The following is a 72,089-nucleotide window of genomic DNA, read 5'->3' on the forward strand; positions in this document are numbered from 1 at the left end:
TTGCTGGAAAAAGTTCTAGCTGGTGCCGCTGTTCCCGCCGTCTTTCACTAGATGGCAGTAGCCTGCTCACTTCCTCCGGGTTTCACCCTCATTGTTTTCCAGGCCCTGGTTGACCTCCAGGCTACAGCTCCCGGCTCCCGCGCAAGATCCAGCTAGGCAGGGCGACGGCGGGGGGCGTGCTCGAGGGCGGGGCCGGGCCTACCCAATGGGCTCCTCCGGGTGGGGGGCGGGGCCCCACTTCAGTTCCTCGGGCCGCAGGCGCTCTTCGCATCCCTGACTAAGTATGTGGCGCGTTCCTGGTCTGCTCTGCGTGCGCGTTGCAAGGAAGAGCAAGTTCTCCGGATCTTGGAACAGGCCTGCCGCCTTCATGTCCACTCTGCTCATCAATCAACCCCAGTATGCTTGGCTGAAGGAGCTGGGGCTCCGCGAGGAAAACGACGGCGTATATAATGGAAGCTGGGGAGGCCGGGGAGAGGTATGCATATCTTGGGCAAATCTCTGCGGCCTCTCTTCGCCCTGGGAGGCGGGACAGGCACTGCCCAGCCCTAATCCCCGCGGATGCTGTCGGCTTATACTGGGTGGGAAGTTTTGAAGTCCATAGTAAACGTTTTCTCAAGTAGAACCATTAAAAGTGCTACTAGATATTAGGTCCTGCGTGTTACCGAGAATCGAGTTCATTTTGGAGCAGAAAGGGGTTGAACTTCCCAAGCGTACTTAAAACCGCACGGCAGAGTTCTGCACTCTGTAGTGCGAAATGCCACACACTTGGCGGTGGCAATCATCTGACTTTTCTACTTGACTGTGGCTCCTCACATGTGACGTGCGCCACAGGTAATGTTCTACAATTTTATATTATCTTTTGAAATCCTCTGGAATGCAAGCTCGAAGTTGCCGAAATCCTGTTTTTCAGTCATTGGGCTCAGAGCTTCCTTGAGGGCCAGATTTTCAGCATTTCTCTATTTCCAGACCCTAACAGCTTGACTCTGTTAATGTTCAATAAAATGTTTTATAGACTAGGATGGAAAGATAAGGTTGTTATTACTTGGATTTTTTTTTGAGGGCTGCATACGAAAGAAAACTTGTAAGAAAACGTTATATAACATCCCAACAGTTTGTTGAATGAACCGCTTTGTTAGAGGAAAGGCATCTTTTAGTTATCTGTGGGTGTAGGAAGTGCAGGTGGTTTTAATTGTTCCCAATCCCCCATTGATGGTTTTATCCTGTTTTTCCTGTGGTATCCAATCATTAGGTTCATGGATAAAATACCTTTCCTGAAAGCCTTTTTAAAACTATACCTGGGTTGTTTTTTTCCCTAATGTATCCCTCCAGTTCATGTGGACACACGCCTTTCCCATGGTTGTCTGCTGCTGCTGCTAAGTCGCTTCAGTTGTGTCCGACCCCAGAGACGGCAGCCCACCAGGCTCCCCCGTCCCTGGGATTCTCCAGGCAAGAACACTGGAGTGGGTTGCCGTTTCCTTCTCCAATGCATGAATGGTTGTCTAGCCTTGGCCTTTCACCTCTGACCAGAGGCTGGGCAGAGTTATGGAGAGAGGGAATAAGCTAGACTTGTAACTGCGAGTGTGTTTGCTCAGTTGTGTCCGACTCTTTTGCGACCCTACGGACTGTAGCTCGCCAGGGTACAGATACAGATACAATAACCAAACTCAGAACCTTTACATTGGTGGTGGTGGTGGTGGTTTAGTCGCCAAGTCCTGTCCGACTCTTGCGACCCCATGGACTGTAGCCCGCCAGGATGCTCTGTCCATGACATTCTCCACGTAAGAATTCTGGAGCCGATTGCCATTCCCTTCTCCAGGGGATCTTCCTGACCCACGTCTCCTGCATTGCAGGCAGATTCTTTACCATTTCAGCTATAGGGAAGTCCCTAAAACTTGTAACTTTGGTCTGTTAATGGAAGAAGAGGCAAAATAACGTGTTACTTTTAGGCTTTTGTTTAGATGCCTAATATTTGGATAGCGAGGGTGGGTTTTGACGAAAAGGTTGTTCTGAGTGTTCAGGTCAAAAGTGAAAACTCTAGTCTCCTGTTTGTAACAAGTTAATGGAGAAGGAAATGGCAACCCACTTCAGTATTCTCACCTGGAGAATCCTATGGACAGAGCATCCTGGCGGGCTACAGTCCATGGGGTCACAAGAGTCGGACAGGACTTGGCGACTAAACCACCACCACCACCACCAATGTAAAGGTTCTGAGTTTGGTTATTGTATCTTAGTTCCGCCCCCGCCCACCTGCCTTTTTACCTTCCTCCATTTGGTCTGCTCCCCCATTTTCTATTTATGTACAACATCTTTTTGTTTTAGGTTATCACCACCTACTGTCCTGCTAACAATGAGCCCATTGCAAGAGTCAGACAGGTAAGTGCTTTTTTTTTTCTTTAAATGCAAGGTGCCCTTAGGGAGTTTGTGCCAGTGATCTCTGAGTAACACAGATTTACAAAGTCAAAGAATGTTTCCTTTTAACATTTAGGAATGTCTGGGTGAGGGACTTTCCTGCAGGTTCAGTGGTTAAGATATTGGGCTTCAGTTGCTGGGAACATGTGTTTGATCCTGGTCGGGGATCTTAGATCCTGCATGCTACACTGCCTGGCTCGAAAAAAAAAACATTCTCGGGGAGACCCTGTAACTCTGTGAGAGTGTATGTGCCCTGGAAAAGGAGACCCCTAGAGAGGACTACCCAAGAGGGGTTCCACTGAGGTCTGTGTTTCTGGATCACCAGGGGACTTGGGTTAAGATGAATGTTCTGACCTCTTGAATCTACGCTGTAGCCTCAGGTTCTGAATTTCTAATATACTTCAGGTATTGCTCACAGATGGGACTCCTGGACCTTGTTTTGAAAGGCAAGGTTTTAAAAAGTACAGATTCTAACTTAGCAAATTCCAGCAAGTTTTGGGAAGTATAACCCGTGATAATCATTTTAAACCACAAATCTTAGGGTCACTGGGGATTTTACAGTTCTTTTCCAAAAGTCTGTGTTCTTAGGAGAAGATCATCACTGCCCTTTCCTTTTCCCTTTGTCTCCCTTCAAATATTTATTTAGGCCAGCATGGCTGACTATGAAGAAACTGTAGAGAAAGCAAGAGAAGCATGGAGCATCTGGGCAGATGTAAGTACAGAGTCCGGGACACAGACACCTACTGTCATGACAGACCGGAGGCAGCCATTGCCCCCTTGCTGAAACTGGAGCTTCTTGGGGGCTTTGACTATCTCTAAGCTGTAGTCCTAAACTAGTACTCTTTTCCATATTTTGGCTTCAATAGCAGGATAATTTTAAAGGGAAAAGAACTCTGTACTGTTGTAGCGTAAACAATCTATGAACACTTTGGTCTCCAACTGATCTATGAACAGCCAAGTCTCCAAAAATTAAGCAAAGAGAAAGGAATATCTATGCTAAAAATAAACCATATGCTCCTCCCCCACCTCCAAGTTTTTTTAGGGGCAGGGAGGGGATGTTACCAGTAGGTTGGCATTCTTGGTTCAGAGGGAGTGGTGTCAGCCACAGCTCTCATAGGGCCTAGGCTCCAGTTCCTCGGCAGTCTGATGAGGCTTTGAGGCTAATTCTGCCTCCCCCATCTCTGTCTCAACTAGTTCTGTGAGCAGGTGTAGGACCTGACTGGAGCTGGGCTGGACCACCCTGAGCTGTCGATAGATGAGGGCCAGGCTCGGGAGGAGGGGAGAGTAAAGAACTGGCTTAGTCTGGATCTTCTGGTTTACCCTGAACATCCCTTTTGGTCTTCCGCCTGAGATACTTGGCCTGAAGCTATAGGAATATCCTGAAAGGTTAACCCAGCTCTGCCAGGTAGTTACATCGCCTTAGTGCGCTTTGTCTTTCGTAGAAAGAGGAGGCCAGGTGTGCTTGCCTCTTGGGTTATCATAAGGGTTAAATGAGTTAGTCATTTAGCATGCCTACACACAGGGCTAAACCTTAGTACCTGTTTGATTTTTAGAACCATGTGCTGCTGAATTTGGAACTGCTGAGCCTCAGTGGGGGTTTTTTTGTTGTTTTTTCTCCGGAATCAGTGGTTGCTCTGGGGACTTGGGGAAGGGCAGACTCTCCAGGAGAGCCCTGAATTGGTTGCAGGGTTACTGTTAGCCAAGAGACTGCCTCTGTGCAAAGCAGGAAGAACGTTTCCTTTAACTAATTTTGGCTATAAGTTAGGCTCAGGGTTTATTATATACAATCAAAAACTGAACTGAAAAAATCCTTGAACAAAGAAAATTCTGCTTCCAAAAGTAGTGTGCTAAGTGAAGTTCACCCTAGCAGTGTAGAGAATAGTGACCGATGCCATGTCGACTTCTTTTAAATCAGCTCATTCCCCATCTGCGGGGCTCACATCTGCAGGTATGGAGTGCTGACTGTTCTCCACCACTCTGTTTAAGGTGCTTGAGCATCCATAGGTTTTGGAATCCGTGGGGGTCCTGAATCAATCTCTCATGGATACTGAGGGACAGCTGTATTGCTTTTGTTTTTTCAATTAATAGACTATATTTTAGAAAAGTTTTAGGGTGAAACTGTAGGGGAGGAAAATTTTTTATTCTTCCCTTCTATGTTCTTTGGCTGGTCTAATACTTAACCAATATACAACAGATTAGCAGGAGAAAAACAAATTTTAATTTTTTATGAGGGGGAGGCATAAAGATATGAGACCCAAAGGCATCCAGGCAGTTGAGGCTTATACACCATCCTGAGCTAAGTAAAGGGGTAGGAGCCCAGGGCTTCAAAGAGGAGGACAGGTGCTAGGAATGTGAGCAGAGCAAGTGTTCGGTAAGCAGATGTTTTCCCTCTCATGCAGATAAGTCAGATATAAAAAAGTTTTCACTGGTGATAACTCCTGGTACAGGTCCCTTTCTAATTTCTTTTGGGCTGTTAAGGGGAGTTAGAAATCTTTTCCTGAGTCTCCTGGGCCTTAATTATCTGTAGCTCAAAGTAAAGCCAAAGAACTTGTCAGACTGGCCCATTCTGGGGTGGCTTATTCTGAACTCCTAAGTTTCCTATATTAACACCCTGCCTTAGTGTGGTACCTCTTATAATTGGTGAGCCAGTACAGACACATCAGTTAGTAACTGAAGTCCATAAGTTGCATTAAGATTCACTCTTTGCATGTGCTGTTTTGAATGCTAGCAGAACTTTTGATTAGAAACTTCCAATATATGTGTGTATGTACCCACAGTAAATACAGTCTTGTTTGAAAAAAGATTTGTGTGAATTCAGGGTCTTCTCTTTCCCTGAACTGACTTTTAGGTCAGTCTTGGCTTTGCCCAGGGGGGTGGCAGTTGGCACTGTGATGTCTTGAATATTGTGCTGTACTTTGCTATTGCTGTTTTTGAATTCAAGTTCTGATTTGGAGTCTGCTCTTCCACAGTCGTGCCAGCCTCCTCACCTAATGTTCTTTCTTTCTGCTCTTCAGTTTTATTGCTCTCCGTAGAGTGGGGCTGCTGAGTGGGAACGAGTGGCTTTTCTGGGTGATGGGAATCCCACTTGTTGGAATTTGAGTTAAGCAACTGAGTCCAGAGTTGAGGGAAGAAGCGGAGCATTTCTTCAGTGTGCCTCCAGGACTCCTCAAACATGAACAGAACAAGGCTTGGCCCCCTCCTGGTGTACAAACTTTTCCTCTTGGCTCCTCACTTGCATGGGGCTACTTCTGCTTGGCCCTGACCCTTCTGGGTGCCTTGCCTGTGAGGACACACCACAGTTCCATTTAGTTCATTTGTATTTGGCCTGGAATTTTTCAAAGGGAACTTATTTTTTTTTAAAGGAAAAAGGAGACAGAGTATGACAATATGAAAAGGCAGTTTATAAAAATGTTTCTCTTAACTAAAACTAACCACCAAGAACCTGGTTGGGAATTCTTGCTCTGCTTTCTTTCATGAGCTGATTTAGTCCAAATGCCACCTGTTTCTGCCCGTCTGCATCCCCTGTGGGTATCATCACTTTCCTTCTGGATTCCTGGTGAGGAGGAAAGCCAGAGTCTCTTCTCTTGATGACAGGAACTTGAATGGGCCTTCTCCAGCTGCATAATGGGATTCCAGATACCTGTAGCTCTCTTTTTTTTTTTTTCAGTTAATTTTTAACTGAAAGATAATTGCTTTGTAGAATTTTGTTGTTTTCTGCCAAATATTAACATGACTCAGCCATAGGTATACATATGTCTCTGTAGCCCTTTAACACAGTTGTCTTTGCCATACTTCCCAAAGGGCTCAGCAGATAACGAACTCAGTGCTCTTAGTTCCCTGTTCATGGCTGCCTCTGATGCTCGCTGTAAACCTGACTTCAGAGTGAAGTGTGCAGGGACGAGGACTCTCGGTGGCTGTCTCAGGAGGGTCTAAGGTTATTGATGTGCTGTTGTGCTGGGCTGGTCAAACCCACACGGGCAATGGGACTGTCTTCCTGGGTTCCTGCTCGCCCTCATCCCTCACCTCATACTTAACCCTGACATTCTTTTTGTCTCTTGCTGCTCCTACCCATCATTTTGGAAGCGGGAAGAAAGAAAGAAAAAAATTCAAGTTTGAGTGGTCTGAGAGGGAATGTAGTTTAAACCTTGGGTGGTGGGTTCTAATGTGTACCCAGGGTTGAGACTTGATCAGTTGCCGGGTCTTAACAGTTTGTTTATCTCTGTTGCTGTTTTTGTGGTCCAGACAGCCACCATCTCTTGTCTGGCTTCATAATTTCCTGCCTGAATCTTTCCTCCCTCTGGTAACATTTTCTATACCACATATAGAGTGGTGTTTTAAAAGGCACTGTGAGGGACTTTGTTGGTGGGCCAGTGGTTAAGACTGTGCTTCCACTGCACTGGGCCTGGATTTGGTCCTTGATCGGGGAGCCAAGTCCCTGCCTGCTGCGTGATGCAGCTAAAAAATTAAAATGCACTGATTTTTCTCCCCACTGTACAGAACCCTCTAGTGATTTCCCCACTGCTCTTTGGATCCTTTACCTGGTCCTTTGCAGTGTGGCCCCTACTTTCCACTCCTACTTCTTTGAAGTCTTTATAGTTTCCTGAAATGATCATATTCTCTTGCCTTTTAGCCTTTGCATATGTTGTCTTCTCTGTCCCCCATAATTTCCCTCTACTTTATCTACCTCTTTAGATGGCAAACACCAGTCATGCTTTAAGACCTCAACTCTCTAAAAAGCCCCCTTCCTTCCCACCTCCTTGCCCCCAAGTAACGATGGGTTAATAGTCAAAGGTGGTCCACTTGCGTAGTCTAGCTTCATCATGGCGCTTACCACGTGAGATTATAATCTCCTGTTTTGTGTCTGCCATCCCCATTGGAGTTGATTCTAGCTGCCTTGTTTCCCTTGAATCCTGGGGAATAGCGTACTATCTGGCACATAAAATGTATGCAGTAAGTGGTGGTTCAAAGACTGATAGAATAAATAAGCTCAGAACAGTCATGTGTACTGAATTAGCCATTCTGAGTTGAAATTAACCAATTTGCTAAGGCTATAAATGTGTGGGCTAAATTTGGTTCAACTCATTTCAATGCCTTAGAAAATACAGAGGATCTTTGCTGTTGCATTTAATGTTACAATTTTTGTTTACTGTTTCCAAAAGTGTGCATGTATCATAAAAATAGCAAATGTTGCAGACATACAAAATGCAGAGAATCAAAATGTTATGATTCCATTTCCTGGAAATTGCAACTGTTAACCTCTTGTTGTATATTCCATCAAATCTAAGCAAAAGTTTACTTACCATATGCATTATCTTGCTTTTTTTTGTTGTTGTCTTGTTATGGCTCTTAGAAGTTTTTCCTTATAATAAATCTTCTTTATTCTTTTTAGAAAGTGTCCAGACATTTTATGTGCTATTCTGTGCTTAGTCACTCAGTCCTGTCCAACTCTTTGTGAACCCGTGGACTGTAGCCCACCAGGCTCCTCTGTCCATGGGGATTCTCCAGGCAAGAATACTGGAGTGGGTTCCCATGCTCTCCTCCAGGGGATCTTCACAACCCAGGGATCGAACCCCAGTCTCCTGCATTGCAGACTGATTCTTAACCATCTGTGCTACCAGGGAAGCCCTCCATTTTATGGCTATTCCATAATTAACCAATCATGTGCTGATGGGCATTGGGACGGTTTCTGTTTCTCTATTGGAAACAGCACCGCAGTAAATGCTGTTGTAACCTATACTTTTGCACACTAATGTTCAATTTCCAGAAGTAGAACTGCCTGTTCAAAGTAGTGGGGGCGCAGGATGCATTTTAAATGTTAATAGAAAGCCAGGCTACCCTTAGAAAACTATACAAGGATATTTGGTGTACATTTGGGGAAGAGAGAGAGTGAAGAAGAGCCCTGAGCTCCATGAGTGCCTCAATTATTTTAGCTCCAGTGCCTAGTGTTGCTAATGTCACACAGGAAGTGCTCAGAAAGTATTTTGTGAGTGAGTGTTATGATTTGAATGGATTTTGGACACCAGCCTAAGTAAGCTGAATTTAGGGTTTGGGTTTGCAATCAGTTTGACCCATATGAAAACATCACTGGGAATCATATAGGGTTACAGGTTATGTAAGGTATTTAGAGGAGAAGGAAATGGCAACCCGCTCCAGTATTCTTGCCTGGAGAATCCCAGGGACGGGGGAACCTGGTGGGCTGCTGTCTCTGGGGTCTCACAGAGTCGGACACGACTGAAGCAACGCAGCAGCAGCAGCAGAGTCATCCCACCACTCCAGTATTCTTGCCTGGAGAATCCTATGAACAGAGGAGACTGGCAGGCCACGGCCCATAGGGTCGCAGAGAGTTGGACACGGCTGAAGGAACAAACAACTAAGCATGCAGAGTCATCCCAAAAAGTTGTGTTCAATCTGAATTTCTCTCTGTACTTGGCACAGTCCTTGCTCACCAAGAATGTGTTATCTGTATATTTTCTCCGTCTCTGGAATGGGTTTTAAGTCCTGTCACGTCAGACACTGATGAGATCAAAACATGTTTTTGATGTGGTTGTGCTTTGTTCTTTTACAGCACATTAGTACTGTGATAATAGACATGAGCTTACACTTTTCAGCAGACACTAAAATGCCATTCCTTTCTTAGATTCCTGCTCCAAAGCGAGGAGAAGTAGTGAGACAGATTGGTGATGCCTTGCGGGAGAAGATCCAAGTACTAGGAAGCTTGGTAAAGTATTTTTGTAGTAAATATATGGTACTTTGAGTGAAGAATAAGGCTATTTTTTACTTGGGTGTATAAGATGTGATCTTTTTAAGGTCATAATTTATGTACTTCAAAAATATGTATATAAATTTGTAACATATATTTCAAAAATCTTTTCTTTAGAGGAAGGATTAACAAGATGGACAGGAAAATGTGAAGACAATTCTTGGGCTTTAAAATTCTTCAGAAAAATAAGAACAGACTGGTTTATAACCCTCACAAAGTAGAAACAAAATGTGTTGCTTTCCCCACCTCAAATTTAATGTTTAAAGCAGGAATTCTGTTGGAAAAATGCTGCTTGGTCTTTTGTATTTTTAGGTGTCTTTGGAGATGGGGAAGATCTTGGTGGAAGGTGTGGGAGAAGTTCAGGAGTACGTGGATGTTTGTGATTATGCTGTTGGCTTATCTCGGATGATTGGGGGACCCATCCTGCCTTCTGAAAGTAAGCAGCGAAGTCAGTTCTGCGAAGTATTGTACTCCGAAACAGAACTCCCCAAGATTCTCTGGTTGTGAGCAGTTTCCACAAAATACTTGTATATGAAAATGTCTTTAATCTCTTTACTAAGAAAGTCAAATTAAAACAGGTGAAAATAATCAGGTCAAGATGCTTAAAACTTTTTAAATTTTTAAAGATAAAGCTCAGTGTCGGCAAGTTCATGGGTGAGACTGACACTTTTTTATGGAGACTTTGTGAAGTGAATCACCAATCTTATCTGGAAAACAGTTTGGAAAAATATCTATCCCAAAAATATTTAATGCAAGTTTCCCTTAAATCCCTTAAATATTTAATGAAAGTTTGCAGAATCTTGGTTTAAGTAAATAATCTGAAATGCAACCGAGGTTCAAGTGTTAGGGTGTGCATTGTCCCATTAACAGGAAACAATGGGAATGGCCTAAATGTCCAATCATGACAAAGCCTGAGCAAATAATTTTGGCAGTCTATTAGCAGATATTGTCAAGAGATCATAAAGATTGCCTTCCCCAACCGCAAACTTTATAGGAAAGTTGTACTTAGTTTTACTTCGTCTTCTTTTTTTATATATACTTAACTTATTTTTAGATTATTTTGATTTTTTTTGAAAAGATAGTATTTTTCATTTCACAGAATTAAAGAGGACTAAAAAGGTGAAGGAAGAAATATTTTCCTCCTCCCAGTGGGATACTCCATAGTATTCCCATGAACGTAGCAAATGTTTCTGGTTTCTTGAGTGTATCTTTCTGGACCTTTTTCAGGTGCAGACGAATATGTAGCAAACCATGTGTTCCTTTCCTACTTATTGTATCTTAGAAATTGTTTCATATTGTTCCAATAAGGTGCTTCCTTCATCTTTTTTTTTTTAATGGCTGTTTTGTTGCAAGGATGACCGGTTCCCAAGTAATAGATACTTAGGGTGTTTTCAGTCTTTGGCAGTTAAACTGTGCTGCGGCCTTGTACTCAGTGATGGGGACAAGGGCTTACACAGTTTGTGTGTTTGCCATGTCAGCGGAACAAACCAGGTGAATTCACGTGACTGTATTGAAAGCACAGAGATGGAAATCTCCTGAAGTAGTAATGCTGGTTATCTGGCAAGGCAGAATTATTAATGGTTGGTACTGTCTGTCTTCTATATTTTCCAAAGTTTCCACACTGGGAATTAGGTTACATTTATAATCAGGAAAAGACATTAAAAAATCACGTTTTCCTGTTTCCTCTTGGAATATTGGGCAAATTCCCTGCTGGTAGAAAGAGGGAGTTCTCTTCAAATGTATAGTTATTGTCCATAATTTGCTATGTAACAGTGAGTCCCATTAGCCAAGGTTAGTTTTATATTGAACACTTTGCAGAGGTTTTTCAGAGTTACGGTAAACTGCCAGTTTGGGGAGGTATATATGTGCAAGCAAGTAACTTTGGTTTTTACCTGCTCTAATGTCTGACTCACCAATTAAAATCCTTTTCAATTGCTTATACATTAGAAAAATAGATTATTCATTTATGCAGAAGCTCTTGGGTAACTTTGACTTCATGAATTCAGTTAATGTTTGTTGAGTGTCTGCCAAGTGATCTAATAGGTAATACTTGGTTGAAAAAGTGTAGTTCTTTCCCTCAAGAAATGTATAAAGCTGTAGATTCCTTGCATTTTAATTTTGTTTATTTTTACTTATTTGCCACACGGCGTGCATGATCTTAGTTCCTCAACCAGGTATCATACCTGTGCCCTATGGTAGAAGCATGAAATCTTAACCACTGGACTGCCAGGGTCTTCCCAGGGGTGGTTTTAAACGGGGAAGAAGCCTGTGTGAAAGCTTAAGATGGGAGAACTTGGTTTATTAGGGGAACTGTGTTACTTCAGCCCTGCCGGAGGGCGCAGTGTGAAGGGAGAGATGGGTGGAGGAGGAACCTTGGGAAGGAACTTTTCCTGGAGTTTGGACTTTATCCTGAGGGCAGCTCCAGTAGTGATGGGGTTGCCGGAGTGTGGCAAGCGGGAGGCGCCGTGTCATCAGAGCTATGCTGTCTCCCTGGAGAGAAGGATACGGAGGGGAGGGGCAGAGAGGAGGAGACAGGCTCTGTGAGGAAGAGACTATACCAGCACATCACCTCCAGGGAGAATAGGGTTCCCGGACTAAGGGAGGGCCTGGGAGTGAGGTGGAACAAGTGCTGGGTTCCCTGTTCTTGCTGACAGGCTGAGCATGGCCAGAAAGGTAGATGGCCGGGAGTGCGGCCTTCCTAATGCTTTTAGCCAGGTTTCATGAACCTTCGCACTCCTTGCTCTGGTTCTTCACTGCTTCAGCTGCCTTTGATTAAATAAGGCTCTTGTGGGGTGAGATGGTTGATTGGCATCACCAACTCAATGGACGTGAGTTTGAGCAAACCTGGGAGATGGTAAAGGACAGGGAAGCCTGGGCTGCTGCAGTCCCCAGGGTTGCAAAGAGTCAGGCACAACTGAGTGACTGAACAACAACAACTTGTGGGATTATGGTGACTTAAGTTGGTCTATAAGATACAACTGTTTTAATTTATATTTTCAGTTTTCCTATATGTATGTAAAGATGTGTACAGTTAATTCATTCAACGTTTATGTAGTTAGTAAAACTTTTCCCGCTGTACATGAGTCACCTTGTCCTGAATTTAGAGAGGTGAGCTGAGGGCTTCATCCGACACCGTCAGGAACATGGCCCTGAGAGTCGTGACTCTGTGTTGTGGTCATGCCCTGCCCTTGGCGATCACATCACCGAGGACATGTCTCGTTTATCCTCTGAAGTTTCCTTGTCTCCCAGATGGGACTGGCACTGCCCTGATCCACAGAGTTCCTTTGAGGAGTAGAGGCTTAATGGATATCCTTATGGTTTATAAGATAGTCTGGTAATAACAGCATTTGTTGTATGCTGGTGAGTGTACCAGTGTTCGCCGGCTGTGTAAGGTCATCTGCTCAAAGCATCTGTAGTCCCCACGTGATCTGGTGCATCTTTGTTCTGAAACTGAAAAATTGCAGACTTTGTTCTTGTGACCTCGGCAGGCGTTAAATTAATGTGTTTAAGCATGTTGCATGCCTTCTTCGTCCTTAGGACCTGGCCATGCTCTCATTGAACAGTGGAATCCTGTAGGCCTGGTTGGAATCATCACTGCTTTCAACTTCCCTGTGGCCGTGTATGGCTGGAACAACGCCATTGCCATGATCTGTGGGAATGCTTGTCTTTGGTAAGAACGGTTCATTTTTTTTATGCACTAGTTAGATGGTAAAAGTCTCCGTTTTCAGGTACTACTGAAAGTATTGCAAATGTAGTACTTTGCATATTGAAATGTTTTCTGCTAGTTGAAATGTTTTCTACTAGTCTTTCTGTTAACATAGCAAGTGACACCTGCTAGTTATGAAATGCTGGGTTTTAGTTCTTTACATGTTTTACCATTGGTAAAATTTATATTTTTTGACTTAACTTTTTGACACAGCCTTATACCCTCTTCCTTCTAGTTATTTCTACCCCAAGCAAGTATACTGTAATTCCATTTTGACATTAATTGCTTGGGCTCAGTGTCAGACTCCACCTGTTAAAGGGCTCAATATTCCATGAGACTCCTCCTTCTTAAGATGCTAGCTGCAAATGTTCCCCGTCCTCAGGACATCTGCAGTTCTCACTGGCTGTCTACAGATTTGGAGGTTACCACTGGTTTCAGTAGAGCTTCCCTGGTGGCTCAGATGATGAAGAATCTGCCTCCAATGTGGGAGACCTGGGTTTGATCCCTGGGTTGGGAGGATCCCCTGGAGGAGAGCATGGCATCCCACTCCAGTATTCTTGCCTGGAGAATCCCCATGGACAGAGGGACCTGGCAGGCCACAGTCCACGGGGTCACAAAGAGTCGGACATGACTGAGTGACTTTAAGCACAGCACATACGTTGGTTTCAGTAATTCATTAGAATGGCCCACAGAACTCAAGAAAGCGCAGTATTTAATGGTTGCACTTTTGTTGTAAAGGGTATATTTAGGGCCTGGTTTAGAAGGGTTTCAAACACAGAGCATCCCTGCCCTCTCCCTGTGAGGTCAGGACATATCACTTTCACAACCAGAAGGCATCACTGAGCTTTGGCGTCCAGAATTTTTACGGGGTTTTTATGACATTGGCGTGATTGAGTAAATCACTGTACATGTGACTAAACTCAAGTCTTCCTCCTTCCCTCCCCATGATTGATCTTTCTCATCACCACCTCCCATCCTGAAGCTATCTTGTGGGGAGGGGCTCTAGTTACTTCAGTAGCATAACAAAGGCCCTTCTGTCATTCAGACAGTTCCGAGGTGGTTGATACTGGGTATGCAAGAAACTGGGAGCCAAATCTCTGAGAAGCTCCAGCAGTTGGTGATGGACAGGGAACCCTGGCTTGCTACAGTCGATGGGGTGGCAGAGTTGGATACGACTGAGTGGCCGACTAACTGAACTGAACACCAGATACAGTCTTCATTATGCTGCATTTCACAAGCAGAAAACTGAATAAACAATTAGGAGGGAAAAGAGAACTCGTGATAAGTCACAACCTTCTTTTAGAAACATGATTCTTTTTTTTTTTAATTCAATAAAAATTTAATAGTGAATTCCCAAGTGATTTTGAGGCACTTGGCCCGTATTCTCGTTGCTGCGTTAAATGTTACATCGCTATAAAATATGCAATAGTAAAAGTTAGCTGGGGAAACGTTAGTGTTTATAGGTGACAAAACAGTTGCTTGCTTTTAGCTTTCATGTTCAATGGAGCAACTTACATCAGGAGAACCAGGAGAATTGTCTTTGCCCATTTTGTGTCTGCCCCGCTAGTACGTACTGATGATCTTAGTGTTGTGTTGTACTCAGTTGAAGGTACTCAAAGACTATATAAGCAGGGCATAGTTGGAAGGGTTAGTGATTTGGCATCATGTTACCAAAGGCTAGCAGTATGGTTTTCCGAAGCCCCCTGAGTCTTCCAGTGAAAGCTCATGTTGATTGATCTCTGTTTTACTCAGTTTGCACAATGCTGCTGCTGCTAAGTCGCTTCAGTCGTGTCCGACTCTGTGCGACCCCATAGACGGCAGCCCACCAGGCTCCCCCGTCCCCGGGATTCTCCAGGCAAGAACACTGGAGTGGGTTGCCATTTCCTTCTCCAATGGATGAAAGTGAAAAGTGAAAGTGAAGTCACTCAGTCGTGTCTGACTCTTAGCGACCCCATGGACTGCAGCCTACCAGGCTCCTCCGTCCATGGGATTTTCCAGGCAAGAGTACTGGAGTGTGGTGCCACTGCCTTCTCCGAGTTGGCACAATAGGCAGAGGTTAATGTAAAGTTCCTGTGATCAGTGCAGCAAACAGGTTCATAACTGCTTAGGGCCATTTTTGTACTTATGAAAGTGTTATAGTCCCTTGGACCCCAGAGGCACCAAACCGAAGGACTGATTTCTCTTTCAATTATTAGGCTGTGTTATTTACTTAGAATTTTTTCTTACAAAGACTGTTGCTTCTGCTTAAAAATAAAAGGTATTTATGATTGTCACCAAATTAAGCTGATTTTTTGTTTTTGTTTTTTACTCTTACAAGGAAAGGAGCTCCTACAACTTCCCTCATCAGTGTAGCTGTCACAAAGTAAGTATGTGTGGCTTTCTTTTTCCTGGGTCTGGGAGAATCGTAAAAGGGTGATTGATAGCACTGAATTTTTAATCTGACATGAAAGTGTCATATTTATTTTAGCATAGAATCTGGATAAACTCTGTTCTTTGATTGTGATAACATTTTTATATCATTGTGTAGTTTACAGATCTTTTTCAGGGCCATGTCATTTAAGTCGTGGGAAACATGCCAGATACTGATATAAATGTTGAACTTGAACTCTTAAAACATTTTTTTTTTTTTTTGGTCACTTGCAAAATAAAAACAAATCCAGTGGAGAGGAAATAGTCTTGCAATTTAGGGGCTATATGCTGTAACTATGCAGCATGTTAATGGTCTTAATTTCTACTCAGGCCAATACTTTTATTGCTCTTGTTTAATAGACCTTAGCAAAACAAAGAAAGGGTTATACTGTTCAACTGATTCTTCTGACGCTGTCTAAAATGTATTTCATCTTTTAGTTAAAAATTACTGTTTTATTTATTCCTCTTTGGAAACATGATAACACTAGTTAAGTCATAAAATCCATGTTACTAATTTATCATTCCAGAATTAGAGAACGTATAGAGGAAAATGGCTGCCTGTATGGGTGATGATGGGCCCTTGACGATGCCTTGTTTGCATGGCCTGCATTCTCTGATTTAAGAATTATTGGCAGAGAGCTTGTGATGGAGTCTATTCATAAGAGGGTCCTTAATTTTAGACGATCATTTAGGAACACTGGCTTAGGAAGCAAAAAGTCGGCTAAGAGAGTAGTGTGTGTCAGTATTAAAAGGAATGTGTGATATTGAGGAAACAATATCTTGCAAGGTAAGGGTTCAAATTAAATATGAAAAAGAACCCATATACAAAACACATAAAAATGATGAGATTCCCCTAGGCAGTTTTTTAAAATAATCTTTAAAAAAAAAAGCAAACAGTTAATATGAATATGGTGAACTGACTTGCCAGTTGTTATAAAATAGCAGATTAAATTATTATTTTAATGTTTTCAGTTATTGCTTTGGTATTCTTTTTTTTTTTTTTTGCTTTGGTATTCTAAAGCATAAAGTTATTCTTTGTGCTTTTAAATATTTATTTGGCTAAACCTTTGAAAGGTTTGAGGTGTTCACATAGGAACATGGCCGATTTTTTTTTTTTAGATGATTGAGAATATCATCTGATTTTTGTGATAGAAGACAGTAAGTTAAATAATGATATATTGTGCTGGAGTTAACCACAGGTATCATACCATCCACTGGGAGTTTATTTTTTTTCACTGGAAGTTTTTAAATTCAGCTGCTGTTCAGACTCATAAGATGACTACGTATTGTACCTGTCTGTTCAGAAGGATATAGACAAGAACATAGTTTTCTGGGAGGATAGCATCAGGTACAGGTATTTCTATTCATTTGTTGTTTTTGGAGCAGTTTATTTCGGGAAAAGGAGCTGAGATCTACACTGGACAGGGGTTACCTTGGCCTAGAAGCTCAATGCCCCACAGAAACCAAAAAGTCTTGTAACAATTCTTGTATGCGTGGCTTTCAGCCACTCACGAGGGACATGTAGTTACAGAAGCCACTGCGGTCAGAGAAGAGCAAAAGCATGAGGTTCCAGTCATAGTTCTCGGGTCATTATTCCAGTTTAGATGGGGGTGATAAGTCAGGGGTTGCCTTTACCGTGAGCCGTGTTGTCTAGATAGCATTGTTGACATTGGCGTTTATCAGGTAAGCTGAGGAACAAAACTGAGAGTTAACCCAAGGTCAGATTCTCATGAATTAGGGAAAGAGGGTTTGATTAACTTTTACCCGCAGGTGCAAAGCAAAATGCCTGCCCTTCAGGCGCAGTCAGCTGCTTGTGCAGACAGCAGATACACCCTGAGTCCCTGGAGAGAATCATACAACCTGATCCTTAGTCTCAGACATGACAGCTACAGTGTGTGATCCTTGATGGGTGGAGGAAAGAATACAGCTGTAAAGGACATTTGGGGGGCCAATTGGAGAATTTACTTGGGTATGATAATGGTATCTTTTTTATGGAAGTGGGTATAGGATTTATATCTTTATGAAATATCAGGTAGAAAGTAGCCAATAGCTTGGGGTGATGGATCAAAGGAATTTTTGCTCCACTGAGGCACCTCCCCCTCAGGAAGCTTAAAATCCACGAAAGAACCCTGTTTCAGAGAAATCGTAATTATTGGAGCCATATTTTACAACTTAAAATCAGAGTTAAATTGCACTGAACTGTGTTTCTCATTTTGACTCTAACAGCCTCAGTTGTAAGCATAGACTTAAGAAAGGACTGTGCTTGTCCACCTTACTTTAGTCTGGTGGGTGGGGCACTGTTTCCTGACTGAGAGGTTGGTGGGAGGCCAGTAGACACTAGTCCTGAACTTCTCTGGGGTTCTGCAGGCAGGTCCTGAGCCCTCTTCTGTTTCCTCCACATCCCCTCTTGGTTTGGGGAACCTTTTTCCCATCTCATCCTTTACCCTTTCTCTAGCTGACTCTGGTTGGAAGAGATGCAGCAAAACCTCTCATGGCTAATGGAAACTATCCTTCATTGTCTTCATCTTTCTGGGTTTTATTCCATATATCCCTTTTTATTTCTTTAACATTATTTTAATGGATTTGTGGTGAGAAAGGGCTCCCCCACCTGCCCCCAAAAGCCCTGTAATCAGTTTACCACTTTGAACTGGATGTCTTCATAGTTGGGCAGAAGGTATTTGAGAACAGTGATCACTTGGACTTCTTAACCAATGCTTTAGGTCTTTTATATATTTTGCCTGTCTTCTTATGAAGTTTTTTTTAGGGGAAAAAAAAAGTTCTGCATTTAAGTGTTTGAAAACCTCCTCTAGTATGTGAGGCCTAGATATTTGAGGGATGGGAGAGAAAGTTGAAAAAGGAAAGCCAAATGGTTGGAATTTATTATTTTTCAAAATATGGTAAGAAATTAAATCAGTCCCTTCCTTAGAATCGCCTTTTCTTTTCTAGGATAATAGCCAAAGTCCTGGAGGGCAACAAGCTGCCTGGTGCAATTTGTTCCTTGACTTGCGGTGGAGCAGATATCGGGTGAGTCAGCAGGCCCAGAGTGTTTTTCTGCTGAAGGACCTGGGATGATCACCTAGAATCATCTTTACTAGAATTTCAAAACCCAGTATAGTGGAGGAGGTGAGAGTGGTGTTTTGAAATCTTTACTATTACGGATCTCACTGGGCTTTACTTCATTAATATGTAGATGTTGTTGGAGGGTGAGTGAGAATTGTCTTTTTCATTGCCCAGAGTTACTCTTGTAAGGTGTTCGTGTTACACATTACTGTGCCAGCGTGCAGCCTGTGGTTTCCTGATGCTTGATTTATCAATGTGCTCACTTACAAAGCAGAGCTGTGGAGCTGTGCTCTGCTGTCTCACTCCCCACCGAGGACACATAGCCTATTTTCTGGGTTCCTCCATGACCAGAGAAGGGAACCCTGGAGACCCAACTTCTGATTTGTTGTTTTTCAAAAGTTGCCATGTAATTCACATACCATAAAGTTCTCTCTTTAAAAATATACAGCTCATTGGTTTTTAGAATAGTCACAGTGTTGTACAGCCATCCTCATTACCTTATTCCAGAACATTTTTGTTACCCTCCCCTCAAAAGAGCCAGAGACACAGAGCAGTCACTTTCCCTCCCTCTTCCCCTGGCAGCCCCTCTTCTACTTCCTGTCTCTGTATTTGCCTATCTGGGATATTTCTTATAAATGCAATCATACAACACGTTGCCTTTGCATTTGGCTTCTTTCACTTGGCAGAATGTCACAACCTCCTTTTTTAGCTGGAATGGACTATACTTTCTCTGAACCATGGTAAAAGCTGGTTCTACTGGCCTTTTTATTAGGTGATGTTTCCTAGGAGTCAGGTCTTAGAACCCTTACTGGTATGGTGAAAGTCTTACTCTTGTCTCCATCTATTGTACTTAATGGGCAGTCTAAAAAAGGAGTAGTAAAGACTGTTTTTTTTTTTAGATAAGTGAAAACATTTTAGAAATTTTATTTAGAAAATACAACTCCTATATAAAGAGTGCATATAGTGAAGTATTATCTAAATGTCATTTAAAACATGACATTTAAAACATGTCTATCCTTTGACCCACTCTGTTCTTATACTTAGGATGTGCAGTCCTTCAAGTTGGCCTTGGTATTGCTCAGATGATAACAGTAGTGTGTACAAGAGGGCTTTAAGCAGCAACCCCCTCCAGTGTCAGTGCCCATGTGTGCTGGACTGACCTGGGAAAGCCCACATGTACAGTGTCATCAAGCATTTCCAGCCCTGCATTGGTCTGAATCGGTGTCTGTCTTGCTTGGCACACACCACACCCTTTGAAGCACTGAGCTATAAGCAAGGAGGTTCAGATTGACAGTGATTGGTCTACCTTCCTTAGAAACTGGAAATCCTAGCACAGACTTTCTAAGTCAGCTTCCATGAGGGATGATTAGGATATTTTCCTACAGTCTTTGCACTTTTAATTCTTTTTCAAAAATATTTTTTAATTATTTTATTTTGAAGAGTTTATTTGTTTTTAGTCAAGCCACGCAGCATGCGGGATCTCAGTTTCCTGACCAGGGATTGAACCCGTGCACCCTGCATTGGGAGCATGGAGCCTTAACCACTGGACCACCAGGGAAGTCCCTAAACTTTTAATTCTTGAAAGAATCAGTTTTAAGAGACTTCAAAATAACTGAGATGCTCATCGAGGAAATGCTCCAGTTGAAATGTCCAGTCACCCATCAGTACAAGAAGGAATATCTTCCTTAACAACATCCTTGAGGCGATTTCTGTTTATGGAGAGCTCCCAGAATGGGTTAGGCACTGTCAGATGCCAGCATTGCTGGGTTTCTCTCCTTGGGTGACCGTGTCTGTTCCCCTGCAGCACAGCAATGGCCAAGGATGAGCGAGTGGACCTGTTGTCCTTCACCGGGAGCACTCAAGTGGGAAAACAGGTGGCCCTTATGGTACAGGAGAGGTTTGGTAAGTGTTGGCTTTATAATGAGCATTTTAATACCCTCAACTATGGATGTGCAATCTAAAGATTGGGTTTTTTCCATGGATTATTTGACTGACTGTCCAAGTAAAAGAAAAGATATAGTTAATAGTGGGTTAATATTAACAGCAGATATAATACGATAATTTGGAAAAGGATGTCATTCCCTCCCTAACTGACTGTAGTAGAATCATATCAAATGTATTTATTAATCTGTATCAGACCAGTTTAGCAAGTAAAAAAAGAAAACTCGCGATTTAAACAGGACTATTCAGAGTACGGGACCTAGAGTGAATGTGGTATAGAAGACTTGCGTCTGTTCTTCTCTCATTTATGATGTAGCTGTCAGTGGCTTTGATAATAACAGCCCCATCCCTATGTAATGTAATATCTGCTTGATGCTTAGGCTTCCCTGGTGGCTCAGTGGTAAAGAATCTACGTGCCACTGCAGTGACATGGGTTTGATCCCTGATCCAGGAAGATCCTACTTGCCTTGAAGCAGCTAAGCTGTGCGCAACTACTGAGCTGGTGCTCTTGAGCCCAGAAGCCACAACGACTGAAGCCTACAGGCCCAAGAGCCCCGTGCTCTGCAACAAAGAAGCCACCTCAATGAGAAGCCCACACTAGAGAGCAGCCCCCTCAATCTAACTAGAGAAAAGCCCACGCAGCAAGAAAGACCCAAGAGAGCCAAAAATAAATTAATTTTAAAAAATCCTTTAAAAATAAAAATCCATTTGATGCTTAACTGTTTCAGAGTAGTGGAGGTGAGAACATATTCTCCGGTTGTTACATATGCTGCTAATACCACAAGTAAATAAAAGTTACTTACATGGAAGCTGATTTTGAAGTGCAGTTAAGAAAAAATAAATATATATTTAAAAGGTCAGTAGTAAACACAGCTCTAAGTTGAGGCAAACAGATCTCAAATCTCAGTGCTCAGGAGTGTAAAATGAGAATGGTGTACATAACCTCCTGTATACCTTCCTGGAATGTAAGTTGGCAGCGTGTATCAGGAGCTGTAATAGTCATACCCTTTGCCCCTGACCTAAGTAGATAATCGAGAGGTAGGTAATCAACATCAAATATATGCAACACTAGAGAAGTTGTTAAACAAAAGGTGGCTTGTATCATGGTGATGGAATGCTATATTGTGATGTTTAAAAAATACAGCTCTTAATAATTTAGAGAAAAACTGAACTGATAGGCTTTTATTAAGGAAATAAAGCAAAATTGATTATTATGATCTCAACTGAATTTAGATGTATAGGAGAGAGATTGGAAGGCACTGTATCAAAGTATGAGGAGAGATTTCATGGTAACTTGTGCCATGCCTTTGGCTTATTTGATTCTTTTTCGCCTTTTTTTTTTTTTTCCCCAAATAATTTTCTACAATGAGCACATAATTTTTAAACTCTTTTATTGTGGTAATATATATGTGTGTGTATATATATATACATATATATACAAAACTTAACATTTGGTTTATATATATAACTGTACAATTCAGTTGCATTCAGTACATTTGCACTTACATTGTTGTGAAACTGTCACCATCATCCATTTCCAGAACTTTTTTTGTCTTCCCAACTCTCTACCCATTAAAAACCAGTTCCCTATTTCTTCCATCCCCTAGCCCTTGGGAACAAGCATTCTGTTTTCTGTCTCAGACTTGACTATTCTAAGAGCCTCCTCTTATAAGTAGACTCATACAGTAGGTGCCTTTCTGTGTCTCAGTTATTTCACTTAGCATAGTATCTTCAAGGTTTATCCATGTTGTAGCATGTGTCAGAACTTCCTTTTTAAGACCGAGTAATACTCCATTGTATGGATATACCACTGTTTATCTATCTGTGCATTTGTCTGTAGATACTTGGGTTGATTCTACCTCTTAGCTATTGTGAAAAATGCTGTTGCAAATACTACTTAGGCCCCTGTTTACTTCTTATGGTTAAGTACCCAGAGGTGGAATTGTTAGATCTTATGGTAGTACTGTGTTTAAGTTCTTGGGAAATTGTCATATAATTTTCCTCGGTGACTGTACCATTTTACACTAACTGTTTGGAGTTTAAGGGGATATAATTTCAAGCTTAGAGAAATTGTAAGACTAACACAAAGAATCCCATATACTCTTTAATAAGTTTTACCAGTCACTTGCCCTATTTTTAAAATCACTTTCTCTTCAGCAGCACACACACACATACACACACAAAAACACATACATATTGTTTTTGAACCTTTTGAGAAAGTTGAAGACATTGTATTCCTTTAAATATGTTTGTGTATTTCCTAGGAACAAGGACTTTCTATCATATAACCATCAGACAGTTACTAAAATCAGTCATCTTGACATTAGTGCAATGCTCGTTCACTTTTCTTTTCCTTAAGGTACAACTGATTTATGCTCATGCTATATTTTAAATCTGAAAGTAAAGCAAATGGGATAGGCTGTGGTTTGCAGGTGTGTGCAATAAACTGAAATAGGCATTAATTTGTGTTTATATATTTCTAAAGGGAGAAGTTTATTAGAACTTGGAGGAAACAATGCCATTATAGGTAAGGCTGCCTTTTTTGTTTGTTTGTTTTCTGGTTGACATATCTTCAGTAGTCATCCTGAATGTGTAGAACTCGTGTGAGAACTCATCTGTTCTGTCTGTTGTTTGAGATCTAACTCCTGTGCGTGGGAACTTTTCCTTATGAGACAGAGCACAGTGTGTTCATGTTTGGAAAATGTTCCCTGGGGCTTAGAACCTATGTGTGAGACTTTCTAATGTAGCATGTTTCTTGTTCTCCTATTTTTTTTTTTTAAACGGGCCACATGTTTCTCTAGAATAAATAAGTCACTCTTATATGATCTGTTTCCAGAAATACTAGTTTGTCATCAGTGGAATGTTGAGTGCTTTCACATTGGGAAGGAACACTTCCTTAAGGTATTTTATCATTTAGCTATAGTCTTAGGGATTATTTAATTCTCTTTTTCACTTGTTTGACACAAAAGGAAATAGTCCACCAGCGTAACTTCTGGATAATATAATGAATATCAGTTGGTTGAGACTTCGCAGAATCATGAATTTTATGATTAAAAAACTTCCTAATTGTACATTGCTGTCGTTATTGTGTTTAATGCTTTTGTGTTTGTGGGGGACACCAGGAATAGAAAAAGTGTATGATGAAGGATTTGTTCTGGATGAACTTCTAGTCTTGTAAGAGAGAGCTGATTAAAAAATACAGTTAGCATTTATTGATCACTAGGCAATGGCACTCCACTCCAGTACTCTTGCCTGGAAAATTCCATGGATGGAGGAGCCTGGTAGGCTGCAGTCCATGGGGTCGCTAGGAGTTGGATACGACGGAGCTACTTCACTTTATTTTTTTCACTTTCATGCATTGGAGAAGGAAATGGCAACCCACTCCAGTGTTCCTGCCTGGAGAATCCCATGGATGGGGGAGCCTGGTGGGCTGCCTTCTATGGGGTCGCACAGAGTCGGACACGACTGAAGTGACTTAGCAGCAGCAGCAGTAGCAGCAGCAGGCATTTGACAAGTACTGTGATAAGCTGTTTCATATGCCATATGTCATTTAATCCCCACAATAGTCCCATGAGGCAGATACCTTTATTAATCTCATTAGAAAGTTACACTGAGGCTTAAAATGATATGTGCCTAAAGTGACAGAGTCAGCATTTGTATCCTGGCAATCAGACCCCAGAGCACAGCTCTCTTTCTAAAACTCCTTCCTATCGTCCATTAGTACCCCAGATAATAGTATTCCATTTTATGGGTGAGGAAACTGAGGCTTAAAAAGGTAAAAATAACACAACTAAAAAGGGATGGGGATGGATAAGAACTTTGGTCTGTTTGGTTGTACAAACTACCTTCTTAACTATCACATTAGTCTGAGAATGCTATTAGACTGGGCAGGGGAAAATTGAGGATGTAAAAGGCAATTGGGACTGTAAGTTTATGGAAGGAGTGGAAAGGAAAGAGTTATAAGTAATACAGTGTATCACTGGAAGGGTTAATCTTGTAAAGACGATGCTTGTTTTTTCTTCAGAGGGCAGAAGAGTAGGAGGAAGGAATATAGACAAAAGGGGAGAGGAATCTGGAGGTGATTTTGTGTTGATCTCTTCAGAGTTGCAGAGGAAGCAGGAAAGGGCTTATCCAAGATTTTTCGCGAAGTGCAGGGTAAGGTCATCTGGTGAGGGAGTAAAGGGCATGAGGGATTTAAGAGATTTGAAAAAACTTCTATAGAGGGGGGAACAAGTGGCATTTAAGGGAACGGACTGATGCAGGTGAGGGTGTCGATATTGTTAGAGAGCTTGGTTTGATGTTGGTAATAAATCAGAAGGGTCCCAGTGGGCTCTCTATGGCCCAGGGAAGCTGCCATTGTAATCGGCCGTGGGGTTGAGGGTGGAGGCAAGTAAAACTGACAAAGACAACGGTGTCTTATAGAAGAGATCACGTTTGAGTGCAGACAAGGCTTAGTCAGCACCAGAAACTCCCAAGAGGTGAAAGATAAAACAGGTCAAAGAGGATGAACTCATCGCTCTATTCTCATATCATTTTCCCTGGGAGAGAAGTTGCCTCTGCGGTATGAACCTGCTCATCTTAGAGAAATAGTTCTGCTGTTCTCTTCCAGTGCTTTCTAAAGGCATCATCTTGCACCACTTAGTGTCAAGGACCTTGTCTGCCTACTTCATGACACTAATGGGTGTGTTTTGTTTCCCTAAGCTTTTGAGGACGCAGACCTCAGCTTAGTCGTCCCCTCAGCTCTCTTTGCAGCCGTGGGCACAGCCGGCCAGAGGTGCACCACCGCGAGGCGCCTGGTGAGTGTCTGCGTGGGCATGTGAGGGTGTCCCGCTTTTCCATTGCCATTTTTTAACACACTGTACCATTCAGGCAGTGTGATAGAAGCGCCGCTAGAAACCTGTGGTTTCTGAATGTGGTTGATGCTCAGGCTCTGCTCTGTGCTCGTGGCACATTGTGCTGGTCAGCGGGGGTCCCTGCCTCAGCTCTGCCCCAAGCTAGACGTGGCCCAGCCCTCCCTGAAGTTGGACTTGGGAGATTAGACCTGCTTTCAATCCTGCACCTAACAATGTGGACCGAGTCCCATGCCACTTGGAGAATAAAACAACCTGAACACCCTAGGGGGTCGCAAAGAGTCGGACATGACTTAGAGCCTGAACAACAACAAAACATTTGAAAAATTAGAAACTGTTTGCTAAAAGACAGACAATTTTGGCTTTTTTATAGACATTTTAAGTAGTAAAATATTTTAAAAATTAAAAAAATTTTGGCCTGTAAGTCAAGTCTTGGATTTGACTTGATGTTACATAATTTTCTGGAAAGTAAATGTTATGTGTATTCTGTCTTTAGAAATGTCTAAGTCTGTTCACATAGTGTATAGAGCACATAAATATTAAGTGAATATGATAAGAGTGGTTTCCCTTCAGTGTTTGGGGCTTGGGAAGTTTAATATCCACTCTTAGTTTTGGGCTGGATTTTAAAATGTTTTTTTATGGGATACAGCCTTGATTTTCATGACTCATGCTACTGAAAATTTGTGCCAAACAAGTTTTGATTAGGCAGAAAATTTGGCTACATTTGCCTTTTTAAAAATAATTGTTGTTGAGTTTTCCTCCTGTCATTAAAAAAAAAAATCGAATTATGGAGGAATTCAGTTCAGTTCAGTTCAGTTCAGTCGCTCAGTCATGTCCAGCTCTTTACCACTCCATGAATCGCAGCACGCCAGGACTCCCTGTCCATCACCAACTCCCGGAGTTCACCCAAACTCATGTGCATCGAGTCAGTGATGCCATCCAGCCATCTCATCCTCTGTCGTCCCCTTCTCCTCCTGCCCCCAATCCCTCCCAGCATCAAGGTCTTTTCCAATGAGTCAACTCTTCTGAGGTGGCCATAGCTTTGAGTTTTTCCTCTCACCCACAATGAATGTGAACAAATTCTTTATAAGATTAGCATAATTTAAATTAATTTTAGAATAAGATAATAGGGAAATTAAGTCTTTACTTTTGCCATGACCTCTCATTTTCACTTTTCCTATATTTTATAGTGAATGAATATCAATCTTTTCTTTGTTTTTGCATTATTCAGTTGAAGTTCTCAAAAACATTTAATAAGCTACAATTTTCATTAAGTATTTATAATTTATTAAATTTGTTCACCTTAAGCATTTATTACATTAAAGCTTAGAAGGAAGCAGTCATACTCCAAAATATTGTAGTCTTAATTACATGGCAAACTATGAAATGATGTAAATGTCAAGTATTTTTTTATTTGGTCAACTTTTGTTTTTCTTTTGTGTCCTGGAGCAAATATGCATAGCTATGCTTTCTATTAAGTGTCAAATATTAAAGGATACTATTGTATCCTTTCTATTAAGTGTCAAATATTAAAGGATACTATTTGGGTCAAATATCAAAGGATACTATTGTATCCTTTCTATTAAGTGTCAAATATTAAAGGATACTATTTGGGTCATAACCCAAATCAATTTCTATAGGGACAGTAGTAGTCCTTAGAAAAATCCACTCCAGTACTACATACCTCTCTATGATTTATCATTGGCCCTCTGTATTCAAAATCTTCTGTTTCAACCAACTGTGAACCATGTAGTCCTGAAGCATTTATTCTAGAAAAATATTTTTATACAGGGGGACTTGAGCAGTTCAAACCCATGTTGTTCCAGGGTCACCTGTATAAATCAGTACTATAAAGAAAAGTTGGGAGAACTTCCCTGGTGGTCCAGTGGTTAAGACTATGAGCTTCCAAGGCAGGGGGCCCAGGTTCGATCCCTGGTTGGGGAACTAGATCCCACATGCTGCAACTAAGACCTAGCCCAGCCAAATAAATAGGTAAACCTTTAAAAAAAAAAAAAAAGAAAGAAAAAGAAAAATTGGAAGAATTCCTTGGCAGTCTAGTGGTTAGGGCTCTGAGATTTCACTGCTGAGGGCATGGGTTCAATCCCTGGCCAGGGAACTAAGATCCCACAGCTTCACAATGTGGCCAAAAAAAAAAAAATGCTGCAGGAAAAAAATAAAATTGTACATTGTTAGCAATTTTGTGCATTTATATGTACTATTAATAGTGCATTTTTATTTCTTAATCCCTTGAATGTTTCTTCATTTAGTTCTTACATGAAAGCATCCATGATGAAGTTGTCAATAGACTTAAAAAGGCCTACGCACAGATCCGTGTTGGGAACCCTTGGGACTGTGAGTATCCGGTTGAGTTCAGAGATTTTCTTTTTAACTGCTGATGGTATAAGAGTTTCTGATTTTCTACATATATATTTTCCCTTTCCGAGAGGCCCAAGGGACTCTGAAACAGGTTATTATTGGGCAGTTGGAGTGACAAGTCTGCTCCGAGTTAGGATCTGAGTGTTTCATGTGAGCTGGTGCGTGAGCTTGGGAAATGATCTTGAGGTGGGGAGAGTTTGAGGAGCTGCTCCTTCTCTGTTTCCCTCTTTGGAGTTACCACCATATTCCCTTAGGCAAGGTGGTAAGAGGCACCTACCTGACTTCTCTGCTTCCATTTCTGCCTTCCAGCATAACCAAAGTAGTTTAAAAAATGTAATCAGATAATTCACTCTCTTGCTTAACACATTCATTGCTTTTGGACTAAAACTTCGATGCCTTTGGAGCCCCATTTTAGCAAGTTTATAGTCTTGCGTGGTCTGACCTCATCGCCTCCCCGACCCCCTGTGCACCCTTAACTTGTTCACGACTGCTGGGCCTATGAGGTTCTTAGAGAATAGTCACCCTGTAATGAAGAAGCAGAGCCTATATTTTGACTGCAGCTCTCTGATGAATTGATAGCTCTTTGCCTAGATTTGACCCTCCATGTTTCTCTATAGAAAGCTTATGAGGACTCAGTCACACCTGCTTTTTTGCAAGTCTTCTGTGGCTGCTTTTGCACTGCATTGGTGGAGTTGAGTAGTCATGGCAGAGACCACGTGTCACACCAAGCATTAAATAGTTACTGTCTGGCTCTTTGCAGAGAAAGAATGCTGAAACCTCCTGCTCTAAACCGAAGTGATACATGAAGGGATTGGTGTGCTCATTGGAATAGCTGTTAGAATAATAAAATGACGCCTTTTAGGGTGAAATGAAGAGCATTCTTTTTTTCTCTCCAGCTAATGTTCTGTATGGGCCACTCCACACCAAACAGGCAGTGAGCATGTTTCTTGGAGCAGTGGAAGAAGCAAAGAAAGAAGGTGGCACCGTTGTCTATGGTGGCAAGGTAAGGACCACTTGAGATCAGGACTTTCTTTTCCTTTTGCGCACAAGTAGGCTCTGGGTAAATTGATGAAGTGTCCCTGACTGCTGGCTTTCTTTTCTGCATTCCTTTTGTAATAGGGGAGTAAGTACATATTTGAAAGAATGACAGTGTAACACGCATGGAACATTTCTGAAAAGACACAACTCAGAGCCAAGGTTATCTTTGAATTGTGTGCCTGGCAATTTGTATGGAAGGAAGATGAAGACCTCTTTCTCATGGTACAGGGGAAGACTGTATTCAGTACAGTTTAAATCTGCATTTAATCGTGATTTTTAAGTCATTTAAGTCAGAGAGTCAAAAAAATACACACTACAAGCATTTTAATTTGACACATATTACTGTTGTCAGTGGAAAATTAATTAGTTGGTTTAAGAAAGAAATGGAAAATTTTATTTGAGCCAAGTTGAGGATTATAACCCAGGAACAGCATCTTGGAACGTTTCGAGAACCATTCTGCCTGTTAGAAGTCAAGGCGGTTAGAAAAGTATTTTAGACAGAGGGCTGTATATTAAATGAGAGTTTACACAGTATAGAGAAATGTCATCGTGGCTCCTTACAAGATAATGAAGGAGTGTTACATTTTAGGAACTGTATTATTGGTGCTTGGAGAATGTTTGCTCTTTATGGTTGAGCAGGTGTTTCTGCTTATGGGGAGGTTTGGTTGACGCATAATACAGATACACAATGCACAGTAGAGGGGAGAGAGGAGGCCATAGGGCAAAGAAAGCTTTTGATGGTTAAATTTTTCTTGTCTTGCTGTAAAATATGAATTTCATTTCACACTCTATTTGTTTGATTCTTGAGATGTAGATCCAAGGCATTTTCTTCATGTACGATAGAAATTTGTCTTCATCCTTGAATAAGCTATAAGTATCATTTATTATCTACAATGTATTTTCAGTTCTTTAAAAATCACAGTGAACTGAGTCTCTTGCAAAGCTCTCTGAGAGCAGAATCCTTCTCTTAACATTGACACACCTACATTTCACCTGATAGACATGTGTATCCATATTTGTATTTTTGTTACTTATTTACCTTGAGTTTTTTTTTTTAAGCATATAACTTAATCTTTTTAGAAGTAACTTTTTCCCCCCCCTTGGGTAATATTTGCTTAAGTTACATAATGCAATATAGGATTACAGTAACAAATACAGCTGCTGCATACAGAACTGGGGGTAAATACAGATGACTGTTGGTAAACATACAGCTCAGAACGGTGAGAACAGAATTCTACAGGCACACCGGAGAACTGACCACTGGCCAAGCAGCTTGCTGCCGGCATCAGAGTATTTTATAGAAGTTAACGTGGAGATGAACTAGCGATTTGGTTATGTGGAGCTTAGTTAGGAGCGTGTCTACAGTATGCCCTTTTGGAGCTTCAGGTTTCTGTGTTCCTGTGTGTTAGTTTGCTAGGGCTGCCATAACAAAGCATCACAGAGTGGGTGGCTTAAGCAACACGTTTATTGTCTCACAGTTCTGGAGGCTGAGTCCAAAATCAAGGTGCTGGCAAGTTTGGTTCTTCCTGATGAGGCCTCTGGATTGCAGGTGGCCACCTTCTCTCAGTGTCTTCACATGGTCTGCTGGAGAGAGGAGGTCCTTGGTGTCTCTTCTTATGAGCAATTAGTTCTATCTAAGGGCCTCACCCACATGACCTCATTTAACTTTGCCTCCTTGAAGGTCCTGTCTTCAAATTTAGTCACAGTGGAGAAGGTGAGGTTTAAGGCTTCAACGTAAGAATTAGGGAGGAGGTGGAGGGGGGGTATGTTGTTAACAGGATGGATATAGATTACCTCTTTAAAAATTACGTGGAGTTAAAAATAGCCACCTATAGCTGCGTTTTTTCACTGTAACTTGGTCATGATGCATAGCCTGGCTCTCTGTCCTGGACCCTTTTTTCTTTTCTTTTTCTGACCAACTAAGTTAGAACCAATAGGTGGCAGAGAAATTGTCATTCATGATGGGAAGTTATTTTGGAGAAATAATTCACTTATAAATTATATTTGTTTTTTTCCCCAAAAGTATAGGCATGGAACTTCCCTGGCAAAGACTTCGCATTCTGATGCAGGGAGTGTGGGTTTGATCCCTGGTTGAGGAGCTGATATCCCACATGCCCCGCCAAAAAACCAAAACATAGAACAGAAGCAATAATGTGACAGATTCAATAAAGACTTTAAAAATGGTCCATATGAAAAAAAAAAGACCTTAAAGTATAGGCAAAGATGGTATCTGCTGAACCGAAGAACCAAAAACAAACGTTCTTGGTTTTATTTCCGTTCTCTGCTGCAGGTTATGGATCGCCCTGGAAATTACGTAGAGCCGACAATCGTGACAGGTCTTGACCATGACGCATCCATTGTACACACAGAGACTTTTGCCCCGATTCTTTATGTCTTTAAATTCAAGGTAAAATGTGGATTCCTTCTCGCTTTTCTCTAGTTTAATGTTGAAACAAATGAGAAGACCAGGAGAAAATAAAGGCATATTAAATTTCACTCAGTTAGCCTTTGGGGGAGGTTTTATAAAATGACTCTGATTAGTAGAGATTTGAAAGTTAAGGACAAAATATGATGATCCGAACACTTCAGACAATAAAGCATGTTAAGCTAGATTCCAGGGGAATTGAGCCAAGGGCCAATGTTGAAATTAATGGAGAATGTGGCCCAGATTGTCTGTATCACCTGATTCTGAGCTGTGTATGCTGTGCAATCATCTTGTGCACAAAAGGGATCAAGTAGTTTGATAGTCTGAGTGTTCAATATCAATAGACAAAATGAGAAGATATAAACATACAGTTACAACCTGTATCAGAGGACAGGCTGCCAGAGGTTTCAGCAGACATAGGTATCTAGAGGGTCTCCTTCCTCACATGCAGCAGGTCCTACTCTGCCAGCAGAAGCTTAGAGATTGAATTGAGGGTTGGCTACTATGATTAACAGTTAAAGGGTAACGAGACATGCCTTGTTGCAATTATGTGATTGCATGAATTAAAATCTTGCTTTAAATTGTCTACTGTTGTTCCACATAATGTGACTATAAATTGTAGTTTCATGTTTTGTCATGTGTCTACATGTTTTGAGTTTCTGAGCATATCATTTAGCCCCTCTTGCCTAATCTGTAAATTTTGGATAACATTGATCCTATGTCATTGGCTGAGAATTAAATATATAAATGCATGTTCAATGCCCAGGTCAGTGTGTTTATGCTGCATGTAGTAAGAGCTTAGTAAATCATAGATCTTATATGTCGTGGCATGAACGGAAGAATGTACTTGTGTGTGTGTATGTGTGTTTTATGTTTATTTGGCTGTGCTGGGTCTTCATATGGAAACTCTTAGTTGCAGCATATGGGATCTAGTTCCCTGATGAGGGATGGAACCCAGATTCCCAGTACTGGGAACACTGAATCTTAGCCACTGGACAGCCAAGCAAGTCCCCCTATGTTTTTCTCAAAGTTCATTTGAGGGGAAGATCCCACAAAGCACTGTATTAGGAAGATGTTGACTCCTTAGTTCCCCTACGATTACACTGGTAAATTTTATGGAATGAGTTTACCATTAGCGGTTGGACCTGACACTGTATCATCTAACAGCTTCCAATGTCTTTCCTTTTAGAATGAAGATGAGGTCTTTGCATGGAACAATGAAGTCAAACAGGGACTTTCAAGTAGCATCTTTACCAAGGATATGGGCAGAATCTTTCGCTGGCTTGGGTATAACTTTATCTATTTTGAAAATGTATATAAGTCTGATTTGTGTGGTGAATGGACTTTACAAAAAAGAAAATGACACCATCATAGGTGAAAATCTGTTTTTCAGCACTGAGAATCTTAGAAGTTTTGTTTGGCTTATTTATTTATTCATTTGTGTGTGTGTGTGTGTATTTTTTTAACTTCCCTATATTTTGCTTTCGCTGTGCCTCCCTTTTTATATATGCAGACCAAAAGGATCAGACTGTGGCATTGTAAACGTCAACATTCCGACGAGTGGGGCTGAGATTGGAGGTGCATTTGGTATGTGGAGAATCCTTTTTCTTTTACCGTGTTGGACAACATGTGTGAAACATTGTCTGCCAGGAAAGCATAGAGACTTGGTACCCAAAGCTTTTATTGGGAGTTGGTCGCCCAGGCATGCAAGGCCTAACATGCCCCCAGATTTCAGACTCTCAGAAGGAAAACCTGTATTAAACATAAAACTACATTGTTTGCCCAGTGAGACCATATGGGGAGCTGGTTAGCCTGTAAATTTCCAGATGCTAGCGGCATTGTAAACAGATCTGCTGTGTATTTTCTGCGCAGATTGTAACTTTTCTCAGACTTTGAAGTTATATCTTACTTGTCTTCTGGTTTCCATTACTGTAGCTGAAAAGCCCAATCCACTTTGATTTCTGATCTTTCCCCTCATTTCAAAAGTTTGGGGTCTATTACTTACGTCTGATGTTCTGAAATTCTTCAGTAATATGCCTCAGTGGAGATCTTGGTAAGATTCTTGTTGCACAGTCAGTGGGCTAGTAATTGGCCTTAGTATTGGAACTCACAAGTTTCAGTTGTGGAAAGCTTTTGATAGTTTTATTTTGTTTTGGTGGTGTTTTTTTCCCTTTGATTTTTTTTTTTCTGTTTTAATTTCTAGAACTCCTATTATTTGAATGTTATCTCTTGAAGAATTATCTAATTTTTTTTTCCCTTTATCTATATCATAAGTCTTTTTGAGAGATTTCTTCAAACTTTTCTTCTAATCCTTCTCTCAAGTTTTTTCTCCTCTGCTCTTACCAAAAAACAATATTAAGTGTACTTTGATAGCATACTTTTAAATGTAGCCTTTTCTTGTTTTGTGGAATCATTATCTTTTTATAATATCTTTAAAAATATTAATATAACATTTAAGCATTTTATTATTATAAGATTAGTTTATGTATATTTTAGAAAATTATATAGAGATAAGCATAAATGGGAAAATAAATTATATTTCCCTTGTCGAGAGGTTTCTACTCTTAACACCTTGGTCTAATGGTAAGGTATTTTTTAAGGTTCCTTCTGCTGCTTGATATTTCTATTTTTTGTTAATTCCTTTAACTTTATTTTTCATAGTAGTTCCCTTTTTTGTGTTTGTTTTGGTCTCTTTTATTTATTTGTTTGCAGAGGAGCTACTGTGGCCAAAGGTAAGGTAACTGGTCAGGTAGCTCTGGTCCCCTAGTGTCTTCATTTCCCTGATGCTGAGTAGGAGCCCACACAGGCGCTGCTCATGAGCTGTTTGTGTACTTCTCTAGGAGGAGAGAAGCACACTGGCGGTGGCAGGGAGTCAGGCAGTGATGCCTGGAAGCAGTACATGAGAAGATCTACTTGGTAAGAGAAGGCTTTGGGGAAGCGGTTTGGCCTTACAGCCTCTGGAACATGCTTTACACATTTCTGCTTTCTGCTCTGTGTTCGTGTAATTTCTCTTGATTTTGTGTTTCTAACATTCCACAGCTCTCCCCTCCCAGATCATCCACTTGGTACTGTTATTTTCCTAACTGTCCTCAGCTAGTGCCCAGCGCCTGACTGTGAAACCAGTGGTTTCTGTCTAGGGACAGGTCCATAGCAAGACACTTGAGGTCATCCCGCAGGATAAAGTGGAAGAGGCTGTCCTTTGAGTTTTTTCCCTGGGTGTGGTTAACCTACCCCCGCAATCTACCAGGGTAGAAGGACATGGAGGTGGGCGGGCTGCCTGCAGGCCTGGCTAGTGAGTGGGGGATATCCTGCTCTCTGGGAATAGCGAGCATGAACCTTGAAAGTAGAACAGCACAAGGGTAGCCGGTGAGGGAACCTGTTGCTGGGAGATTTTGATTAGGACTTTTTACTTGTTTTCTATTTTCCCTCCCCTTTAACTAGAAATCGCTCCATCCAAGTGCAATAAGGTGGTATGTGAGGTGAGGCCCGTGTGGTGTTAGGTGTTAAAGGAGCACGGGTGAGGAACCGGGACACTGTTGGTCTCATTTACTGTTTCTCACTGGCTGTAGAACTTCAGAAGGAGCAGGTGGGGGGTTCTCCAGCAACTTCATGTAGGTCAGGAATTTTTTTTCCCCCTCCAGCTTTACTGAGGTATATAATTGAGAAAATCGCAATATATTTAAAATGTATAACATGATGATTTACGTATGCATACATTGTGAAAAGAGTACCACAGTCAGGTTAGCACATTCTTAGCCTCACATCATTGTGTGTGTGTGCACACACATGCATGCATGCTTAAGATCTACTCTTAGCAAATTTTTGAATGTATGTCAGGAGTTTCTGAGGTGCTTTGGCTATGGCTTGTTTAGTCTCAGACATACGCATGCTCTTTGTCTGATTCCCTTTTGTTGAAGACAGTCTTGTTCCTTTTATTTGTCTTGTGTACTTGGGATCTAGGGGACCAAGCATGTATTAATAGCTGCGGCCTTTTTGGAACCCATTTAATGGGGACGCTCTGTGTCAGGAGTAAAGCCAGATGGCTAAAAGGGAACCTTTTATTTTCCAAATTAGTATAGTTCTTATCTCTATCAAATGTGAATCCCTGTGTTTTTCCTGCTAATTCACTGCACGTTATTGAGAGACATAAAGAAGATGAAGTTATAGTCTCCATTTCTTTACACCCTAAAAACCACGACTAACAGATAATGCAGTGTCTTTTCAGACTTTTGTGTTTCTCCTTTTTTTTTTCTTTTATAAAACTGGATCTATACTAACTTTTTTGTATACTAATTTTTTTCACCATCTTATAACTTGAACATTTGGCCTTGTTGACATATTGCAGATCGGCTACATTTTTTTATGACATAAAATTTCCTCTATTACGTGTGTACTATTCTTCATTTAATTTTGTTCATTTTTTACCCCCCGTAGTACCATCAACTACAGTAAGGACCTTCCTCTGGCCCAAGGAATCAAGTTTCAGTAAAAAGTGCTTTAAATTGACATTTCAAGTCTTTCACGCATTGTTACAACTCTTTCTTCTGAGGAAGACAAAGAAAATGAGTATTTGCCTTGAATAAATGTATCATTTTGAATATGACGGTGGCTAATCCCTTATGCGTCTGAGGCCTAAATCAGGAGACTCTCTTTAAAAAATAAAAGTTTTCATGACGTCATCTCAAGTAATAAAAAGTAGAGTAGGTGAATTTTTATGTTACTAGTAGTTACTGATTTTTTAAATTTAGGATTATTTTTATAATTTAGAAAAAATAATAGTACATGTCATGGTGGGAATTTGGAAAAAATCAGAACATAATAGAGAAGAAAATAGAAGTCTTGTCAGTAGATGCAGGAACATCTCCTAAGCAAATAAAGAAATCAGAGGCGAGCTTGATTCAGGTCACCCTCACAGCCTGGAAAGGGTGTGATTGAAGAGAGTGTCCGTTGTTTATGGAGGACCAGAGCACAGTTGCGCTTGTGGATCGACTTGGTGTTAAAGATGACTGAGGGCGTTCATCACCATCACAGCTTCTCTCGCTCAGGATCACCTGTGTCACCACAGAAGAAATTTGCGAGACAGACGGAGATTTGCCCCTGCCCCCCTAGAACCTGCACCTCTGGATGACTGGGCTTCTATGCAAAGCACTTCTGGATTTCTTAGGCAACCTCAGACCCTCCTTTTTAGCTTTTAGGCTTCTGTGATTGCCTTTAGGTTTGTTCTTAGAGAATACCAAGTGTGTAGCAGTGTGTGTTTGCAGTGACCTCGGCGTAGTTCACCTTCTCTTTGCTGAGCATCTGCCTCCTTCTCTTGAGAATCTGCCCAGGAGCCCCGGGAGTGGTTCAGCCAAGGGCCCTGCCAAGCGCACACTGGCTCCTGCAGTTCCATCTTCCTGGCAGCCTTCGCTCCCCTAATGGGTAGCAGCTACCCAGCACCTTGACTCCTGCCAGACTGGACTGGGCAGAAGCCTTGGAAGAAGATGACGTTTGTACAGGACCTGATGTGTCAGGATGTATTGGAGAGATTTAGACAATGGGCAAAGAGTTTGGGGCTGAGTTATGACAGAGAAGCAAGCAAATGAAAAGACCAACCAATTTAAAATTTGTCAGGGAAGGAATGGTATTCATAGCATGTTCTATGGCCCAGCTGTGACTAGTGTTCACCTAAGTAAAGCTGTGGTCAACCTTGAATATTAAGCCAAACATGGTGATAAACCTTTTTAGAGCATGTTGGCAGGAGTTCAGGGTATGAGAGTAGGTTAGAAAGGCAGGCAGTTATGTTCTGTGGTGGAGAATCAATAATGTCTAAAATTACAAAACAGGAAATACCAACATAGGCTTATAAAGATAGGAAATTCTGAAAAAATCTTTGCTTCAGGAGAAGGTAAATTGGTTGAGGGGGAGGGACACGAAGAAGGAGACGTTACTGTTTTCCATAACAGGTCTTACAGAGCTGTTTGTGTCTTTAAATCAAGAGGATGTATAACTTTGATTAAAAATTAAAGCCAATGAAAAAGAAAATGATCTTGGAGAATCAGGTGCTTGAAATCCTCCACTTCTTGATCCCGTTTCCACCACCCCCACTCCCTAGCACACATACCCGCACACTGTTTCCCATTTTTTTCCTGAACCAGGGATTCCTTTTAAACATCTCATGAAATGATTGTGCCGAAAGCCAAGTTTTCTTCCATGTTTTGAAGTTCAGAATAGACTAAATCACCTTGTATTGATATATACATACTTTTTAATACAAGCTGATGCTTGAGAAAATTACTCTCTTTGAGCATTTGTTTTGTTTTTTTTTTTTTTAAAAAAACCTCACCATGGTTTTTCTTTGTAAGTTACAGTGCTAGGTCTTGTAGCCCTGTCTATAGAATATAATCCAAAGAAAATAAAACACTATTTTAAAACATTTTTAGGAACCATGTAGTAACTGGTTGTTTTCATTTTGTGAAATTATATGAGATTAATAGTAATTGAAGTATTTTTTATACCCAGTTTTTTTCCAAGCATTTTATTTTTTAATGAGTATTCTGAAACACAAGCTGTGTTAGTGTTTTAATTAAAAAATTTTTACATTTATAATTTCTCTCTAATCAGGTATTTAAGGAGGTTCTCCATCTTCCTGTGTATCTCCTGAAGCCATGCCATGCTATAGCCAATTTGAAATAATAATCTGCAATACACTGGTGAGAGGGGTACCAACAGCTCTAATCTTAGATTATAAAAGTCAAATTAAACTGACTCCAGAAGTTTTCTCTGAAACTAATTCAGTTTTCTACATCTTTCTAGCAACAAGGACATTTTTTGCTGTGACATTTATTAAAAATTTTTGCCTTTAAATGGCCCTCTTTGTTTTATTACTGGTTTAATAAAAGTTACTTATAATAGCCATAGAAGTTAAAATGTACATCTGTATGCATTATTTCTGGCCATGTGATTTAAGGTGCTGGGAGTCCAGGTCCTAGTCCTGTGCTGCTGGATGCTGGTTACACTGAATCCCCTTGTGACTGACCCTCCCTGAGTGTTGTAACCATACTGTGAGAGTTCCACCTCCACAGTGGACCTGAGCAGCTGTGGTTAGCATTTCTACTCTACAGGACAGTAACAATTATAAAGATTTTTAAAAAATATTACAAAGTAACATGCTGCTGCTGCTAAGTCACTTCAGTCATGTCCGACTCTGTGCGACCCCATAGACAGCAGCCCACCAGGCTCCCCCGTCCCTGGGATTCTCCAGGCAAGAACACTGGAGTGGGTTGCTGTTTCCTTCTCCAATGCATGAAAGTGAAAAGTGAAAGTGAAGTTGCTCAGTCGTGTCTGACTCCTAGTGACCCCATGGACTGCAGCCCACGAGGCCCCTCCTCCGTCCATGGGATTTTCCAGGCAAGAGTACTGGAGTGGGTTGCCATTGGCTTCTCCCACAAAGTAACATAGTGCCTGTCAATGGTAAGAGCTCAGTAAATGTTTATTAGGGTGTGTTCTGTATTTTGCACTTGAAAAAAAATTTTTTTAATGTGTTTTCCTGAAAGAAATTTAGAAGCATTGGGTTTTGAAAAGTGAAATTCTTTGAAATGTTTACTGGAATCACAAATTTATAAGTAGGAAAGAACCATTTATAATACTCATTTTAAAAACCTAGGTATACGGTATCTGTTGAATTCAAATATTTATCATTCATAGCAAAATTTATTCCTATATAATTTACGATTTTAGTTGTCAGTTGGATTTTTCCTCTTTCCTTATGTGTAAATTTTTGCAGAGGCAGTTTTCTTCCCTGGGTAGATTAGGTGTGAAAATAGGAGGACAGATTCAGTAACTCCTCAGCGTTTGCAATTTGTTGGTCTTTTCACTGGCAATTCTAGGGTTTTCTATTAGAGAATTCTGGCCAAGGATCAAGTACTATCAAATAGCCTTCACGGTGTTGCCCTGCAGGTGGCGCTGTTGATCAGAGCAAGCGCCTCAGTGTGGCAGGGGAGTGATTCGTTCCGACTTTTAGGTATCCAGGAAGTCGCCATGGAAAAGGTTTTTCGTTAAACTCAATGTGCTAAACTTAAGGTTGGGCTTTTCTGAGCTGCTTTTCATTCCAGCACCGTTGGTTACTTCCCTACCTCCATCTGATAACTACACAGATCATCTTTGCTGCAGTTGAGTATTGTGCTTAGGTAAAACATAAGGCCCGAAGTGTCAGAGGAAAAACAATGGCTATAATCACAGAATAGTGTCTTTTACATTAAAAAAAAATATTACTTTTCTTCCTTCCCCTGCTCCCCGTAGTGAGCATATATGTGAGTTTACTCCATTTTTAACAACTCCAGGGGACACTGTGTTTTACTTAAACTGTGATCCAGGCACTTTTCAAAGCACTTAAATATAAACCCATTTAATTCTCAACAGTTCCACAAATTAGGTATTATGATCCTCATTTTACTGATGAGGTACAGAGAGGGGGTAAGCAACATTCCCCAGGTCTCACTGCTGATAAATGATGGGACTAAAATTTCCACCCAAGCATTTTGGCCCCAGAGTTAGTGTCTGGTGACAGGAGTTGCAGCCCCTGAAACTGGAGCTCTAGTAATGCCTCCTTCCCTGCCTGTTTCTCAATCGCTAATCTTTTTTCTTTTGTAATGTTCTTATTTTTTATATAATCATGAACTTAAAAATAGAAGTAACTTTTCCCCCTGTAAACCGTGAGAGTGTGTTGTTGACCTGATTCCACATCAGCTCCAAGTACTTCAGCATTTATTTCCCACAAACTACATTTTACTATGTAACCATATACAATTGATACGTTACTAATACTCTGATTCCACTCATCCTTTCCTTTGAGCCAGTTGAGTCTTTTATAGCAAAGGGAGTCATGTCATACATACTTAGTTTCCTTTAGTCTCTTCTTGACTTTTAGGGCCTGGATACTTTGGAAACTGCAGACCACTTCCTTTGTAGGGTGACCTTCAACTTCAGGTTGTGCACTTTAGCAGTTCCAATTGCAGAAATGATGCCATGTTCCCCTAACTGCGTCCCATGAGATGGTGCATGATTGCGTTTTGTCTTATTACTCATATGACCATTGATACCTTGACCAGAGTGGTGTCTACTAGCTTTTTTCATTGTGAACTATTTCTCCTTTGTAAATTAATGTCCTCCATGGGGAGGTACTTTGAAACTACCTGTGTGTTCAGTTCGCCCTCAAACTTTCTTTTATCCACTTAGTTGTCGCATCTATTTTCCTATTTTATACAGTGAGTTATAATCCATTTGTTTTATTACCTCTTTGGATGCTCACAGTGTACCTTGATGTTCCTGATTTGGCCAGCAGAGTTCCCGTCGAGCTGACGTTTGTGGTTTTTGAGTGTGTCCTTGTTCTTTGGGCACTTGCTAGCTTTTTGAAACAAGATGTCCCAGGTTGTTCTTGTAATTAACTTACTCCAGTTCTGGTACCAGCCATTTCTCCCAGGAGCTCTGATTCCTTTTAGTCAAGAACCATATTTAGGGCAATTCCCTTGGTGGTCCAGTGGTTAGGACTCTGTGTTTCTACTGCAGCAGGCATAGGTTTGAACCCTGGTTAAGGAACTAGAATTTTATATGCCATGAAGCAGAGCCAAAAAAAGAGAGTCATTTGGAAGCCAAAATCTGGTGTAGGTATGACTAGTGACATGAAGATATCACTGCTGCTAGATCCTTACAGAGGATAGAGCTGGGAAATACACGTACAACCGACTGTTGAATGAGTTTGAACTGCACTGGTCCACGGAGACATTACTTTGCAGACAAAGGTCTGTCTAGTCTACATAAGCTATGGTTTTTTCAGTAGTCATGTATGGATGTGAGATTTGGACCATAAAGCTGAATGCCGAAGAAATGATGCTTTTGAACTGTGGTATTGAAGACTTGAGAGTCCCTTGGACTGCAAGGAGATCAAACCAGTCAATCCTAAGGGAAATCAACCCTGGATATTTATTGAAAGTGCTGAGGCTGAAGCTGAAACTCCAATGCTTTGGCTACCTGTTGCGAAAAACTGACTCATTAGAAAAGACCCTGATGCTAGGAAAGCCTGAAGGCAGGGGGAGAAGGGGATAACAGGATGAAATGGTTGGATGGCATCACTGACTCAGTGGACATGAGTTTGGGCAAGCTCCAGGAGTTGGTGATGGACAGGGAAGCCTTGTGTGCTGCAGTCCATACAGTCGCAAAAGAGTTGGACACAATTGAGTAATTGAACTGGTCCACTTACGCTCAGATGTTTTTCAACAGAATTACAGTATTACACAGTTGTATGTTGGTTGAATCTGCAGGATCAGGACCTCATATACAGCAGGCCAACTTTAAGTTATATGTATATTTTTGACTGCAGAGGGTTAGTGCTCTAATGCGTTGTTCAAGGGTCAACTGTATACACAAGTACCTCTGTCTTCTGAATCTATCTGCTTACACTGAGAGCTAGGAGTTCACATCAAAACTTCCATATCCAACCCAACATCACAGTTCATTTTAGTTCTTTATCTTTTGGTATTTGCAACTCTGATAGTAAGAAACTGCCTCTCATTACCCCTGATGTATTTTTCACTGGAATAGCCAATCTCCCATCTTTCTGAGGACACTTCCCTCACCTACTTCTGGTTTTGAGGGTGCTGGTCTCATCTCCTGCGTGGATTTCTTTCTCAGCCCACTCAGGCATCCTATACATAGCTGTCCCCAAATGGGGACAGTCTTCCACCTGCCTAGTGGTGTTAGGACTGAACTGCTCTGGAAGAAATAAAGTAGACAAAGAATAGATTTTAGCTCCTGTAACATACTACAAAGAATGAAGGCTCAACAAGGTAGTTTCTGTGACCTTTCCTGAAATGTTGAGTCCTGAGTCAGTTAAAATGATGCTGTCCCTCACCCTGCCTGCTCTTCTGGGAGCTGAGATGCCTGGGGCTTCAGCTAGATGTATAGGTGGCACAGGTCTGGGAGGTGGAGCATCTGTGTCTTCAGCTCAGTTCTGCTTCTAAGAACCTGAATGTTCTTAGAGGAGTAATTTGACCTATCTGTGCCCTAGCTCTCTCATCTATAAAATGAATAGGCTGGGCCATGTGGAGACCGTGGGCCAAAATTGGCTAAGTGCTTGATTTATATTTGGGTGTTAGCCTTCAGAAAAGAATTCAAATTTAAATTTCTTTGGAAGGAGGCTGTGCATGCCAGTTAGCCACAGGTGGGCCACAGCTCAGATGATCTTTCCAAGTTTCACACATTTCCTTCCAGCCGAAAGGTTCTGAGGTTTAGGCCCTGGTGAATCAAGCCTACCCCAGTCTGACCCTTCTCGGCTAAAGGCAGTATTTATACCAAGAAGAATGAAGACAGCTTATAGACTTTCAGTCAAGGCCCATATTCAGGATATGATTTTAGCTTCTCTTTCAGAGACTGCAAAGAATGAAAGCTCAACAAGGTAATATCTCTTTCCTACTTAACAGTCCAGATGTAGGTAGTCCAGGGTGAACTGGTGACCTCCTGGTGTCTGGGCCTGAAGCTTCTGATTGTTCTGCCTGATGAAAGATGACTCATCGCTACCACATACTTGGGTAGGGGAGGGCACTCTTCCACTTCAGGGTGTGACCAGGAAGTTGCAGATGTCAGTTGCAACATGTCACATCACGTGGCAGAACTTAGTCACATAGCATATACAGCCGAATGGGAGGTTGAGAAACAAACCTTAATTTTTGGCAGCTGTGTACTCAGACACAACTTGGGTGTTCTGTTGAGAGAGGACAAAATGATTATTGGGGGAAAATTAGCAACTTCTACCAGAGTGTTTGTTAAAAATACTCCCTTCTGCCCGCTTTGGGGAATGTCTTCTCACATGTCATTTTACTTCCTTGGGCTCTGATGATCAGCCAAATAAGAATTCATTTAGATTCTGCTATGATTACTTAGGGCTATTCGTCATGACCCTTCATAAAAAATAGAAGTCATCAGCTTCCAAAAGCAGCCAGTCAGGGAAATTTTAGAGGTGGTTAGAACAGAATGGGAGGTGGAAGAGATAAGTTTCGACAAATGGGATAGTTGGAGGTAGAGTTGACAAAGTCAGGAAATCCTGTAGAGAGCCAATAGCCAAGTGGAAAGTGGGTACCTGGAGAAGTCAGTGCTGGTTTAAGAGAAGTGGGAAAACAGAGAGAGGCTGAGAACCAGATGCGAGCTTCCTCTGCATTTTCTGGTGTGGCTCAGTGGATTTCTAATCTTTTGTATCAGGGCTGTCAGAAGGGCAGGATTCCATTCTCAACTTAAACCACATCTCTTCTGAGGCCCCTGTCGTCCTCGGTAAAATGGGCATAATCTTCCTCCAATACTTCTTTTCCCAGCACTATTGTAAAATACAAGTGCGATGTCAGATGTTAGAACTTTTTGGATAAAGTGTAATAGATGCATGGTGATGCTGGAAGAAGCGCTGAGCTCCCTGTATTCTGTGTGGAGCTGGTCTGGGCCAGCCCAGGGGCAGTGATTTAGTTAAGAGAAGCTCAGAGATCTGGACTGATGGGGGTCACCTCTGATTCAAAGGTCATTCCTTTGATAAATGGTCTGGGAGAGACCACACAATGTGGAGGTTAACCCCTATTTGACAGGTCCAGACCTAGGCTGTCGCATAGACACATCTGGAAAGGAGTGGGGAGGATGGCATGGTCTCGTGTATGGTCAGAAAGATGCTCCTTAGGCGGGGCTACTCCTGTTGTGGTGGGATTGCCAGTGCTTTCTCTGATGAGCTCAGAGTCCCTTTAAGGAAGTCTTAAAATAAGACTCTTGAGAGGAACCCAAGAACCATGACTGGAACTGGTTTGATCTTGGATTGCAGTGAGCCACATGGCATAGCACTGAATCTCTCCTTTTGAGCTGGTGAACTCATATTCAAATTGTTTGGCTTTCAGCTGTGAAAAAATCTGAGTGAAAAGAGACATTTTCTCCAGTTTAGGGATTGAGTTTGCAATTAAAATGAGGACATTCAGCTGTGAGCCAGGAAATGCTCTTTGCTCATAATCTCAAACAGCCTGTGAGAGGAGTCCTCATGAGAAGACTATGAGAGCGTCTTTTCCTGTGTTCTTTTTAGGAGACGAGATGACACGTGGCCTTGTCTTTTCTGGGGATAACAAGAGGGGACAGTGTCTCAGGGATGCATCTTGTTTTATTTTGAATTGCAACGTGGAGAATGGAATGTCAGTTTTATATTACTTCCCTCAGTTATTCATTTTAAAAAATGTAACAAACTGTGGTAAGAATAACAAAGATGATTCATTGAAGGTTTTTCTTTCTTTTCTTGACTTAGTGATCTGCCCTAACTTAAAAGAATTCTGCATAATCATTGCAGTGTTTCCTGGTGTTTTAAATCCAGACTCTAGCTACCCAAAACAGAGTGATCAAATGATTTTAACCTCTTGAAATTGAAAGAACCTCTGAGGAAAAAGTACCAGGAAACTTTCTACAGCTTAGGGCTGTAGACTGTAGGAATGACTCAGTGAACTTTTTATTCTCGTAGTTTGCCCTGCACAAGGAGTCAGAAAAAGAGAAGATGAATTCTCACCTCTGCCTACGTCTGCAGTCTGCCTTAGCTGCCTAGTAAGTGGCAGATCATTCCAGCATCTCCTATGAACACAGGTAAGCTGAGTCTGCGTTCCCCATTGTATTTTTTGACCTCTGCACATATAACAAGGACTTTCTCAGGACCACACTCCCTCCTTTGTTCCTTGAGGGATTTCATTTTATTCTTGCTCACAAAAGCAGAGAGCTAGCTGCTGCTGGTATCCCCCCGCCTCCCTCCCAAACCTCTCAGAGCTTCCGCACCACCTAGGGCCCCCTCCCTCCCAGGTCGAGATGTCACAGTCTACATGCCACTCTGGCTAAGTGGCTGAAGTCACGACATCCCCCCAGTCTCGGATCTTTATGAAGAACCTAGTCGGTGTGCTGCCCTCGTTCTCCCCCAGCAGGATTCATCTCCATAAAGTGCATCCTCTGAAAAAGGGAAAAGCCCAATTGTTCCCTCTGTGTTGCCCAAATGACTTGAAAGGCTTGGATTTTTCGTAGCTTCCAGAAACAAAGAGGCTTTTTTTAACTAGATGACCGATTTCCTCCAGCAAAGTCTCCCTGGCTGACCTTTGTTTACGGTTAAGCAGCATTGTGCTGGCCGCTCTGTGGCTCCAAGTCAATCACTACAGGAAATTCGCTTTAGGGCTGTTATTGAACTTTCAAGGCCTACTTCTGGTTTATTATTTATTTCTTTTTTTTTTTTTTTGTCTGTTCCTTAACAACAATAAGGAAGGTTACAGAAAGTTTCATATGATCATTCTCACCCCGGTGTTAGATCTCCTTCTTGTTGCATCTGCACGGTTCTGATGCACCGGTAATGTATTTTTTAAATTATTTAGTTTTGGCTGCGCTGTGTCTTCACTGCTCTGAGGGCTCTTCTCTAGTTGTGGAGAGCAGGGGCTACTTTTTTTGTTGCAGTGCACGGGCTTCTCACTGCAGTGGCTTCTCCTGTTAAGAAGCAGTGGCTCTAGGTTTATAGGCTTCAGTAGTGGAGGCTCGCAGGCTTAGTTGCTCCGGGGCATGTGGGATTTTCCCAGATCAGGAACTGAATCTGTGTTTCCTGCATGAGCAGAATTCTTTACCACTGAGCCACCAGGGAAGCCCTGCACCAGTCATTTTTTAATGTCTGCTTCCCTTACTAAAGGAAAGCTCTGTGAGGGCAGGACCTTGCCGAGCTGAACTAAGTTTTCTGTCTCTCCTCCCACATAGTATGGAATCAGTAAATGTTTGTTGAATAAAGAAATAACTGGATGCTCTATGGAGGGTTTGACTTCGATTTGTATGTGTGGGGAAGGAAAAAAAATTCTTCCTCACTCTTATGTTCTTTCACTGAGACCTGTGAATTAAACTGAGAAAAAGATTAGCAGAAGAAAAGAAATACAAATTTTAATAGTATTTTATGTACACAGAGGGGACTTTCCTGGTGGCTCAGAAGGATCTGCCTACAATGCAGGAGACCTGGATTCAATCTCTGGGTTGGAAAGATCCCTTGGAGAAGGAAATGGCAACCCACACCAGTATTCTTGCCTGGAGAATCGCCATGGACAGAGGAGCCTGGCAGGCTATAATCCATACAGTCCATGGAGTCCCAAAGAGTTGGACATGACTGAGCAACTGACATGAGAACTTCTTACAAATGAAGTGAAAACCCAAGAAGTAGTTATTGTTGAGGACTTACATTCCATTTTAACAAAGGGCAATGAATGGTGGAGGATTCAAAAGATGAAGTTAAGGGGATTTGGGTTTCTAGGGGTAGTAAGTTTTGGGATGTTGAGTATACGGGGAAACAGAGAAAGAGTTATCTGTCAATAGTAAGGTTTAGTTTCTGCAGACTCGTCTGGGTGCTGTCTTAAGCTCTGGTGATAAATGTTCTTTCCTTCTGGGTGTGAGAGAGGAGGACATCTTCACAAGGCAAGTTAAGCTTTTAGGCTGATGGGGGATGAGCAGAGAGCTTTTTCTGCTTTTTCTCAATTGCCTTCAGCTCAAGGAGAATTCTTATGCCAAAGTGGCATATTTGGGGGCGGCATATTGTGATCCCTTTTATGTGTTTGGTAGAATTTGGATCTGGTAGAGACAGCTCATTTCCTACTCCAGCATCCATCCTCTCCTTCTTGTGGAGGGTGCATGAGTGCCTGGATAAAGACAGATAGTATCTACTAGTCTCTTACAGCAGGGTGTGGCCATGTATTCAAATAGCCTGGGTTCCTGAAAACTTCTGGGTGCAGACGAATCACCTCTGGAGTGCCAACTCCTAGGCTCTTTTGGGACAGAGAGATGACCATCTGCCTTGTTTATGCTACTGGAGTTACCATGTTTGGTTTACGACTTGCAGCCAAACCTAATTGAAACAGGTGTCTTGGCTTTTCTGAGGAGCGATTTGGATTAGAAATCTGAATCTAGCTGGGATGATCATAGAAAACCATGCCAGTTAGAGATGTTCTGAATCTTAAGCAGCTTCAGCTGAGGGTATTTTCTTTGGTGGTGGTAATTTAGTCGGCAAGTTGTGTCTGACTCTTGAGACTCTATGGACTGTAGTCTGCCAGGCTCCTCTATCCACGGGATTCTCCAGGCAAGAATACTGGAGTGTGTTGCCATGCTCTCCTCCGGGGGATCTTCCCAACCCAGGAATCGAACCAAGGTCTCCTGCATTGCAGGCAGATTCTTTACTGACTGAACTATGAGGGAAGCCTATTTTCTTTGGTAATTTATTTCATAAATATGCTCACCAAAATGGAGCATGTCCCCTCTTACCCTTTGGATTAGAAATGTAAATAACAAATCAGTACATTAAGTATTGATCTATTGGTTTGTCCTGTGAGGCTGAAAATAGCTACATGCCTACAACTGGCAGCAAAGCAAAAAGTCTGGCATGTGCACCTTGGAATTTTTTTGCTCTTAAGTATAAGGAGAGTGCAAGCAATCACTTGCTTGTTTTTTTTTTTAAGATTTTTTCCTCTATTATGTTTATGTCATTGGAAGCAATTTCTGTTTCCTGGTGTCCTTTATAAGATTTTAATTTCTTTATTGCCTAGTCTAATTTAGCTCATATGAGTAAGAACTTCTTGACAATCACATGTTTCCTTCTCTTTTAACCTAGTTCTTTCCTACATACACCTAGTTGTCTAAGCTGCGTTTCACTTACCTTAACCGTAAAGGAACAAGGAAATTCTGTCTCTTTTCAAGCAGTGGTGACTGTGGTGACGTGCAGACAGTGGGGAGGAGGCAGTCTGGGAGCTATGCCTCTAGATAACAGGTTTGTATGAGAAAAGGCTTTCCCTTCAGTGTTCAGTTTATAATATTTTTTTCCCCTCTAGGAATTCCCATTAAGCTTAGACAGTCATGAAGTTGGGAATTTTATCAATCTGATTGGAGTCATGGGATTTTAAAACAAGCACTTTTAGCTCTGCATGCCCCATGCCCTGAAAGCAGATTGGGTCATCAGGTTGGCCTGGTGGAAATTTTTGTTCTTAATCTCTCTTTTGTCCATTCAGTCCATAGGCTCCAGAGCCACAGAAGCTGAGAGGATGGAGGAACAATTTCTGGCACATAGGACAGACTTTCTGGAAGGAGGGGGGTGAGACTGGTGTGACCGGCCCGGAGGGAGGCAGGGGGTGTGTGCTGGCAATGTGGTGCACACTTTCACGAGACTAGGAAGAGAGCTAGAATTCTGACCCACGGGATATTAGTTATAGATGTAGTTTTAAAAGCAAAAATGGAATACGTCTGTGTCCCTCATTGTTTGTAACTTACTCTTAAATTATCAATACCTACGGTTTGGGTCCAGAGTCTTTTTGCTGCGACAGGGTCCTTACCCAGGTAATCCTGCCTGTTTCTTGTTCTGTCACTGCCTCTGTAACCTAGGGAACTAGACTAGCTCTTCCTTCCTACCAATGTAAGGGGAAAACTGCCCCTTACCTGTATATGGAGCTATGAAGGTTGTTTCCCTGGAACTGAGTGAAAATTCACAAGTGGGCCTTTTCCTGAGAGGAAAAGACCCTTTTTTGTTTTTGGCCTGTCTCCTGCCTTCTCTGAAGCCCAAATAGAGGATAAAATTTAATTTGTACACGGTGTTAATACTATTAATTAACATTGTATTGTCTATTGTCTACTTTTATTTTCTTCAGAATATCACATAACTTGATATTTAGCCAGAGTAATACTCTGATTTCTCTGAGAAAGTAATATGCCCCTCTGCCTTTCAGGTGGTAGATCAGTGGGGCATTTGGGGAGATACTGTGCTTGCTTTGCATCACTATCCTCTTTTGGGTCATCATCACTGTTTTCAGTTGATAATCACCAAAAGGGAGACAGGGACTATGGCGTGTGCCCATCTGACATGAGTTACTTTCAGAGTTTCAGTGCTGAGAGTCTCAGTATCCAGTCCTGACTAGTCAAACTTCATAGTGAAAAAGACAGTGTTTTAAGAGGCACGTATGGCAAAAATGATTGGCGTATTCTGGGTGGTACTTGATGGCAGGCTTATGCAAGACAAAAGCAAACAAAAAGCCAAGGACATTTTTTCTTTGCAAATGGGCGATTTCCCAGAGTTTAACAGGGTGTTAGAAAAGGGAGATTCTTTTCACGTTTGTCTGTGCGTTGGAAAGCTTCGCTTGGTGGATGGTGAGAAAAGGACACCACATTCTCACACACCCAGTCTGAGGGAAAAACCACCCACAATCCCCACCCAGCTGAAATGTCCCACTTGATACACTTTTTGGTGAAACCTAAGATCTGAGATGTGCCAGCTGCTTCCAGCTGTAGTCTCAGGGGCCCAGTGCATTCTGGGATCAGTGTGTTTGTGGGGGTGGATGGAGGGTGGCCTCATACATTGCAAATTCAGACCAAACTCAGAGGATTTGGGACCATTATTCTTGGCAGTTATTTTCCTGAATTATCATAAGGAAAACAAATCAAATTAATACAAATAGGTTTTTGCTTTTAGTGGATTTTCTTTATATAAAAGTTAAAGTTCCTGGTTGTCTGTCACATGCAGAGGGAGTAAGACACTTGAAATGTATTTTATTAAGCAATCTGAGGCCCAGAAAGAGGACAAAAGACCTGCCATTTGTATGATTCTGAGTCCAGGGACAGTGATTCCCAAATGAGTGCCCTTGGGTGCAAAATTTGAATGGATAGATGGATGGAAGCCACAGCATGGATGTTCTCCACTGAATGGCTTCCAGGAGGAGACTTTACTTAGTTTGGGATAACTTTTCACTGGCCCTTGAAATCTTGAACAATTTAATAGGTTTACTCCCTGGTGACTTTAAAGAAATGGGATGTTTGGGCCCCTGGAGCTCCTGGGTGTGAGGCGTGAACGAGGAGTGGCTTTGGTTCCTTATGTCTTTGCTCCCAGGGCCCTGGGTGCTGGCTGCAATCCTGGCCACAGAGGGAATTAGACGAGGGTCCCGGGCTGCTGTGGAGGCCAGGGGTGCCTGCACTGACCCTCAGAGCTGGAGCCAGACAGCAAGTGGCAGGTGGACTTGGTTCAGCCTGAGATGTGATGAGAGGCCCTGGGGGAGCCTTGTGCAGCTTTTGTCTCCAGGGCTTTCAGTTCTGTAGTCCCTTTTCCATAAAGAAAATTTTTCTAGAAATGTTTACTTGTAGGAAAGAAACTTAGGATACTGAGACGTGTTTCCAAGTCTACTAAGAAAATCTTCACCCAGTGATACGTGGTTTCTCATTCAGAATTTGGCCTTGCTTGGTCCTAGAGAATGGAAACATACATCAGGTATTCTAAGATTTGAGGGACCTAATGAAATAGAGTTGATTGATGTTGTGCTATTAAAAAGAATAGTGACCAGACATAGAGAATGATTTGTGGTTGTCAAGGGCTGGAGGTGGGATGGAAATAAAACAAGAAATAGTGATCATTTCAATTATTCCACATCATGGGCTCAGGAGTCATTCTGGATGTATGATTTTTATTTTAGTTTTTTAGACTGCTCTGTAGTTATCTAGGCTTAGGAAATGCTGTCCTAATTTTGGTGGTTTATGAATGTAGTAACTGTGCTTTGATGGGCATCTACCGAAACTATTATAGAGTGCCTTTTCTTGAATGCTGTATTCCCAGTGAAGCACATGCAGTTGTCTGTTAAAGACAATGTTGTGAATTTTAAACAGTTTCTGAAGGTGTGAAAAACGTAGGCTTAGGCAGGAGACAGCCTATAGCATAGTGCTCAGCAGCATGGCTTCTGAAACCAGAGCATCAAAGCCTTGGTTCCTCTACTACTAGTTCTGACTTTTCAGAAGTTACTTAACTTCCCTCTGTGACTCAGTTTCACTACTTATCCAGTGGGGTGGGGGACGTGGTGGTCACTCAGATGTGCTTCGCAGACCTCTGGCTGCAGGAAGCATGACTGACCAAGGGCGCCAGCCGCTGTACTCTGACATCCATCACCAAGGTGCACTGAGGCCAGGCCCCCACGGCTGCTCCTAGCCCACTGCGTATGGTAGAACGTGAAGACAGACCCAATCTTGGACCTCTTGGAGCTCCGTTCTTTGCCCCTTTGGCCTAAGGACTTCTTGACGGCTTTGCCTAACCCATCTTTCATGATGTTTTCAGCCACCCTTCTCTCTGTCTCCTCCCTGGGCTTAGACTTACAATTAGGTCTGAGGGCTCTCCTGGCCTGGTCTGGCTCCCAGCCTTCCCCCCCAGGTGACAGTGGGAACTGGTTGTCCTCAGACTGCATTCTGGGGGCAGGGGCACACCCTGCTCTGGTGTTGGCTCACAGGGCTGGTGGAAGCCTGAGTGACCCATTCAGAGAGGCGGATCCTCTCAGATGGGTGCCTCTGCTCTCTTTTTCACTAAGTGGACGCTGCCTGGCTCCTTGACCCATCCTGTTTTCTCCTTATCAACAGCCATTTCCCATTTCCTTTGCTCTTTTTCTCCAATCATCTTTTCTTTCCCCATTGTTTTATGAGCTTTATACAAAAGGCCAGGCCTGGTCATTAGAAAACCAGAATTTTGCCTTCTAACAACCTCCAGAAGTTGTGTGTTCAGTTATTCTTCGGGCTGTTTCTCTTTTTAATTGTTTGGTTAACTTTTGCCTTTTTATTACTGTTTCTTGCTTTCTTTTATTTTGAACTATCAGAGTATGAGATGCTCTGGTTGCTTGAGAGTTCTGGAGGGTTGAAATCTGGATAAATGAGGTGATGTAAATTAAGTCTGTAGGAGTAGAAACTAATAGAGTAAATGAGCAATTACGTTGAAATCTGGGAGGTGTAGAAATGTTTTTAAGCTCAAAAATGCCCTGGATGCTTGGAATAGAATCTGGCTATTTAAATCTTAATGTGTTAGGACTAGATTCATGTGAGATATTTGATACCAGTAATACATGAATTGATTTACATTACTGTCAAGGCTGTATGTCGTCACCCTGCTTGTTTAACTTATATGCAGAGTACTTCATGAGAAACACTGGGCTGGATGAAGCACAAGCTGGAATCAAGATTGCTGGGAGAAATATCAATAACCTCAGATATGCAGATGACACCACCCTTATGGCAAAAAGCGAAGAAGAACTAAAGAACCTCTTGATGAAAGTGAAAGAAGAAAGTGAAAAAGTTGGCTTAAAGCTCAACATTCAGAAAACTAAGATCATGGCAGCTGGTTCCATCACTTCATGGCAGATAGATGGGGAAACAATGGAAACAGTGACAGACTTTATTTTTTTGGGCTCCAAAATCACTGCAGATGGTGACTGCAGCCATGAAATGAAAAGACGCTTGCTGCTTGGAAAAAAAGCTATGACCAACCTAGACAGCATATTAAAAAGCAGAGACATTACTTTGCCAAAAAAGGTCCATCTAGTCAAAGCTAAGGTTTTTCCAGTAGTCACGTATGGATGTGAGAGTTGGACTATAAAGAAAGCTGAGCGCTGAAGAATTGATGCTTTTGAACTGTGGTGTTGGAGAAGACTCTTGAGAGTCCCTTGGACTGTAAGGAGATCCAACCAGTCCATCCTAAAGGAAATCAGTCCTGAATATTCATTGGAAGGAGTGATGCTAAAGCTGAAACTCCAAAACTTTGGCCACCTGATGTGAAGAACTGACTCATTGGAAAAGACTCTGATGCTGGGAAAGATTGAAGGCAGGAGGAGAAGGGGATGACAGAGGATGAGATTGTAGGATGGCACCACTGACTCGATGGATGTGAGTTTGAGTGAACTCCGGGAGTTGGTGATGGACAGGGAGGCCTGATGTGTTGCAGTCCATGGGGTTGCAAAGAGTCAGACATGACTAAGCAACTGAACTGAACTGAAAGTCCAGAGAATAGTAATTTCACATTACTATGTGGACTTCAATTAGTTCTTATCAAAGATACTTTTGTAATGAATTTGTTCCCCCCTTAATAGCAGCCTTGTATGTGCATTAAACTTCTTTATAATGATGTAAGTTACTATGGCAACACCACAGTCACAAATACTGGTCATACAATTGAACTTAAACATCAGGTCTCAGTAAAATCATAGGATCGTTGCACTAAATGGATTTTGAAAGGTTAATGGGCCCAACACTTTGCCCTTAAGCAAAGGAGAGTTGTTCCCACTAGATCAAAATCAAACTTATTTCAGAATTTCTGGGTAAAGTTTGCATAACTTAAGGCAAAATGTAAATTCTTAAGTTACTGTTATATTTAACAAAAAATGCAAACTGAGTTATTTAAAGAATGGCTATATTAATCTTGTCCATATAATAGCTGGTTTGTGACATGTGACATCTCATTATGGTTAATGAAATGTGATATAACATGAAGTCTACAATAATTTTAATTTGAGAGTCTTTTGGGATTAGTTTTTTTTTTTTTTTCCACCCTCCTGGTTAGGAGATTTTTCAAAGGACTACAGTGTGGATTTAGGACAAGCTCATGAGGCAGAGTGTGTGGTAGGAAGAGGCTGGGATTTTTGAACCAGAGCATCTGGGTTCAAGTGTGTTCCCCTGGCATTTAGTCCCTTAGTAAAGTCATTTAGTTTCTCAGAATTTAGCTTCCTCATCTGTAAAATTTTAATATTGATACAGGAATAAATTCATTTTTGGCCAGATTTTTCTGTGGCTTGAAGGCATATTATATATATAAAAAAGAGCTTTGTAACAAGTTCCTGTTACTATTTGTGTGAGAAAGACAGTGTTCATATAATTTGTGACTCATAAGGAGAAACCTCAGATATGTTCATAATTGCATTCTATGATGAGATACTCAGTTCCAACACAAGTGATCCTTAATCAAGTAAAAATGATCATAAAGGGGGGATTTTGCATCCCTGGAAGATGAGGCTCAGATTCGCTTCCCAGATTCTCTTGCCCATTATTTCATTGAATGCTTCCAATAAACATGCAGAATTGTGAGTCACTATCTCCATTTCAGGCAATGTGATGAATGCCAAAAAGACAGGGAACTTTGCCAAACCTCAGTGTTAGTAAGTCACTGGAAAAAAAATTGAATGTAGCGATTTGGGTTCTAGAATCTATGGTCTCGACACTTGCTAACTACTTTTGAGCTCATAAGTCACTAGAATTAGAAATTGGTATATCACTTCTTCCAGAACTCCTGGGAATATCAAGAATATCTATGTCCTTTGTCTGGGCCAGTTCTAATCTAAAAATAAAAAATTCTTCTTACTGTTGTTCTACTGGATGAATGTCACAAATTTCCATGGACTTTACTTGACACTGTAGGGGAGGAAATGCTTTTCCTCCATCCTCTTGTGTTCAGTCTGTGAGACCTGCAAATTAAATTGATAAATGGCAGCTTCACAGGAGAAAATCTATACAGATTTTACTGATATAAATAATGTTACATGTATGAAGGACTTCACAGAAAAGAAGTGAAAACCCCAAAGAAGCAGTTACATAGTTGGAGTCTTATATACCTAGATAAATAGGAGAAAGGGAGGGAGAGAAAAGGCACTTAGGGGAAAACAAATGAAGTTTTGGAAAGGTAAATGGGCTCACTTAGGAGACTAAGTGGAAAAATGCTAGTCGTCCAACAATGTCTGTTGGGTGTGATTAAATTAGAGTTCTTCTCAGGGAGTGGACTTACGACAATTGAGTTCTGTTGGGAGACTCTGCTTTTTGGTAGATAAGAGATTTCATAGACTCAAAAGCCTTCAGCACAAAGTAATTCTATGTCCAAATGGGACACCATATTGTGATCCTTTTTAGTACATTTGACTGAGAATGAAGTTCTTAAGTTACCTAATAAATGTGATATTTAGACTTACTGTCATCTGTTGCAAATGTAAAGGAACTCATGGTTCACAACTAGCATGCGTTTGGACTTAACCATTTTACTCTAAGTGAGAAGACTAGATTCTCAAACCCATCACCAGAAATTTTAATTCAGGAGATCTGACGGGGTTTCAGGATCCTCCCTGGGATGCTGAGGTTGGCACTGACCATGTAGTTTTGGTGCGAGGGCCATGGTTTTAATTCCATTGTGAGTTTATCCCTGAGAAATGCAGAGTTGCTAAATAGAATGGCCCAATAATCAAAGAATTCCTTCTCAGACTGGGCCTGTGGTCACAGAATCAGATTGAGAAGAGAGGCAGATAAGAACACTTCTGTTGCAGCAGGCCTGTGCTTTTCCCAGTGCCAGAGTAAGTTAGGAGAGCTTGAAGGTAGATGAAACCTAAGTACCTGGGAGAATGAGCTGCTTGAGCTGAGTGTTTCAAACTCAGCCAGCGTTTGTGTCCTAGCTGTTCAAACTAGTCTCACCAGGGAATTGCAATGTCTAGTTGTACTGTCTGGTGCCAAGTTTCAGTAAATAAGTAATACTATTAAACATGAAATATAATGTTCATGGGATCCTACATGCTTAATGAAAATCAAATTCATGAAAGAAAAAACTAACTTCTATGCTTGCTTACTTCCTGAAACCAAGGTCTAGATAGTATTGTACAGTAGCTAAGTTGTGTCCAACTCTTTGCGACCTCATGGATGACAGGCTACTCTATCCTTCATTATCTCCCGGAATTTGCTCAAACTCATGTCCACTGAGTTGTTGAAAGAAGCTTTTGCGCAACGAAGGAAACTATAAGCAAGGTGAAAGACAGCCTTCAGATTGGGAGAAAATAATAGATGAAGCAACTGACAAAGAATGAATCTCAAAAATATACAAGCAGCTCCTGCAGCTCACTTCCAGAAAAATAAACGACCCAATTAAAAAAGTGGGTCAAAGAACTAAACAGACATTTCTCCAAAAAAGACGTACAGATGGGTAACAAACAGATGAAGAGATGCTCAACATCACTCATTATCAGAGAAATGCAAATCAAAACCACAATGAGGTACCATCTCATGCCGGTCAGAATGGCTGCTATCCAAAAGTCTACAAGCAATAAATGCTGGAGAGGGTGTGGAGAAAGGGGAACCCTCTTACACAGTTGGTAGGAATGCAAACTAGTACGGCCACTATGAAGAACAGTGTGGAGATTCCTTAAAAAACTGGAACTAGAACTGCCTTATGACCTAGCAATCCCACTGCTGGGCATACACACTGAGGAAACCAGAATTGAAAGAGACACATGTACCCCAGTGTTCAGCACAACACTGTTTATAATAGCCAGGACATGGAAGTAACCTAGATGTCCATCAGCAGATGAATGGATAAGAAAGCTGTGGTACATATACACAATGGAGTATTACTCAGCCATTAAAAGAATGCATTTGAATCAGTTCTGATGAGGTGGATGAAACTGGAGCCTATTATACAGAATGAAGTAAGTCAGAAAGAAAAACACCAATAGAGTATACTAACGCATATGTATGGAATTTAGAGAGATGTTAATGATGACCCTGTATGCAAGACCACAAAAGAGACAGATGTATAGAACAGTCTTTTGGACTCTATGGGAGAAGGCGAGGGTGGGATAATTTGAGAGAATAGCATTGAAACATGTATATTATCGTATGTGAAACAGATCGCCAGTCCAGACTTGATGCATGAGGCAGGGTGCTCAGGGCCGGTGCACTGGGACGACCCTGAGGGGTGGGATGGGGAGGGAGTGGGGAGGGAGGGTCAGGATGGGGAACACATGTACACCCGTGGCAGATTCATGTCAATGTATGGCAAAAACCACTACAATATTGTAAAGTAATTAGCCTCCAATTAAAATTAAAAAAAAAAAAAAGAAATTGATACAGTCTCCTCTTTTTTCAGGAAGACCGCGTTCTTATTTCTATACGTTGGGACTTCCCTGGTGGCTCAGATGGTAAAGAATCCGCCTGCAATGCGGGAGACCTGTATCAAACCAGGATTTGATCCCTGGGTTGAGAAAATCCCTGGAGGAGGGCATGACAACCCACTCCAGTATTCTTGCCTGGAGAATCCTCATGGACAGAGGAGCCTGGTGGGCTACAGTCCATGGATTCACAAAGAGTTGGACCCAACTGGGTGACTAAGCACACAGCACACCTCACTAGCCGACGTGGTCATGGGGAATATTTGCTTGGAGCAGAACCAGACAGAAAGCTGACAACCTTTCACACAGATCTATTCAGGCCATTAAGGTTACTCGCCTCCGAAAAGGCAGCCCTGTACGTGCCATCATCTTATTACAGTTTTTATGTCATTTTATAGCTTCAGAGGCTTTTCAGGTGTCCTTATTTCATATTCATCACCACTTCCCCAGATGACATTTAGCAAACTTTAAAAAAAAAATTGAAGGATAATTGACCTACAACACTATGTTAGTTCCAGGCACACAACATAGTGATTCAGTATTTCTATGCATTACAAAATGATCACTGTGATAAGTCTAGTTACCACCTGTCACCCCACAAAGTTACTACAAAATGACTGTATACCTGTGCTGGGTGTTACATCTCCATGACTCATTTTATAACTGGAATTTATGCCTCACCTATTTCATTTTTCCCTATCTCCCTCCCCTCTGGAAACCACTCGTTTGTTCTTGTATCTATGTCTGTTACTGTTTTGCTGTGCTGTTCATTTATTTTGTTTTTAGGTTCCACATATAAGTGAAAGCATATGGTATTTTGCTTTCTCTGCCTGACTTATTTCACTTAGCATAATACCCTCCATACATGTTGTTGCAAATGGTAAGGTTTCATTCTTTTTTTTTTTAATGACAATATTCCAGTGTGTCTGTGTGTATACCATCTTTTTTATCCATTCATCTATCAATGGGCACTCAGGTTGCTTCCATATCTTGGCTAGTAAATAAAGCTTCAGTGGGGTGTGTTATTTCTTTTTTAGAGTTTTTGTTTTCTCTGGAAAAATACCCAGGAGTGGAATTGCTGGGTTGGGTGGTAGTTCTAATTTTTTCCCAGAAACTCCATATTGTTTTCTATAGTGGCTACCCCAATTTACATTCCCACTAACAGGGTGTGAGTCATTGTGGTGCCGGGCTTAGTTGCCCCAGGGTATGTGGACTCTTCCTGGACCAAGGATCGAACCTGTGTCCTCTGCCCTGGCAGGTGGATTTTTCACAGCTAGACCACCAGGGAAGTCCAGCTTACAATATTCTTAAACTCTATTTGGCTTTTCGTTTTAGTTTCAAACTCTTTGTTAAACTTCTCACTGTATTCATTCATTCTTCTCCTGAGTTTGTTGAGTATCTTTACGATCATTACCTCGATCTCTTCATTATAATTGCTTTCCTTTGTTCTTTTTCTGGAGCTTTTTCTTATTCCTTTGTTTGGAATATTCCTTTGTCATCTCATTTTGCCTTTCTCTGTTTTTATTTTTCTGTGTTAGGTGGATCAGTTATGTTTCCTAACACTAGAGAAGTGGCTTTACATAGAAGATATCCTGTGGGACCCAGCAGCACTCCCTTCTGGTTACCAGATTTATATGCTCTAGTTGCCCCATTCTAAATCCAGCTTGAACATCTGGAAGTTCATGGCTCACATACTATTGAAGCCTGGCTTGCAGAATTTTGAGGATTACTTTGCTAGTGTTTGAGATGAGTGTAATTCTGTGGTAGTTTGAACATTCTTTGGCGTTGCTTGTCTTTGGGATTGGAATGAGAACTGACCTTTTCCAGTCCTGTGGCCATTGCTGAGTTTTCCAAACTTGCTGGCATATTGAGTGCAGCACTTTAACAGTATCATCTTTTAGGATTTGAAATAGCTCAGCTGGAATTCCATCACCTCCACTAGCTTTGTTTGTAGTGATGCTTCCTAAGGCCCACTTGACTTTGCATTCCAGGATGTTTGGCTCTAGGTGAGTGACCACACCATCATGGTGATCTGGGTCATGAAGATCTTTTTTGTATAGTTCTTCTGTGTATTCTTGCCACCTTCTTAATATCTTCTGCTTCTATTAGGTCCATACCATTTCTGTCCTTTATTGTGCCCATCTTTGCCTGAAATGTTCCCTTGGTATCTCTAATTTTCTTGAAGAGCTCTGTAGTATTTTTTCCCATTCTATCATTTTCCTCTATTTCTTTGCATTGTTTACTTAAGAAGGCTTTCTTATCTCTCCTTGTTATTCTCTGAAACTCTGCATTCAGTTGGGTATATTTTTCCCTTTCTTCTTTGCCTTTCACTTCTCTTCTTTTCTCAGCTATTTGTAAGGCCTCCTCAGACAACCAGTTTGCCTTTTTGCATTTCCTTTTCTTGGGGATGGTCTTGATTACTGCCTCCTATAACAATGTCATGAACCTCTGTCCATAGTTCTTCATGTACTCTGTCTATCAGATCTAATCCCTTGAATATATTTGTCACTTCCACTGTATAATCAAGGGGTTTGATTTAGGTCATGCCTGGATGTTCTAGTGGTTTTCCCTTCTTTTATCAATTTAAGTCTGAATTTTGCAATAAGGAGTATTTTGCAAGCTGGATTTAGAAAGGGCAGAGGAACCAAAGATCAAATTGCCAACATCTGTTGGATCATCGAAAAAGCAAGAGAATTCTAGAAAAACATCTACTTCTGCTTTATTGAGTATGCCAAAGCCTTTGACTGCGTGGATCACAACAAACTGTGGAAAATTCTTAAAGAAATGGGAATACCAGACCACCTTACCTGCCTTCTGAGAAATCTGTATGCAGACAAAGTAGGAACAGTTAGAACTGGACATGGAACAACAGACTGGTTCCAAATCGGGAAAGGAGTTCTGTATATTAAGACTGTATATTGTCACCCTGCTTATTTAACTTACATGCAGAGTACATCATGTGAAATGTTGGGCTGGATGAAGCACAAGCTGGAATCAAGATTGCCCGGAGAAATCTCAATAACCTCAGATACGCAGATGACACCACTCTTATGGCAGAAAGAGAAGAACTAAAGAACCTCTTAATGAAAGTGAAAGAGGAGAGTGAAAAAGTTGGCTTAAAACTCAACATTCAGAACACTAAGATCCTGGCTTCCGACCCCAGTACTTCATGGCAAATAAATGGGGACACAATGAAAACAGTGAGAGACTTTAATTTTGGGGGCTCCCAAATCACTGCAGATGGTGACTGCAGCCATGAAATGAAAAGACGCTTGCTTCTTGGAAGAAAAGTTATGACCAACCTAGACAGCATATTAAAAAGCAGAGACATTACTTTCCCAACCAAGGTCTGTTTAGTCAAAGCTATGGTTTTTCCAGTTGTCATGTATGGATGTGAGAGTTGAACTGTTAAGAAGGCTGAGTGCCAAAGAATTGATGCTTTTGAACTATGGTTTTGGAGAAGACTCTTGAGAGTCCCTTGGACCAGTCCATCCTAAAGGAAATCAGTCCTGAATATTCATTGAAAGGACCAATGCTGAAGCTGAAACTCCAAAACTTTGGCCACCTGATGTGAAGAACTGACTCATTTAAAAAGACCCTGAAGCTGGGAAAGATTGAAGGCAGGTAGGAGGAGAAGGGGATGACAGAGGATGAGATGGTTGGATGGCATCGCTGACTCAATGGACATGAGTTTGAGTAAGCTCTGGCAGTTGGTGATAGACAGGGATGCCTGGCGTGCTGCAGTCCATGGGGTCGCAAACCACTGGACATGACTGAGTGACTGAACTGAACTGAGTGCTGCCCCTGCGTGGACTGTATGGGTCCATCTGCTGTGGTGTGGCTGACTACTGTTGGCCCACGGGTAGGTAGGGCTGGGCCCTGGTCTGGTTGGCTGCCAGACCCTGCCTCATACATAAGCTGCTGGCCTGCTGTTGGGTAGGGTAGGGTCATGGCACTGCTGGCTGCACATCCCAGGGAACCCTGGGGCTGGGGCTGGCCTATTGGTAGACAGGGCTGGGTTCAGAGGTAAGGGGGCTATGCAGTCTAGGGTTTCCAGGACTGGTTCTAACCCAGCTGGTGGGCAGGTAAGCCCTGATGCTAACAGGTTGGAGAGAGGACTCCAAAATGGCACTTTGCAGGACCAGTGTCCTTGTGGTAGAACAAGCTTCTCAAATGGCTGCTGTTAGTATTTATGTCCCAAGGGGAATCCCATTTGCCTCCTCCCACTCTGGGAGGCTCAGAAGGGGTCTGATCAGGCTCCTTTCAGATTACTGCCTCTGTGTTAGGTCTCTGAGCATATGAGATATTCATGTGAGCCCTTAAGAATGGAGCTCGTTTCCTACAACCCTCTGACTCTCCCAAAACATCTGGCCTTCAAAGCCAGATGTTCTGGGGACTTGTTTTCCTATTGCAGGACTCTGAGCTGGGGGGCCCAATGTGGGGCTCAAAACCCTCTTTTGAGAAAACCTCTGCAATTGGGATTACCCTCCTGTTTGTGGGTTGCCTGGCTAGGGATGTGGACCTTGATTATACCTCATCTCTACCCCTCCTGCCCATCTCATTGTGGTTCCTTCCTTATGTCTTTGGTTGTAGAGAAGCTTTTCTGCTGGTCTTCAGGTTGTTTTCATCAGTAGTTGCTCTGTAAATAGTTGTAGTTTTGCTGTGCACACGGGAGGAAGTGAACCCAGGGTCTTCCCACTCTGCCATCTTCATCTGAAGCTAGCAAACTTTTAACCTTCATTTAGGCTCCATGCAGAAATGGAAGGGTCTAGTTCTGATTGGAGCCAGGCATGTTCTTTCCTTACCTGACGAAACCCTTCTTCTAGAGACTACAACTTGACATAGGTGGATTCCCACCCAATTTAATTATCTGTCCCTCAAATGGAGAAATGAATCAATTGCTCAGAAAGGTTTACGGTTGCTTCTTAGGCCAAATTCATCTCATTTTTGGATACCTGTTTTCATATTATTTGTTCTTTGAAACTAATATTGAAAGTACAAGGAAAAAGATCAGGAGTCTTAAGGAAGCTCGGTCCCCTCAAAAAGTCCATAGACTGTGTTATTTTTTTATATATATAAAACTTTATTTAAAAATCCATTTGGGCAGTAAGATCATACAGTCACAAGCCTGCAAAACAGACTTGCCTTAAGTTGAATTTCATGTTCGCATTAAAGAAAACAGTGTCGGAGGAAAGCATCAATATCATATACTACTCATTATTCATACAGAAGGATGTAAAAATCCACTTGAAAACCTCTCTTAAGGATTCCTAAGAGTTAAACAACAATGACAACAAAGGATGTGTATGGTGACCCAGAGCTTATTTGCTACTTTTATCAAGATTGCTAGTCAGATTCTGCTCATGGGGAGGAATTCGAGCCCAGATGGAGACTGAGACTGTATTTATTCCCCCTGTTTCTTATCAACAAAATTAGTCACTTTTATTTAAAAGAAACATTACAAATAAGTATGCAAAATTAAATGTCATGATTAAATACACAGAAAGTAACATGAAATCCACATACAAACGTAGTTGGTTACATGACAGTAAAAGAACTGGCAAAACTGAGAACTTCCTGCTGCAGATTTTAAATGTTTGCAACCTAAAATCAAAACCATAGAATTAAGTTTTTTAAGGGAATTTAAGAAAATTAAATATATACCTTAAGTAGTACTAAGAAAATAGAGCTCATGCCTATTTTAGTTACCAAAGGTAACTAAATTTGGGGGGAGATGTAAGTGGAAATCACCCAGTATTTCATTTCTAGTATTTCTTTCTCCTTGTTACTCAGTTTTCTTTACTCCGGGATGGCTTCAGGATTTACACAGCATTGTATTCTGTTAAGCAGCCACTCGGCTTGGATTGTGCAGTCAGTACTCTGACTTCATTTTTCTTCTGTCAGTAAACTCTACCTCTCTGGAATTACTGTATGGCAAACAAATTGGGTCACATATGCTTGTCTGTAAAGCCAGCAGCGTATCACGTCCTCCACGCAACGTTATACAGATCAAGCGTGTCAGAGCCCCAGCATTACCATGTGGCTGTTGTCCTTATTTCTTTGTTGAGCAAGAAATGGTTTAATTTCCCCATGGGCGGCTTTAACCCTTGAATGGAAATTTGCCACAGCCTTGAAAATGAGGAAGTGTGCCATGGAAGAGATGCAGCTGGCTCACTTACCGCTCTTCTCTCCTGGAGTAGCCAGCAGAACCATGCAAAGCCAAGCAATCTGGAAAATTTTTTCACACTTCCCTGACAGCTGACCATCTCGGATTGACTGCCCAATTAGGCATCCACTTAATAAATAGCGTTTTAACAAGTCCAATGCTGGTGGGGAGGCAGACCAGAAACTGTGATTATCTCTGTTTTTTGAAAGGGCGACCCTAAGGGCTAGAGTCCTTGTTTAGAGTCCTGTAAAATAGTGCATTCAGATGTTAATCTTTAAATAGAGAATGAATATTGATTGTCATGAAGTTTTGTTCTAGATTCAACCACACAAAGTTACCTTCACCAGGGGTGTTCCATCTGAGTGCCTAACCTGGCAACAACCTTTGATATAACGTCATTCCTCTGTGATCCAGCCATCAACTTAGTGGCAAGACTTTTTGTTGCTTGGGACTTCTTCCAACATGGAGGGGAAAGATTTCTCTTTGGAATAGATATGTGTTCTTGATATGGATCTGCCTTCCTTGTCCATGTTTCTGCCTTACTCACCATCGTGGTGACTTCACTGCATGCCACATTGCTTCTGATCAAGAACTCATTTCATGATACAGAATTTCAGCAGAGGACTAGTGCCCACAGAATCCACTGGTTTTTTCTTTTCTTTTTTTTTTTTTTGCCACATACTCCATCACTCAGAAGCTGCTGGCTTAATAAGACAGGGCATGGCCTCATAAAAGGCCTGTTAGGCTACCAGTTAGAAGAGACACCCTGAAAGCATAGGGTTCTATCTTACAGGGTGAAGAAAGAAACTAACATACGCGTGCCTCTCCTATAGGCACAGGCCCAAGAGTCAAGGTTGGAGTTAAGTGTATCTCCTTTCAATATTTTTCAAAACTAATTAATTAATTTTTTTTTTTTTTTGGCCGCACTGAGCCTTCATTGCTGTGTGGACATTCTCTAGTTGTAGTGAGCTGTGGCAGCTCTTTGTTGCAGTGCTCAGGCTCCTCACTGCAGTGGCTGCTCTTCTTGAGGAGCACAGGCTCGAGGGCCCGTGGGCTGAGTAGTTGCCTGGCTTAGTCACCATGCAGCATGTGGTTCCCGGACCAGGGACTGAACCCATGTCCCCTGCACTGGCAGGCGGATTCCTAATCACTGGACCCCCAGGGAAGTCTTCCTTTCACTATTACTATTTAATAATAATCTACTTGTGGGATTCTTGCCCCCCAACCCTGCAATTTTGAACTCTGCTGGTTTGGAGCAGACAAATGTTTGTCCGAATGGACAAATGTCTCTATTGAATTGGAAGCTAAGGCTGCCAAATATCTACTTTGGTTTGTTCATGCCATTGAGCCAATACACAACCACCACCACTACCAACAAAAGGTGGTGGGGAGAAGAAGAGAGAGAAAGGCGCTGGGAATTCAGACCCTTCAGGAATAAAGATTTGAGTCACCTTGCCAGGTAAAGAATTCTGATCAGCTGAGGTTCTTTCTGAGGTCAAAGAAAAGATGTAAAGGGTAGTGGAAGATGGAAGGAGATTATAAATTTGTTTTTGTGATTAGTTACAAAAATGAAGGCTATTGCAGCTATGCCTATTTTCTTGTTTCCTGTGTGTATGTGTGTGTATATTTGTATGATTTGTATTAATATTTGTTTATAGTAACAATTTTTTTCTTTTTCCTACCCCTTAATATTCTACACTGTTTTGTTGGAGGCTAACTTTACAATTTAGTCACTAGAGAGCAGAATATTCAGATGGCACTATGACCAAATTTGAGGGATAATGAAAAATAATTTTATTTATTTTAAATTAAAACTCTTTGGGGAGCTTTGAATTCTTTATTTTTCTCATTCTTGGTCCAGTAACATACAGAAATGTCTCCTGGAGTTACAAGACTTGGGGACAGGGCCAGATACCAGGAGAGAGAAGGAGGTGGCTGGCGGTGCTAGAGCCCTGGGGAAGGAGCCACTCCTTCCTGGGGGGGAGTTGGGACAGGTGCAGGTGTGGAATTGCCTCCGGTGCTTCAGGTAGCCGGCTGCCTTCTTCACACCCTCCCTGAGACCAGAGGATGGGGCACTGGGATCTCCCTGAATCAGCGTGTGCATGCCGTCCTGGTAACCCTGCAGAGCTGCAGACTTGCCTTCTCCTTCTGCAGCCCTGGGTTAGAAGCCCTGAAGCTTAGCTCAGATCAGCAGGGGTGGGCCTTTCCTTCTTTTCCTCTCCCTGACCTCCTATTTCCCAGGACCCTGATTCAGCCTGTATGACTCTGTCCACATTGATGCCAACTCACCGATGTGGGTAGGCATGAGGCTTGCATCTTCTCCCTTGGAAAAGCAGTCCAAGAGGGCAAGTTCAGCCTCACTGAGGGGGCCTTGGCAGGGGCACTGGATGCCTCTTCGGTGCTCCCACAGTTAAAGGTGGGCAGAGCTGGATGGTGAGGGTGTGGGGTGGGGGATGGTCCCTTGGCAATTTCAACACCTCAAGGCCCCTCCTCTTCTGCAGCCCTCTTCTCTGAGAGTTGCTGGTGCAACCAGGACTCAACAAGGACCGGAGCCCAGGCTCATCAAGGGGATGGTGTGGGGATCAGAGAAGGTGGCAGGATTCACAGGGCCCTGGACACTTCAGAGGACTGTCACCTCCCCACCCCAGAAGAACTCATTGAGTTGGGAGCTGTCATTGAGCACAGACACGTGCACTGTGGAGCATATTGAGTTCTTAGCCCGTTTCTGAGGCACCTCAACCACTGAGGCTTTGAACTACCAAACACCTGTGCATGGCGGGGGGGCAGTCGGGGCTGGGAGGGGGGAAGTAAGGAACTCATGGAGGAGATGGAGGAGGTTGGGCGGAGGAGGTAGTCTGGATCTCCAAGTAGCTTGTGGAAGTTGCTGTATCACAGAAGTGGATACAACCAGTGTCAGGACTGCTTCTCATCATTTTCAGGTAAGGATGAGGCTGCCTTCCTTTGCATGAAGTGGAGTTGCGTCCTGTTAGAAACAAAGTTGTGTTTCTTATGTGAGAGTTCAGGTGTCTATAGAAGGGATGTGTATGGATGCTGCATAGCCCAAGGGGTGCCTCATAGCCATTATTAAGGGATTCTTTCTTAGCTTAAAGCCCTTCCTTCGCACTCTGCTTTGTGCTGCTAAAGTTGCAACTTTTCAAACCATATTTCTGTTTTGCCAGCTGGTCTCTGTTAGATTTTGCTAACATGGGGCTCTAGGGAGAGCCTGTGAGGCTGGACAGGAAGAAGGGATTGCGCTTCGTTCCGGTTTCTTAACTTCTTCCTGTTACAGTGAGTGTGATCTTATTCTCAGGGCTTTGGCTTGGCACTGGCAATTTGTTCTGGAGCAGCAGGTGGATCTGGTTTGCAGTTTATCCAGCATTTGCAGAACCAGCCTCATTATGCCCCCTCTGACACATTACTGCCCCCTGACGTGCCCCTTCTGCAGAAGGCTGAATTTCAGCTCCACCCAGCCGGTCCCCAGCTTCTAAGCTCGGCTATTTTCAGCCACCTGACTCTTGTTCCCTCCAAACCTGGGTTTGCTATTTCCATGCTGTCTTTGTGTTCTGATTCCCTTTACTGTCACTGTTATTGAACCAAACTTGGGTCCACTTGCCTGCTGCAGTAAAGTCAATCTACTGATGTACCAGGTTGTGGTGAAGGAAAGTGCAGCTTTTATTGCACCAAGCAAGGAGTCCAGGCAACTAATACTTAAAAGGCCCAAAGTCCCTAAAGGCTTTCAGGGAAAGGTTTTTAAAGACTGGGTTGTGAGGTGTGTGATCAGCTCATGGACATTCTTTTGATTGGCTGGTGGTGAGGTAATTGAGAGTCAACATCATCAACCTTCTGGTTCCAACAGGTTGGATTTCTATTGTGCTTGTGGGCAGCATACAGTTAACTTCTTCCACTTGGTGGTGGTGTCAGGATCTGCAAAACAGCTCAGAGGACGAATTTTATCCATAGCCCTTGAGGAGAAACAAAAGGTCCTTGACTTTGTTTAATGGCTAAACTTTTATTTCGTCTTGCTTGACTGTTTTCCCTTCCTTCTGCATTTTTCTCAGTTCTCTGATTAAATTTACTCTTTGGAACTCAGGGAATGCCTACGAGGTTAAGGTTTTTCTCCAGACAAGAGACAGGCAGAGGACATGGGGAGGTTGGAGTTTGTTCTGAGAAGGCTTCATAGGACCCTGCTCGGTTACATCATCAAGTTAACAATTCTTTTGAAATATAATGGATTTACAGTGTGTTAATTTCGGTTGTACAGCAAAGTGGTTGTTATACATGTATATAATTCTTTTTTAAAAATATTCTCTTCCATTATTGTTTATCATAGGATACTGAATATAACTCTCTGTGCTATACAGTAGCATCTTGGTTTTTATCCATTCCATACATAATAGCTTGCATCCACTAACCCCAACCTCCCACTCCATCCCTCCCCCTACCTCTTCCCTCTTGGCAACCGCTAGGCTCTTCTCTATATCTGTAATTCTGTTTTTGTTTCACAGATAGTTCCTTTTGTATCATATTTTGTGATATTGTGACACCATGTGGTATTTGTCTTTCTTTCTCTGACTTCACTTAGTATGATACTCTTTAGTTGCATCCTTGTTGCTGCAAGTGGCATTATTTCATTCTTTTTTATGGCTCAGTAGTAGACCATTGCGTATGTGTGCCCCATCTACTTTATCCATTCATCTGTTGATGGACATTTAGGTTGTTTCCATGTTTTGACTATGAACATAGGAGTGCATGCATCATTTTGAATTACAGTTTTGTCTGGATATATGCCCAGGAGTGGGACTGCTGGATGATATGGCAACTCTATTCTCCATGCTGTTTTCCATAATTGTTGTACCAACTTACATTCCCAGCAAGTGTTGAAGAGTTCCCTTTGCTCCACATCCTCTCCAGCATTTATTTGTAGAATTCTTAATGACGGCCATTCTGACTGGTGTGAGCTGGTACCTCACTGTAGTATTCATTTGAATTTCTCTGATACTCATCAATACTGAGCATCTTTTCATGTGCCTTCTGACCGTTTTTATTTCTTTTTGGAGAAATGTCTATTTAGATCTTCTGCTCATTTTTGGATTGGGATGTTTGTTTGTTGTTTCAGTTGAGTTGTATAAGCTGTTTGTATATTTTGGAAATTAAGCCCTTGTCAGTCACATCATTTGCAAATATTTTCTCCTGTTCTGTACGTTGTCGTTCATTTTGTTTATAGTTTCCCTTGCTGTGCAAAAGCTGATAAGTTTGATTAGGTCCCATTCGCTTATTTTTGTTTTTATTTCTATTGCCTCGGGAGACAACCTAAGAAAACATTGCTACGATTTACGTCAGAGAATGTTTTGCTTATGATCTCTTCTAGGAGTTTTATGGTATCGTGCTTATGTTCAAGTCTTTAAGCCATTTTGAGTTTATTTTTGTATATGGTGTGGGGGTGTGTTCAAGTTAACAGTTCTTTCTACCTATTTCACAGTACTTGAGATCAAATTTCTCTGGTGTGGGAATTCCATTTCCACTCAAGACGGAGTAACCTGGACTAGATTTGCCATCTCTGTGTGTCAAAAGTTCAGCAACAACTGAAGTAAAATCAGTGAACCACTGAAGTGGTCATTAGTAGAAGTTGATTGTGCACACACCGAAAAGACAGTCCATGAATTGGGAGCACTCAACCCAAACATGGAACGAGGCTCATGCTGCGAGGCTCAGGGGTATATTATGGAGCAACTTACATAGTGGAAAGGCTGCTACTGCTAAGTCGCTTCAGTCGTGTCCGACTCTGTGCAACCCTATAGACGGCAGCCCACCAGGCTCCCCCATCCCTGGGATTCTCTAGGCAACAGTACTGGAGTGGGTTGCCATTTCATTCTCCAATGCATGAAAGTGAAAAGTCAAAGTGAAGTCGCTCAGTCATGTCCGACTTTTAGCGACCCCATGGACTAGAGCCCACCAGGCTCCTCTGTCCATGGGATTTTCCAGGCAAGAGTACTGGAGTGGGGTGCCATTGCCTTCTCCAAACAGTGGAAAGGCAGTAACTGTTTAATTTTCTGTTATTGGTTATCATATTAGGATTTTCCTAACTGATAGGGAAAATTGGTCAGGATATATACCTCATATCAACCTTAGGAAACACTTCAAGTTTTGGTTATGATTTCCAGAAGCATGAAGAAGAAATGACCCAGGTCAACTGAGTCTTATAAAATAAACTACACTGAATTTCTCTTTTATGTCTAAATTGGTTTTGTCTGCTCAGGGAATTTTCAAAGAATTTCCATTTGATTTTTATTATATCATCCCAATGAAAAAAATCCAGAAAAAATGTATAAACAATGGTTTTCAAGATGCTGCAGATTAGGTACAGAAGGACAGTTAATCCTGAGAGAAGAGAAACAATGGAGGTGAGTTCTCTGATTGTTCCAGCTGACTTCCTGGAGAGAATGTTCAGGCTGCAGGAAGGGAACCCAGGCAGAATGAGGAGGTAGGAGAAAACCCAGATGGCTAGAGTTGGCAGAGCAGAGCATTGGAGAGGAGAGAAGCTTTCTTGGAGAGACATAAAGAGAATGAAAAGACAAGCCACAGTCTGGGAGAAAATATTTGCAAATCACATGTGTGATGAAGGACTTTTATTTAGAATATTTAATGAACTCTCAAAACTTAAGTAAACATCCCAATTTAAAAAACGGGTAGAAGACTTCTTATCAAAGAAGTATACAAATAATGTCAAATGGCACATGAAAAAATGCTCAGCATTGGCAATCATTAAGGAAATGCAAATTAGAGCAACAATGAAATACCACAACACAGTAGAAAGTCTAAAATTTCTATAGTAGAAAGTCTAAAATTTCAAAGACTGATCATGCCAAATGCTGTTGAAGATGCAGAGGGGCTGGCACTCTCATGACTTGCTGATGCTAATGTTTAGCAGCACATTTGGGAAAAAGTTTGACACTTTCTTAACAAGTTAACATAAACCTGCCATATGACCCAGCCATTCCCTCCTAGGTGTTTACCCAAAAGAAGTGAATGGGTATATCTACACAGAGTCTTTATAGAAATGTTCTTAGCAGCTTTATTTGTAATAAATTAAAATTAGAAACAACCTGCATGTTTATCCACAGGCTGAAAAGTAAAAACAATTTGTGTTATATATATATTTCATTATATGTATATTATATATATATATATATATATTTTAGATAGCATATTCAAAAGCAGAGACATTACTTTGCCAACAAAAGTTCATCTAGTCAAGGCTATGGTTTTTCCTGTGGTCATGTATGGATGTGAGAGTTGGACTGTGAAGAAGGCTGAGCGCTGAAGAATTGATGCTTTTGAACTATGGTGTTGGAGAAGACTCTTGAGAGTCCCTTGGACTGCAAGGAGATCCAACCAGTCCATTCTGAAGGAGATCAGCCCTGGGATTTCTTTGGAACGAATGATGCTAAAGCTGAAACTCCAGTACTTTGGTCACCTGATGCGAAGAACTGACTCATTGGAAAAGACTCTGATGCTGGGAGGGATTGGGGGCAAGAGGAGAAGGGGATGGCAGAGGATGAGATGGCTGGATGGCATCACTGACTCGATGGACATGAGTCTCAGTGAACTCTGGGAGTTGCTGATGGACAGGGAGGCCTGGTGTGCTGTGATTCATGGGGTCGCAAAGAGTCGGACATGACTGAGCGACTGATCTGATATGTATTTTATTATATGTATAAATATATATATATTCACACATACAGTGAAAATAGTATTAAGTAATAAGATATATACAGTATTTCACTGTATGTATAAGTAAATATAAGTAAATACATTTACTTATACATACAGTGAAATACTATTAAATAATAAAAGGAAATGAGTTACTGAAACATGCAAAAAGTAGATAAATCTTACAAGGATTAGTTTGAATAAAAGAATCCAGACAAAAAAGTACAGACTCTAGGGTTCCACTTATATAAAATTCTAGAAAATACAGTAATATATAGAGACAGAAAGCAGATCTGTGGTTGCCTGGGGGGGAGGCTGTGGAGAGGGGCATAGAGAGTGCTCCCAGAGAAATTACTTGTGGGGGTGATAGATATGTTTCTTGATTCTGTGATGGTTTCACAGGTATATACTTAAAACATGTACTTTAAACATGTATAGTTTACTATACACATACATTATAGCTCAATAAAGATGTTAAAAACTGGAAACACTATTTACAATAGCTAGGACATGGAAGCAACCTAGATGTCCATCGATAGATGAATGGATACAGAAGCTGTGGTACATATACACAATGGAATGCTATTCAGCCATAAAATGGAACACATTTGAGTCAGTTCTAATGAGGTGGATGGACCTAGAGCCTTTTATACAGAGTCACGTGTCATCAGAAAACAAATATTGTATATTAATGCATATATATGAAATCTAGAAGGATGGTACTGATAAACCTGTTCGCAAAGCAGCAGTAGAGATGCAGACACAGAGAACAGACTTACAGACAAGGGTGGGGGTGAAGTGGGAGAGAGTGAGATGAACAGAGAGTAGCATGGAAGCATATACGCTAACATATGTAAATAGATAGCCAATGAGAATTTGCTGTATGACTCAGGGAACTCAAACTGGGGCTCTGTAAGAACCTAGAGTGGTGGGAATGGGTGGGAGGTGGGAGGAAGGTTCAAGAGGGAGGGGACATATGTACACCTATGGTTAATTCATGTTGATATATGACAGAAATCAAACCAATATTATAAAGCAATCATTAATCAATTAAAAATAAATAAATATTAAAAAATTGAAGTACTGTTAGGATGCTGCTGGTTAGATAAAACTGCACAAACATTCCTTTGGCAGCCAGCAAAACTGTTACTCTCCTACTGCCTTGAAGGCATCTGACTAAGATCGCTTTCATCCAGGGGCAAGCAATCCCTAGTGCTAGGTCCTGGGGCAGATTTCTGTTAGTTCCTACTGTGGCCCATGGATGTGCAGACAAAAAGGAATAGAGTTCACAGTCACAATCTTTGTATGGAGAAAGGATGAAGGGCCAATGGGATCATTGCCTGGCCAGGACCAAGAATGAGCCTATACTGCTTGGGTCCAGAGATTACTGGCTATTCACAATTCCACCACTGTAATAAGACAAGTATTCTCATTATTTTCTATTTCCTTCCAGGGATTTGTCCACAAAGCTGAATGTTTTTATGTAGAAGTTGCCATATAATTTTG

General features: G+C 41.7%; 1 protein-coding gene across 1 annotated transcript; it reads left to right on the plus strand.

Annotated features, from left to right (window-relative positions):
- Nucleotides 1-233: 233 nt before the first annotated feature.
- ALDH7A1 (aldehyde dehydrogenase 7 family member A1) lies at nucleotides 234-36,998 on the plus strand. Its single transcript, XM_019964620.2, has 18 exons — nucleotides 234-475; nucleotides 2,320-2,373; nucleotides 3,056-3,121; nucleotides 9,047-9,127; nucleotides 9,482-9,605; nucleotides 12,707-12,839; nucleotides 15,193-15,237; nucleotides 18,231-18,308; nucleotides 20,149-20,246; nucleotides 22,771-22,812; nucleotides 24,987-25,081; nucleotides 27,403-27,487; nucleotides 28,408-28,514; nucleotides 30,840-30,956; nucleotides 32,164-32,261; nucleotides 32,488-32,561; nucleotides 33,815-33,890; nucleotides 35,409-36,998. Exons 1-18 carry the CDS (start codon nucleotides 284-286, stop codon nucleotides 35,461-35,463), a joined length of 1,620 nt encoding a protein of 539 aa, XP_019820179.2. The 5' UTR covers nucleotides 234-283; the 3' UTR covers nucleotides 35,464-36,998.
- Nucleotides 36,999-72,089: the final 35,091 nt, after the last annotated feature.

The sequence above is a fragment of the Bos indicus genome, chromosome 7 (assembly GCF_029378745.1).
Source record: "Bos indicus isolate NIAB-ARS_2022 breed Sahiwal x Tharparkar chromosome 7, NIAB-ARS_B.indTharparkar_mat_pri_1.0, whole genome shotgun sequence".
Classification (NCBI taxonomy): Eukaryota; Metazoa; Chordata; class Mammalia; order Artiodactyla; family Bovidae; genus Bos; species Bos indicus.

Coding starts and splice junctions, on each gene's coding strand:
- ALDH7A1 (XM_019964620.2), top strand. CDS start 284: ATGTGGCGCGTTCCTGGTCTGCTCTGCGTGCGCGTTGCAAGGAAGAGC. Junction 32,262..32,487: donor AGAATCTTTCGCTGGCTTGG/GTATAACTTTAT, acceptor TTATATATGCAG/ACCAAAAGGATCAGACTGTG. Junction 32,562..33,814: donor TGAGATTGGAGGTGCATTTG/GTATGTGGAGAA, acceptor GTACTTCTCTAG/GAGGAGAGAAGCACACTGGC.